We start from the raw sequence: 72,089 nt of genomic DNA on the forward strand, positions 1-72,089 counted from the left end.
TTAAGAAAATTTCTTCTATAAGATTTGGTAAATGAATATGTTGGAGGAGCGGGTTGCAGGCCGTAACAGGATTGAGTATAATGAATATATTGGAGGATCGGGTTGCATGCCGCAACAGACTTATTAAAAGTCTATATTGGAGGATCGGGTTGCACGCCACAACAGACTTATTAAAAGTCCATATTGGAGGATCGGGTTGCACGCCGCAACCGACTTATTTAAAAGTCGACATACATATATATATATATATATATATATATATATATTGTGAGAGCGAGTTGCACACTGCAACAGAATTGAATGTGAATATATTGTGATAGCGGGTTGCAACAGGATTGATGGAAGTAATAATTGGTTATGACTGTTGTGTTGGCTTCAATTATTATAAATGAGTTACCTGATTTATTTTTATTATTGTTGTTGTTACTAATATTGCGTACAGGTAATGTAAGTGACCCGCCTTAGCCTCGTCACTACTTCGTCGAGGTTAGGCTCAGCACTTACCAGTACATGGGGTCGGTTGTACTGATACTACACTCTGCACTTCTTGTGCAGATTTTGGAGTTGGTCACAACGGCGTACCGTAGACTTGCTCGGATTTCAGCTACCAGAGGAGACTTGAGGTATAACTGCATGGCGTCCGCAGTTCTGAAGTCCCCGTCTATTTTACTTTAGCTGTGTGTTTATTTCCAGACAGCTTTATTTTATTCAGACCTTATTTGTATTTATTCTAGAAGCTCGTGCACTTGTGACACCAATTCTGGCATGGTATTTAGACCCGTTGTTTTTAAGATTATTCACTATATTTCAAACTTGCTTCCGCATTTATTCTTGGATTATTAATAATTTAAAAATTGTTTAAAAATTGGTTAATATTATTCTAACTTTGGCTTACCTAGCAAGTGAAATGTTAGGCGCCATCACGGTCCGAAGGTGGGAATTTCGAGTCGTGATAGTTGGTATCAGAGCACTAGGTTACATAGGTCTCACGAGTCACGAGCAAGCTTAGTAGAGTCTGAAGGATCGGTACGGAGATGTCTGTACTTATCTCTCAGAGGCTATGAAGTTTAGGAACAATATCACTTCTTTCTTATTCTGTCGTGCGATTTTATTCTATCATCGATGATTGAACCATTCTACTCTTATTCTCTCGCAGATGGTGAGAACACGTAATACCTCTACTGATGGTTAGGGACCAGAACCCCCGGTGGCAACTATGGCCAGGGTTAGAGGTCGAGGCCGAGGTAGAGCTCAGTCCGGAGCTCGAGCAGCTGCACCTGTTGAAGAACCTCAGGTGGACCTTCAGGAGGAGGTTCCAGTTCAGAATGTACCAGTTGGACCAGTTCAGGTCCCGGAAGGATTCATAGCCACTCCAGTACTCCAGGACGCTCTAGTCTGTTTGGTAAGTCTTATGGAAGGCGTGGCCCATAATGGTACATTTCCAGTGGCACCAATCGTCTCTCAGGCTGGGAGAGGAGCACAAACTCCTACTACTCCCGCTCCGGAGCAGATGGCTCCCCAGAATTAGGCTCCAGCAGCCTCGCCAGTTGGGGTAGTTCAGCCAGTTGTTGCGGCACAGATCGGTGATAGGCCCACCATGTCTTTTGAGGCCTTATTGAGACTGGATAAGTTTACCAAGCTCTTTCCAGTTCACTTCAGTGGTACACCTTCTGAGGACCCACAGGATTATCTTGAACGCTGCCATGAGGTGCTGCAGAACATGGGTATAGTTGAGACCAATTGGCTTGATTTTGCTGTATTTCAGATGACGGGTTCCGCTAAGAGGTGGTGGAGATATTATACATTGACCTGACTAGTCGGATCGCCTGCACTTACATGGGAGCTTTTCTCTCAGCTATTTCTGGAAAAGTTCCTCCCTATCACACTGAGAGAGGAATTCAAAAAGCAATTTGAGTGTCTACAGCAGGGCAGTATGAGTCCCGTTTTGTGGATTTGGCCCGTCATGATCGCCTTTTACTACCTATGGAGGGAGAGAGAGAGAGGAGGTTTATTGGGGGACTCACTCACCCTATCAGACTTCAGATGGCCAAGGAGACCGAAAGTGAGATTTCTTTTCAGGCGGCTGCTAATGTCGCAAGGAGGATCGAGATGGTTCTTACACAGGAGAGAGGGCAGAGGTCCGACAAGAGGCCTCGTCAGTTTGGTAGTTTCAGTGGTGCCTCATCTGGAGGTAGGGGTAATTTTGGTAGGGGTCATCCTCCCAGACCGTTTCACTCAGCACTTCATGCATCTCCCGGTGCTTCAGGCAGTCACGGTCCTATTATGCCTTACTCTGGGCAGCCAGTATTCAGTGCATATTCAGCTCCTATCAGTGCACCACCACTTCAGAGTTACTACAGTGGTTATCCAGCTCATTTAGGTCAGCTTCAGCAGCCACGGCATCAGTATGGGTGTTATGAGTGTGGGAACATTGGTCACATCAGGAGGTATTGCCCTAGATTGGCGAGTAACAGATCTCGGCAGGATTCTCGTGCCATCATACCGGCACCGGTTTCTTCACCGCCTGCTCAGCCAGCTAGAGGTAGGGGTCAGGCCATTAGAGGTGGAGGTCAGGACATTAGAGGTGGAGGTAAGACCATTAGAGGTGGAGGCCAGCCAGTTAGAGGTCGTCCTAGAGATGCAGCTTAGAGTGGTGGGGCACATCCCCGATTTTATACTTTTCCAGCTAGGCCTGAGGCCGAGTCATCTGATGTTGCGATCACAGGTATTATTCCAGTTTGCCATAGAGATGCTTCAGTTCTATTTGATCCAGGATCTACTTATTCCTATGTGTCCTCCTATTTTGCTTCATATTTGGTTGTGCCTTGTGATTTTCTGAGTGTTTCTGTGTGTGTATCTACACCGGTGGGAGACTCTGTTGTAGTAGATCATGTCTATCGTTCGTGTGTGATTCTTTCCAATAAATATCTTTCGAATATAATTCCTTCAAGTAAATATCTTTCAAATATAATTCTTTCAAGTAAATATCTTTCAAATATAATTCTTTCAAGTAAATATCTTTCAAATATAATTCATTCAAGTAAATGTCTTTCAAATATAATTCTTTCAAGTAAATATTTTTCAAATATAATTCTTTCGAATAAATATTTTTCAAATATAATTCATTCGAATAAAAGTCACCATGTGACGCCTCATTTAACTTTTATGGCGTGAGAAATATATTCAACACATCACATCAAATAGTATGGCAATACCTTCGTGCACTTATCTCATTCTCACCTAATATATATATATATATATATATATATATATATATATATATATATATGTAGATCAAATCAATTGGTACGGAAACACCCTTCGTGCATTTATATCTTTCTCATAGTACATACATACAACAGTACCAACTAAGTGGGAGAAGTGCCAATAACAATAAAAAGAATAAAGTAGAAGCACACAGGAAGCAACAATGACTACAAGTCACATAGAAAATATAGGTGCACAATAACATCTCAAGGTAAAGGCATGAATGCATACACAACAAAAAATATCACAATATAATGTATGTCTCTCGTCCTCTCCTGCACGGAAACACCCTTCGTGCCATGAGTATATGATAATATAAAAATAATTGCACGGCATCACCCTTCGTACTTTTACTCTCATCCTCACCTGATAATATAAATAAAACGGCACGGCATCACCCTTTATGCTTTTACTCTCATCCTCACCTGATAATATAAATGAAACGGCATGGCATCACCCTTCATGCTTTACACTCTCAATGGCACGGCATCACCCTTCGTGCTTTACACTCTCCCTCACATGATAATATAATTCAAATAGCACGGCATCACCCTTCGTGCTTTACACTCTTCCTCACCAAGCACATGTATATCATTAACAAGCAAGGTAGGAAGCATAAATAACGTCAAGGAGAGTGTTTAATCCACAACACAATACAACAATTCATATCACAATTTGCCACTGACCATAATCAAGTTCCAAAGCTACAACCAAGTCAATTAATTTCACAGCAAATAGCCAAATGCTCCACACAATATGTACAACACCCAAAAAAATCAATAGAGATAGAATTTACTCAACATAAAGCAAAGTCTTCATAAAATATCAAATTTTTAATAATTATATAAAGACCTCTTCTTAAGCTCATTTAATTAATTATTTGTAGAATGAAATTAAATTCCAATAATTATCAAACTAGCAAATTCACGAAATTTCATAAATAATCAAATAATAATCACATCACATTGTCATATAACAACAGAGTCAACAACAAGTATTTAGGCACGACAAGTAGATGATTAAATATATGCCAACAATTATCCAATTTACTACACAATATGATCAAGACTTTAACTCAATAAAATTTGCACATATAAACCAAGTACGTACTCGTCACCTCGCGTACATGGTTTTTAATTACCCAAGTTTCACATAAGACTCAATGCCTAAGGAAAATTTCCCCCACTCGAGGTTAAGCAAGACACTTACTTCTTTGAAGTTATGCTAATATTCCAAAATCGCCTTCTTGCTTGAATTGACCTCAAGGCTATTCAAATCTATCCAAATTAACTATATAACTTCATTAAAATTCATCAAAAATAATTCCAGATAATAATACGTCGACTTAAAATTTTATTCCAAAAAGTCAACAAAAATCAACGCGGGACTCGCCTCTCGGAACCCGACATAATTTTCATGAAATCCGAACACCCATTCTGATACGAGTTCAACCATACCAATTTTATCTAATTCAAATAACAACTCGACTTCCAAATCTTAAATTTTTATTTTTGGAAGATTTTACAAATATCTTGATTTTTCCTCCACTAAATCCGAATTAAATGATGGATTAAAAGATATAATCATGGAAATTAATCAAAACTGGATAAGAATCACTTACCCCCAAACACTCACGTAAGAATCTCTCCACAAATCGCCTTCTACCAAGCTCCAAATTTGATTTTGAGTTATGAACTCAAACCCCCGTTTTTTGGGACTTTTAATTCTGCCCAGATAGGCCTTCTTAACGTTCGCGAAGGCCAAAACCTAACTGCCTCAAATCCTTCATCACGTTCGCTAAGGCCAGCTGTTTCTGCTCCATCATTTCCTCTTCGTGTTAGCGAACTCCTTGTCGTGTTCGCGATGACCAGCTGACCAACTCCTTCGTGTTCGTGTTTGTGTTCGTGTTCGCGTTCGCGTTTGCTAAGGCCAAACGACCCCAGGCCCCAATCTTCCTTTCTTCTTCACGTTCGCGTTGCCTGGGCCGCGTTCGCGTTGCCTGGGCCGCGTTCGCGAAGACCAAACCATCAGTCCCTCAAATTCCTCTTCGCGAAAGCGGGACTCCCTTCGCGTTCGCGAAGAAGGAAACCATATTTCAGCAACAGCAGTCCAAACAACTCCAATTTGGTCCGAAACACACCCGAGCCCCTCGAGACTTCAACCAAATATACCATCAAGTCCCAAAACACCATACGAACTTAGTCGAGGCTTCAAACTACATCAAACAATGTCGGAATTACGAATCGTGTATCAAATCGAATTATGAACTTCCAATTTCTAAAACTTGTGCCGAAACCTATCAAACCAACCCGTAATGACGTTAAATTTTGCAGTCAAGTCCCAAATAACATAACGGAGCTGTTCCAACTCTTGGAATCGCATTCCGACCCCGATATAAAAAATTTAACCCCCCGGACAAACTTCCCAGAAATTTAACTTTTGCCATTTCAAGCCTATATTGGCTACAGACCTCAGATTCACAGTCCGGACACACTCCTAAGTCCAAAATCACCCAACGGAGCTAACGGAACCGACAGAACTTTATTCTAGAGTCGTCTTCACACAGTTCTGACTATGGTAAAAATCCTAAGACTTAAGCTTCCATCTCAAGGACTAAGTGTCCCAAATCTCTCCGAATCATCCGTAAATCAAACTCGACCACACACGCGGGTCATAATACATATTGCGAGGTTTCTCGAGACCTTAAGTTACTGAACGGGGCATAAATTCTTAAAATGACAAGTCGGGTCGTTACATTCTCCACCTCTTAAACAAACGTTCGTCCTCGAATGTGCTAAGAATTATTCTGCGGTTACCACATTGATGATTTTACTTTTACACATATACTCACGGTGGATTCTACGCTATCGCATTTGAGATAAGCGTGACAAAATCATTTCATTTGAGATTATTTCTTTTATCCATACTTGAAAAACTTTAAGGCCATTTTCTTACGCTCCAATATTTTCAAAAGGCCTGATTTCTCACAACAACGCACAGTATTAGTCTCAACTGGGTATAGCAACTCGTGCCTATGCACACATTAATTTTCTCGATAATGTTGAAGTAATTCAAAACTTTCTTTGGGGTGCTGAATTATTCCCCGCTTAGGATCATTCGCCCTATAACACATAACATAACTTATCTCTTCCTTTGCAAATTTCAATCCTCCAAATTTTTACTAACTCCCAAATTTTTCAGAAATTTCGGCAGAGTCTCCCTTGTAATTGGGCCTATCCACCTGCCAGAGTAACACCAAAATAACTCCTAACAACACATCCACAACCCAACACAATACCACAAGGTATATATCAATAATACTAGTCTCAACATTACAAGCACTGCATTATTATAATGATATCAGTACATGAAGCACATCATATGTATGCTCATCACCACATCTCTGGTCTTAAAAGTTGTTCATAATTAATTCCAGCATCATCAAATAATCTCATATTAACCACCACCTCATTTGAATTTTCACAATACTTACAACAGAATGTAAGGCATGAAGACCTCATGATTGCTTACTCGGGTTAATGAGTCACATTTAACGCTACCTGGGCACTCATCTCATAGGTTAAAATTCAATGTTTACAGCACCAAAATGGCTGAATATGCACAGAACAATATACAAGAATTATCAAATAAGCCTAACAGGCATGACTCCTTATTAATACCATTGTACAATTAAATTTCACAAAGGGAAAATTTTAAATTCATAAATATTTCACCACAAGGACCTCGTCCTTACATAACTTCCATCGCGGCTTGCAGCCCGATTTAAATATTTCACATCATGTAAAAATGCAAGGATCTCGTCCTCAACTCCGAATCACAAGTATGTTACACATTGTGCCAACTGAAAATTTTAATTTCCTTTCTTTCTTCTTTTCAATATATTTCATAAATAATTTTTCACAACATATAATGAACCCTCATACCGGTAGGGCATATAATTCATAAAAAAATTGGAATCAATTATTCCGAAACACATTTAACCCATTATAATGAATAATAAAAAATTACTTTTGGAATTATAGCCCTCAATGGTGTACAAAATAAAATGACAGATACGGGTTCACATCTTGAAATCTCCCAACAGGGATAAACATATAAGTGGGTCAAAATTTTACGAAGCTCACCCATAAGTGGAGCATAATACTCACCTTAATATTCGAAACCGAATCAAATTATGGGAAAATATCCTTTCATGACAAAAATCAGGATTGTACCTGTAACGTCACCATCTCGTGTATTGACCTCAGCCAAATCATAGCAATTATATCAACGGGTCAGGTCTCCACCTCTTAGGTGCCCACTACCCGCTTGTCCTCCACCTCTAGCTGATTGTGCACGTGGAGTATCAACTGGAATAAAGCTTGTAGCTGGAGTGTTCTGATGAAATCCACCCCTCCCAAGTCTGGACAATCTCTCATGATATGCCTAGTATAACCACACTCATAACAACCCCTCTGAGGTCGTGGCTGCACGTACTGAGTCTGTGCCGGATAACTGGAATAACCACTGTAAGAATCTCGTATCGGTGGTGCACTATAAACTGGAGCACACCAAGTAATATGATATGCGGACTGAGCTGACTGACTGCTCAAGCCTCCGCTATAATGGGTTCTAGCTGAAGATCAAAACCCACTGAATCCTCCAGATCTTCGAGACCTTTTGGCCTCCTTAGACTTCCTTTCCTCGCCTAAAACACCCTCAATCTTCCTTGCAATCTCCACTACTTGTTGAAATGGAGCATCAGTTTGCAACTCTCTAGCCATGCATATTTTAATATCATAATCGAGCCCCTCAATGAATCTGTGGACCCGTTCTCTAATTGTAGGAACTAAGATAGGTGCATGACGGGCTAACTCACTGAACCTGATAGCATATTCTGACACTGTCATAGCGCCCTGATACAACCGTTCAAACTCCGTGCGCCACGCATCTCGGAGAGTTTGGGGAACAAACTCTTTCAAGAACATTTCCGAAAATTGAGTCCAAGTTGGTGGTGTTGCATCGGCTGGTCTACCTTCTTCATAGATTTGCCACCACCGATACGTTGCGCCTGACAATTGAAATGTAGTAAAGGCAACTCCGCTCACTTCCACAATACCCATGGTGCGGAGAATACGGTGACAATTCTCTAGAAATTCTTGGGCATCCTTTAAAGTCTCTTTTGTTCTTCTTATGATGCCTCGAGCCTGACCTCAGGCAGAATCGGAATAACAGGTTGTACCGGTACTACACCCGAAACCTGACCATCATGAACTTGTTGCTCTGGAGTTGTGGTAGGAGTCTGATCTACTCCCCCAATCTGCGAAATATTTGGTGCAACAGAGATCAATCCCACCTGAGTTAATGTACCAAACATACTCAGGAACTGTGCTAAGGTCTCCTGAAGTCCGGGGGTAACAACAGGTGCTTCTGGTACCTATCTCCCAAATGGAGCTACTAGTGGCTCCTTAACTGTTGTTCTGACAGGTGCTCTAGTCGCAGCACGTGCCCTTCCTCAGCCTCTACCTCGATCCCGGCCTCTTGCAACCCTAGCAGTACGTGCGGATGCTTGTTCAGCTAACCCAGTAGCACGTGTCCTCACCATCTGTGAGAGAATGGAGATATAAAGGTTCAAATTCCAAATTCAACAAATTATGCACGACAGGAATGAAAGAAATAGAAATTTCCTAACAGTTTTGTAGCCTCTCGAAGATAAGTACAAACGTCTCCGTACCGATCCGCAAGACTCTACGAAACTCGTTCATGACTCGTAGAACCTATGAACCTAGAGCTCTGATACCAACTTGTCACGCCCCAAAATCCCACCACAGGCGTCGTGATGACACCTAGTCTCTAAGACTAGGTAAGCCGATTTCATTTACCTTTTAAAGCTTTTTTTTTTAATTAAATAAGTAACCAAAACTAACATCGGAATCATATGAAATACAACCTCCCAAGACTGGTAGTACTGAGTCGTGAACTCTAACTGAATACATAGAATGATCACAAGGACCGAATATACAATACTGTTTGATTACAAGTTAACAGTACAATGAAATGAAAAGACTCCAAGGGGCTGCGACGACCAAGCAGCTCTACCTTGAATCCTTACGATCCCGCTTTAACTCTGCTCAAGTCTGTTGTCTTCAATACCTGGCTCTGCACAAAAATGTGCAGAAGTGTAAAGTGAGCACACCACAGCGGTGCCCAGTAAGTATCAAGACTAACCTCAATGGAGTAGAGACGAGGTACAGTCAAGACACTCACTAGTCTAATAACTAGTGCAATATAATATACGAAATAATATGAAACAAATAATAATAAAGGGCAACACCAATTGACTAGTGATTTAAACAGCAAGGCAACAGGAACATCATAAATATTACTCAAACGAATAATAAACACAGGTACAACCAATTAATCAAGCCTTTCAAAATATACATCTTTTATCTATAAGTTTTTTTTCAATGAAAGTCTCTAGAATATAACCCTTTTCAATAAATATATCTTACTTTCTTCAAATAAATATATCTCTCAAATAGAGTTCTTTCAAATAAATCTCTTCTGAATAAAAATTCTTTCTAATAAATATCTTTCGAATATAATTCCTTCAAGTAGATATCTTTCAAATAAAATTCTTTCAAGTAAATATCTTTCAAATATAATTCTTTGAAGTAAATATCTTTCAAATATAATTCTTTCAAGTAAATATCTTTCAAATATAATTCTTTCAAGTAAATGTCTTTCAAATATAATTCTTTCAAGTAAATATCTTTCAAATATAATTCTTTCGAATAAAAGTCACCATGTGACGCCTCATTTAACTTTCATGGCGCAAGAAATATATTCAACACATCACATCAAATGGCACGGCAATACCTTCGTGCACTTATCTCATTCTCACCCCAATATATATATATATATATATATATATATATATGTGTGTGTGTGTGTGTGTGTGTGTGTGTATCAAATCAATTGGCACGGTAACACCCTTCGTGCATTTATATCTTTCTCATAGTACACACATACAACACTACCAACTAAGTGGGAGAAGTGCCAATAACAATAAAAAGAATAAAGTAGAGGCACACAGGAAGCAACAACGACTACAAGTCATATAGAAAATATAAGTGCACAATAACATCTCAAGGTAAAGGCATGAATGCATACACAACAAAAAATATCACAATATAATGTATGTCTCTCATTCTCTCTTGCACGGAAACACCCTTCGTGCCATGAGTATATGATAATATAAAAATAATTGCACGGCATCACCCTTCGTGCTTTTACTCTCATCCTCACATGATAATATAAATAAAACGGCACGGCATCACCCTTCGTGTTTTTACTCTCATCCTCACCTGATAATATAAATGAAACGGCACGGTATCACCCTTCGTGCTTTACACTCTCAATGGCACGGCATCACCCTTGGTGCTTTACACTCTCCTTCACATGATAATATAATTCAAATGGCACGACATCACCCTTCGTGCTTTACACTCTTCCTCACCAAGCACATGTATATCATTAACAAGCAAGGTAGGAAGCATAAATAATGTCAAGGAGAGTGTTTAATCCACAACACAATACAACAATTCATATCACAATTTGCCACTAACCATAATCAAGTTCCAAAGCTACAACCAAGTTGATTAATTTTACAGCAAATAGCCAAATGCTCCACACAATATGTACAACACCCAAAAAAATCAATAGAGATAGAATTTACTCAACATAAAGCAAAGTCTTCATAAAAGATCAAATTTTTAATAATTATATAAACACATCTTCTTAAGCTCATTTAATTAATTATTTGCAGAATGAAATTAAATTCCAATAATTATCAAACTAGCAAATTCACGAAATTTCATAAATAATCAAATAATAATCACATCACATTGTCATATAACAACAGAGTCAACAACAAGGATTTAGGCACGACAAGTAGATGATTAAATATATGCCAACAATTATCCAATTTACTACACAATATGCTCAAGACTTTAACTCAATAAAATTTGCACATATAAACCAAGTATGTACTCGTCACCTCGCGTACATGGTTTTCAATTACCAAGTTGCACATAAGACTCAATGCCTAAGGGGAATTTCCCCCACTCGAGGTTAAGCAAGACACTTATTTCTTTGAAGTTATGCCGATATTCCAAAATCGCCTTCTTGCTTGAATTGACCTCCGAGCCGTTCAAATCTATCCAAATTAATTGTATAACTTCATTAAAATTCATCGAAAATAATTCCGGATAATAATATGTCGACTTAAAATTTTATTCCAAAAAGTCAACAAAAGTCAACGCGGGACTCGCTTCTCGGAACCCGACATAATTTTCATGAAATTCAAACACCCATTCCGATACGAGTTCAACCATACCAATTTTATCGAATTCCAATAACAACTCGACTTCCAAATCTTAAATTTTTGTTTTTGGAAGATTTTACAAAAATCTTGATTTTTCCTCCACTAAATCCGAATTAAATGATGGATTAAAAGACATAATCATGGAAATTAATCAAAACTGGATAAGAATCACTTACCCCAAACACCCACGCAAGAATCTCTCCTAAAATCGCCTTCTACCGAGCTCCAAATTTGATTTTGAGTTATGAACTCAAACCCCCATTTTGGGAACTTTTAATTCTGCCGAGATAGGCCTTTTTCGCGTTCGCGACCATTGCTTCGCGTTCGCGAAGGCCAAAACCCAACTGCCTCAAATCCTTCATCGCGTTCGCGACCTCCTCGTCGCGTTCGCGAAGGCCAACTGTTTCTGCCCCATCATTTCCTCTTCGCGTTCGCAAACTCCTTATCGCGTTCGCGATGACCAGCTGACCAACTCCTTCGCGTTCGCGAAGGCCAAACGACCCCAGGCCCCGATCTTCTTTTCTTCTTCGCGTTCGTGTTGCCTGGGCCGCGTTCGCGAAGGCTTGCCCTGCTCCTTCTTCGCGTTCGCGTCTACAGCTTCGCGTTCACGAAGACCAAACCATCAGTCCCTCAAATTCCTCTTCGCGAACGCGGGACTCCCTTCGCGTTCGCGAAGAAGGAAACCAGACTTCAGCAACAGCAGTCCAAACAGCTCCAATTTGGTCCGAAACACACCCGAGCCCCTTGGGACTTCAACCAAACATACCATCAAGTCCCAAAACATCATACGAACTTAGTTGAGGCTTCAAACCACATCAAACAGCGCCGGAATTACGAATCGCGCATCGAATCGAATTATGAACTTCCAAAACTTCCAACTTCTAAAACTCGTGCCGAAACCTATCAAACCAACCCGGAATGACGTAAACTTTTGCAGGCAAGTCCCAAATAATATAACGGAGATGTTCCAACTCTCGGAATCGCATTCCGACCCTGATATCAAAAAGTCAACCCCTGGTCAAACTTCCCAAAAATTTGACTTTCGCCATTTCAAACCTAAATTGGCTACAAACCTCAAATTCACAGTCCGGATACGCTCCTAAGTCCAAAATCACCCAACGGAGCTAACGGAACCGACAGAACTCTATTCCGGAGTCATCTTCACACAGTTCCGACTACGGTAAAAATCCTAAGACTTAAGCTTCCATCTCAGGGACTAAGTGTCCCAAATCTCTCTGAATCATCCGTAAATCAAACTCGACCACACACGCGGGTCATAATACATATTGCGAGGCTGTTCGAGACCTTAAGTCACTGAACGGGAGGTAAATTATTAAAACGACAAGTCGGGTCGTTACAATTGTTTACTTAAAGTCAAACCTTGATAAATTCTTCCAACTTAAAGCTTCCAAATTAAGAATCCCTCCACCAAAATCGAACATCAAAACCAACCATACAAGCAAGTCATAGTACATCTTATGAAGCTACTCAAAGTCTCAAACCACCTAACAAAATGCTAAAACTCAAAACAATCAACACATTGATATTATAAGTCCGTAGAAATCCAAACAGCAATAATTATTTCAGGGATTTACGCAAATATTCTTTAGTCACATCAGGCCATTCTCAATAGTGTATTGAGGACGTCCTCCTCTTTTACTCACTCAAAAAATGCAGTACCTCAGGTTCAGTTGGATAATCAATTATAGCGCAGTCCCCCTCAACTGTCATTGCCTACATAATAAGAGGGTCGGCAACCATCTGTAACACCTTTTGCGAATGTGTGGTGCATGAGGGCCTGCATGTGCTCTAGATACTTCAGGTTTCGTCCAAGGGATACTCCTCTGCATAGTTCATGTGCTTCTTTTCAAATTCACGCATGTAATGTGTTCAGAAGTTTATAGAGTTGGACAATACTTTTATTATTTATAAAAACAAAACAAAAAGGTACAAAATGCTGTAAAATAGAGATGGGGATCTGGTCGTATGTAGTAAACACACCAATTAATATACACCAATTACACTTCAATTCTGAAGTAGTTCGTATCGGCATAGATTGCCTTTGATATGTAATTACAGAAATAATTACAAACATTTAGAATTTGTGCTATGACAATAACCACACGCTCTGTCCCAATTCCGGCTGTTCAGGAAGGAGGTTGGTCACCACTTTCCTACGGACTCAAAGACACTCAACAAGCCAATATCACCCCAACCTAAGAAAAAAATACATATAGTATATGATACAACTGATAATTACCTTCCATCAAAATAATACTAACAATTATATGCACATTAAACCATTATCTGCAGCTCCGAATTTCTATTAGTGATATTTGCTTTTGTGAACTTATGAAACTTGATTCTGAGCAGACTGCCTGTGATTGACAAGTTTAGGCTTTTTGCTCTCTTTGCTTGGCAGTTGTTTATCCTTGTAATACATAGGAGCTGCCTTGCAGAGACTCCCGCATGCCAAACCTATATTGAGCTCACCTCAATTTTGTTTCCTTACCACAACCAGTCAGGTTGTCACGTGTACCAAGGTTATCCGCCTCATGAGCCAGAGAAAGTTTGTCCCTTGCTCCTAAAACCAACTTCTGAGGACAACCCAGCCTTTGGCTAAGATCAATTTCTTTCAATCTTGCCAAGGCACCCATTTGAGTCTGTCTTCTCAAGAGCCTTTTAACCATATCATCCAGTTCCACAATTTTTCTCTGTAAGTTGGTTCTATCCATCTGTGAACACAGGGTGGGAAATGGAACAGCAATATCATTATTAACTAATGCACCAGTATAACATTTATCTCCTAATATGGGCAAGAGAAGAAAAGTTCATACTGTCAGCATTTCATTTTGAGCAGTCAGCAACTGATCGCGTTCTCGTAACTGTTCTATGCACATCTGGGATGATAACACGTCTGCCTCACTTTTTTTCACTTTCAAAATGTATCTAAAAATTGGTAAATAGTCAGAACCCATCATATAGCATCCTACAACCAGAATCTAAGTAGAATATTATACTGGTTATTCTCAAATACTAGAAGATTTATCAATCCTATGCACTTTCTGGAAGAACTTGAATGATAATTTGAGTAACTCCAAGAGAAACACTATTTAATTGATTGGCCTCTCATTCAATAAGACACTCCACTGCCAATCATACTACTAATATGACATATCATTCCTTGTCTACTCAGTACCGGTTAAATTTAAGAATGAGGAAGACAAAGTAACTTACCTCTCTCTTTCTTCAACTAGATCATCAATTTGTCTCCTTAGATCTGAAAGTTGTCGCTCCTGTAATAACATAAACCAGTGTAAGGCTCACAATGAAAATAAGTATTTGTTTCCTACTAAGCATACCATTGCAATGCGCTCTTCTGATTGTTGCTGAGCCTCCTCTACAAATTTTTGCAGTTGATACTGTTTTATCAAATTCTAGAACATACAGAAAAAAAGTCCTTTAAAACTCAGAAGCAGAAATACACAAGAAAATAAAGAGGTTTTAGTTGGGAACATACTGCATAACTAGTCATGTCCAGCTTGACACCAAGCAAATCCCGAATTACATCATGTGTCATGTTTTCTGTTGCAGCCAGTCTACTGTTCAGCATACAAATCTGACAACAGATAGAGTCATAAATATGTGCAGAAAGAGTAATCATATCAAATCATACTATATTGTAAATGCGAGGACTTTTAGTTGAAGTTATTTTATTAAAATATCCTTCAGAAATTGAATGACCATATCACCCTCTTAATTTACCCTCTAAAATATCTCTCATTAAATGCTTTACGCCTCTTTCTCCCTCCTTTCTATTCCTCTATACGAACTTTTTAATTTCAGATATTTGATGTTGGATTATAAAGTCTAACTTGGAGTGGTAGGAAAACTTAAGTTGGCATTAAAAATATGTTCAATGTAAATGGTGTTCTTTGTCAAAAAAAAAAAAAAATGGTGTGAATTCACAACTAAAGATCATGAAATATTAATGTGGCAATTAAAAGTTCCATCTTTAATACAAGGAAATATAGGACGACTGAATGGGCGGGGGAGGTTACATTTGGAATGAATGGGAGATAAAAAGTCAAAGAATTGTTTGGATCAACTTTTGTGGCTTTATATTTCCCTTTCCTGAGAATTCATTTACTCCAATTAGTTTTGCAATGACATTTTTAGATGAAGAACTTTCTATAATACATCCAGTATCATAGCATGGGAAATTAGACATACTATGCCATGTACATTTCGGAAGCATAGTAATGAAGAAATATAATTTAATGCTTATGCTTGATGTTTTTATGACTTATTAGTAGTTTCCTTTTTATTTCTTTTGACTAAAATATTCTTATGATGAGATCTCATGGATTCAATTTGTGTAACAGCAAAGCTATTTTTTCTGTTTGATGTCCTTACTTTCCTTTTTCCTCTTTTGTGAACCACTCTTAGCTTATGTCTTTTGTTTGTTTTTACTTGATATCAATATTTGATGTATTGATGTTCCACATAACATCTTCGTCCTTTTCTTTTACTTTTGTGATATTTTTAAATTATTGATTTATTTGTTACATTTATTTTTATTTGCGTCATTGTTCCAAGATCAAAGATAAGCATGGTCATGTTAAACGCCATATATTTTCACTGCAAAGAAGCTTAGAGATATTTTTTCATGTTTTAATTGTGATTCCTCATGTTAAAGATATTTCTCCATCTTCTTAGAATGTGCATGCTTGTTTGGAGTTGTAAAGCAAGTACATAACTCATATAGCGAATTTCCAATAAAGATTCGAAGATTTCTATAAATCAGGGTTCTTGCTTTATTGAGTTGGCTAAATATGATTAACAAACTTGCATTTTTTTCTTTTATCGACTTTAATTTTATAACTCAAACATATCTTTAAAACTATTTTATATTGGTACCCAATAATGTGAGGTACAAGCACAACGCGCGTGCCTAGAAACTAGTTATAATATAAAAGCGGCAGGAGCTCTTTGAAACTTGGAAGGGCAGAAGATGAACGGATAGTTATAGCACTGTTGAGACAATAACCAAGAGTAACTTTGTTGGTTTTCTGAAATGAGAAGTAGATATATCAACAGGCGATGAGATACAATTGCATATCTGCCACTTAAGTCATGTACACTCGTGATTTGGTCTTAAATTGTGCAACCTATTTAATTGCTTCAGTTCATGGAATGGAACAAGGTCATGATAGATTGCCTCTATTAGATCTTTGCTAATATACTTCACAAGTTCTTAAATATATATCAATAGCCTTTACTCCTATTAAGGAGGAGCAACATATAAAATATGTACAGTGACAGAATTCCCCATTTTTTTGTAGAGCTTAGCAGTAAAATGGCAGTTCTTTTTCATTAACGGTGGTGTCTGGTTTAATCTTGCCTTAGGAATCCACCTGGTTCTTGCTACCTCCCACTCTCCCACCAGTACAAGTACAAGTACCAAGTAACTTTGCACACCAAGGCTTAAGGAAATGAGAACACGTTACATAGTGTTACTGATGAGATTTGAACTGAGCAGTTAAAAGCTATTGTTATTCATGCTTATATATGATTTCGTGATAACATCTCAGACTGAAGGTTGATGTGGATTACTAAATTTACAATATCCCAAAAGTTGCTAAAGTATCATCTTTAGGAACGAGCAAAGGCATTAGCTTTCTGCAGCTACCATGTCTAATATATGACTCCTGCATGAAAAACTTTATTATCTAAAAGTACATACCTCCTTCTGTTTTTGAGCCTGTAACACCTCTAGCTCTTCTATGTGAAATTTAGCTGCTGACAGTTCCTGGTCTTTCTCACTATTCATCTGCTGAACCAAACTGGAAATGCATCTGAAAGGTGAGCTTGAACCTCTTGTCCTGGTTGAGCTTGAGCACTTCTCTGTCTTATCTGAAGTTGGTCCTCCATTTAGTGTGTTTAATGAGTGAGTTTCAAGTCCATGCAGCACTGCCTCCAACTCCTTGTACTGATATCATAAATGGCAAATGAGAGCTGGTAACTGTCTCAAATTTATAAGCATCATATCACCATACAGAAAACTACGGCACAGAGATTTGGCTACAGCTCCAAGTGGACTGTGCAGTCTCTAGCGTGGAACTTACATTAGAAGATTGTAAATGGTTTTTCCTTTCCAATTGTAATTATAAATTCCTTTCCCATAAAAAGCTGTGAGTCCAAAGAAATTTTTAAGTCTAGTATGGGCAATATTCAAAGATTTTCCATAAGTAGAAACTCACAGCATAAGTTTCAACAACAACTCAGTAAAATCCCACGAGTGGGGTATGGGGAGGCTAGTGTGTACACAGACCTTACCCCTACCCTGGGGGTAGAGAGGCCGTTTCTGATAGACCCTCGGCCACAGCATAAGTTTCACTTTGCAGAATTAATTTTAATGCCTGAAGTAAATTCAGTGGATTCCCTAGCACTAGGCTTAAAATGTGGATTTTGAAATCTCGTCCTGAGAAACGAATTAGAGATACAGAGGTTTTGCTACTTGATTTTGTTATTTACTTGCTCACAACTATAGGTTATATGGACTTGCTATGCTTTACAATACCTTTTGTTGATACTGTGATGCTTGGGCTTGGGCGTGCAACAAGATTTCTGAAATGTATTCCTTGTATTGTTCTATCTACAGCATATAAACCAAAGCTAAGTATTATGTGGAAAATATGGCTGGACAAAAAGTCTTATAATGAAAGAAATCAACCTGTGACACAAGAACCTACCTCTTTAGTTAGCTCTGCTTTTTCTTCTTCAAGATCTCCTATTCGGTAATAAACCTCAGTAGGCTCCACGAACCTGCCATATAGTTTCTTGATCAATGTCACATCATATACCATATCATGGTTATGTATCAAATCATCCTGTATGCAATTAAACCACATGAACTTTCTGACCTCGAAAATTGATCCTTTGTGGACAGTTCACCTGAGCTCTTCATGTCCATACTTCGAGAGTTCTCAACCATTAATAATCTTTTTCTTAGCGCTTGAAGTTCCAGTTCTAATGAATCTCTAATCAGGCGATCTCTTTCTACCTCTTCTTCCATTTCATGTACCTCAAAAAGGGGATAAAATAAAGGACCTGAATTTCTTAACATCAAACCAACAGAATAAAGCTTGCTCATTCCACATTTAAAGGAGAGCTCAACTTGAATTAAAAAGTTGCACTACTCCTGATTTTGCCAGGGGCCAATGAACAGTGGGCATTTTCAAGTCTGAACATATTTAAAATGTGGAAAGGCTTACCTTATTCTCCAGTACATTTATGGTGCCGTCAAGTTCCTCAACTGAGTGTTCTAAAATCTTAACCTCCTCATCTTTTTGTTCAGCATACATTTTACTGGCTTCTGATGCCTGGTAAATTAAGAAGTAAGTCATCAGTGCAGGACATGTCCATCAAAGTTTAACTGGTTAAATATTCTTCAGAAAATACAAACCTGGTGAGCTTGTACAGCAATAGCTTCATTCTCATCAGCTAGTGAACATGCCATATCAAGCCTGTCTTGCAGGAACCGGAGTTGTTCAAGAAGCTGGTTCTTTTCTCCAGTTACCCTCTTGAGATCATCTTCTGTATCTTTATCTGTCATCGATGGTATCAGTTGTTTCTCTGCAGAGGAGGTCAGCCGAAGAATTTCACTTTCTAGGCTTTTCACAATCTCTCTTTGTTCTTCCAACTCATCCTCTGTTTGAGACTTCTTCAGACAAAGATCATCTAAAAGAGCTCTCAACTCAGAGTTTTGATTTGAGAAAGTATCCGATTCTCTTCTAGTCTCTTCAAGATCAGATTTTGAGGCAAATAGATCACTCTCCATCTCTTTCAGCCGATTTTCAAGAGTTCTGTGCTGAATGAGCATTTCATCTAGTTGATGTTCTTTAGTAGATAACTCATTTTGAGCTTGATCCAAAGCTGCAATTAACTTTTCAACTTCATCCGTGATATCCTTTCTGCTAGAAGCTGATTCTTGCAATAAGCTAATGTCAAATAGCAAACCTTTCAGCAAAGCTTCTTTTCGTTCCAATTCTTTTCTAAGCTCCAAATTTTCATTTTTGCTGTTAATCTGGTCTAAACCCAACTCTTTATCCTCCATTTTTCCAAAGCTTGTCATTCCATCCAGTTCTTCTTTATCCATTATCATGCCAATATTACAACTTCCGCAACTTCTCCCCAAGTCACGTATAGAATCTATAGCTTCGCAACGGTATAGCACAGTAGAGGATATCCCATTCTTCATAGTGTCAAAAACAATACCTTCTAGTAATAAATTTGAGTTGCTAATGAGGTTCAGTGTCTCTTCTGCCATTCTAAAAGCATCAGCAAACAATGTTTTCAAAAATTCCTCCACATCTTTTTGCATATCCAAGAAAGACCCTTCAAGCAAGGACATTGTATTTGAAATTTCTTGCAAGCTGCAACAGGCCTCATCCTGTAGTATTCCTATTTCTTCATCTCTCTGTCGAATGGAGGACTTAAGTTGTTTGACATCTTCAACCAAGCTTGCTTTCTGCTCCAGTAATTCCTCTTCTGCTCGTCTCAACATAGAAGTCAATTTTTTTTCATTTTCATTCACTTTAACCAGAGTATTTAACGTGTAATCTACTTCTTTGATGGTTGAGAAGGCGAGCTCAAACTTCTTAGAGAAGTTTTTCTCTTCAGTGATTTCATCACCAGTTTCTTCCTGCAAGCTCAGAATGAACCCCAAGAAAACAATAGTGAATTTTCAGAACTTACGAGAGCAGGGAACTACTTTATCTAGTAATACAAAGATAAAACCACAACAATTTGACCTCTTTTCTTACCTAAGCGATAAAAGGATGTTAAGTTTCAGAATTCAATTTAAGTTTATTGAAAAACTATTTGACATCTGTATTACCTCTCTCCTGTAGTTGCAGCTAAATTCAGCTCCATGCATCATCATTTTATGACCCTGAATTATTTCATTTTGTTGATTCTTGATTGGCTGCTGGTCATTCAGTTTTGCAAGTTCAGCTGAATCAGAGAGATACATCACTGGGGGTGAGCCCTCTCCTTTCTCATTGAAAACGGAATAAAACTGAGCATTTATTTTGGCAAAAGCACCATATGCCATTTTAAAATCCCTCCTCAAATGCAGTAGTGTTGTGCCTTCTAGATTCAAATTCTTCGGTATGCTTTGTGAATTACAACTGTGGGGAGATGTATTTGACCTTTTTGCTGAAGCAACACTTTCAGTTGAAAGATTAGAACATGAAGCCAAACAGTCAGTTGTCCATCCATCTGATTCACTTGGATCCTCAGTTGTATCAGGACATAGATGCAAATTCAAAATTCTGCTAAGATTTGCTGTGATGTGATTCAGTTTCTCGTTTGTTTCAACAAGTTCATACCTAATCTGATGCAGCAGTTTCTGCTGTTTGTTATGGTCATGAAGCTTACTGGTATCACTTGATGGAAATCCAACTGCATGGTACTGAGAACTACCATTTTCTATTAGATCATAGAACTTATTCCTCATCTGATGGATAAGATCTAGAAATTCTTGATTGAACTCCTTGCACAAGCAAATCATTTTATAGGCGTCTGATTGGAGGCCTGACAGATAGTTTTGTGCATCAAAGCAAAGAGCATTTACAGCATTCTCCACCTCCAGTAGCTTTAACATTGCCAACTCAATATTATTTTCATTAGCTATCAATGCTAATACACTTTCACTTGAACTGTCTCCTTTTGTGAGGTTTCTGTCAAGACTATCAGATCCATCATTTGCAGAAAATGAAGCAGCATGAACCTCAGCGGTGTGGTTCCCCTTGTGCAGCAGATGTTTTTCTACAGATTCCAACCTACTGATTTGATCATCTAAAGAAGAAACTAGCTGGAATGCTTCCTTGTCGCTCGACTCATTGTCTAACTGCTGAGCTTGAGTAAAAGCCATTGTTGCACCTTTCAGAGAATTCAATTTCTCATCCATTTGCAATATGACCCGTTGTGCTTCTTCCAAACTCCTTCTTAACAAAAGAATGGTTTCTTCCTTCTCAACACAAATTTTAGCAGCTCTCTCAACATGTCCACCAATGCAAGCATTGATGTCAGGAAATGAGCAAGTTATATGTTCTATGTGGGAGGAAGCATCTAGCAGGGACTTAGAACCATCTACTAGAAAGGATGTTAGCTCCAAAGTTGCTATTTCCCATTCCATGCACAGCGCCTCTATTTCTTCCTCTTTAGCTTCCAGATTGTTCTTTAAACTCATGTTTTCATCAGCCATTAAGCATAATTTCTCCTGTAGTTCGGACTTCATGGCAACAATCTCTTCCTGCATATGAAGAATCGCTTTAGTTGTTTCTGTTTCAACTTCCTCACGCACTAACTCAGTTTGGTGTTCCTCTGACAACTTTAATGCATGATCCTCCAGATATTGGCTATTAAGCAAGTGAGCCTCCCCAAGGTCCTTGGACATTTTCTCCAACTTAGCTTGCAAAGCCACCATGCAGAGGTCTCCATTACTGTCCTGATTTTCAAAAACAGAGCCTCTTGATTCATGGCTATCAGGTTTAGGCCTGTGTTGTATTCCAGCCCTTTCAGTTTCACACAGCTGCTTAGACAGCCTTTGATTTTCTTCCCTTGTGAACTCTAGCTCTTCTATTAGCTTAACTTGTTCCTCTTCCATTGCTTCCATCAAGGATCTTGCTTCAACCAACTGTTTCATGATATCTTTATGCTGCGAAATGGAGGCCCAATCAATTTCGACAACTTCTTGATGTTTGGATTCTCCACCTTCTAGCGGGTCTTGTGATGCCCTGTTTACTTTATCAGCTTCAGTTGATATGGTCTCCACCTGTTAAAGTACCGGTTAGACAACAGCATAAACAAAGAGTTCAGTATCTCAATTGATTTAATCTTCCTTGCCTCTATATCTGCAAATAATTTTCCGGCTTGGGATTTCTATATGTCAAGGAAGAAAATTTAATCCTTGTTACGGAAAAAATGTAGGATCCTCTTACAAAATCAAATGCAGCTTGGTTAAGGTTCACATGTTTTCCCAATTCTCCTTGCAATTCATCAACCTCACTGCAAACCGAAAGACAGATCAGAAGCGGAACCAAAAAAAAAACTTTTGAATGAGAACAGTAATGAAATTTGAACTCTCATTTCATTGAGGCATTACTAAGAGAGTAAAGTTTGCCATGCTGTTTGGATGTCAAGAAAGAAAGTATCAATCTTGTCACACCATAGTTTTGAAATTATAACTTAGAAGGGTAAAATTAATATATGTATTTTGACAAATACCCATGAACGCTCGCACACCCGCACACATATATGAGTTCCACTCATTTGGTAAGCGATATAAGCAATCTTTGTGCTCCGAAAGAAATTAAATTTGCTGAATAGCATTGAACCACCTCATCTAAAAGTTAAAATGTTAGAGAGGAGACACTTCCATTTATTTATTTATTTAGGTCTAAAACACGACCCTCACATGCCGGCGCTAATTCTTTTTCTTGGGCCAAGCACGTTAAAATAATTTAGCTTTTGTGTGGTGGTGAGACTGAACGCAAAACCTCTATCTGCTCTACTACCATGCTAAATAGTGGTGAACATGTCATGACTTGAGAAATGCAGCTGTTAAGTGGTTAGTCATGGATAGTGTCCCACATCGGGAAGTAGATATCTATTATTATGTAATCACTGTATATAAATAGGGCGTTGTACAACACTTAAGATAATAAATATAAAACTTTTCCGTACTATACTTCTCACATGGTATCAGAGCGTTGGTGAGAAACATCCAGGAAAGAAAACTCCGCCAGACAGTCGCCGTGTGTCAATTTCCAGCGACTTCTAGGACTTTTATTGCGTCATCTACATTCCCTCCAGTGTTGTGCTAAAACCAACACCACCACAGGGTCCTACACCCTCCGGTGACCAAACCCCAAAAAACCCCGCCGGACACACGTGCCGACCAGAGGGAAGAAAATTCCAGCGAGATCTCCTCATGCACCGGCACGTGAGCTGCTTTCCGGTCAGTTTCTAACATAAGTTCTTTTGGACAGCTTGCTCGCGAGGCTATTCCGAGCCTATCCATCCATGTTACATCAAATTCCGACAACTTTTTTATTTTCCGGCGACTATTCAGTTTCCGGCGAGATAAGTGTTTTTTCTTCACTATTCGTGTGAGCTTTTTAGTGTTCTTGATTGTATGTGCTATTTGGTCCAACAATGTCTTTGGGGCTTCATATTTTTGGTTCTAAAAACATGGGTTCTGGAAATTCAAGTTTGATGATTACTTCGGAACCTTTAATGGAAAGTTCAAACTACTTAGCCCGGGCTTCTTCTGTTGAGTTGTGGTGCAAGGGTCAAGGTGTTCAAGATCACCTAGTCAAGAAGACTAGTGGTGGAGATGAAAAAGCCAAAGCACTCTGGGAGAAAATTGATGCTCAATTATGTAGTTTGTTGTGGCGATCGATTGATTCCAAGTTAATGCCTTTGTTTCGTCCATTCCAGACATGTTATTCAGCTTGGGAGAAGGCTCGTACTTTATACACTAATGATATATCTCGTTTTTATGATGTGATATCTCGGATGACAAGCTTAAAGAAACAAGAATTGGATATGCTACTTACTTGGGACAAGTGCAGGCAGTTATGAAGGAATTTGAGAAGTTGATGCCAGTCACTGCTAGTGTTGAACAACAACAAGAGCAACGACAGAAGATGTTTCTAGTTCTTACACTTGCTGGATTGCCTAATGACCTTGACTCAGTGAGAGATCAAATTTTGGCTAGTCATTCGGTTCCTACAATTGATGAATTATTCTCTCTGCTTCGTCTTGCTGCGCCACCCAGTCGCACAGTGATCTCACCACCAACTGTTGACTCCTCTATTCTCGCATCTCAGACAATGGAAAATCGGACATCTCAGGCTATGGAGAATCAGAGGAGGTCGTTTTGGGAGATCTCGATCCAAATGTTCTTATTGTAATAAACTTAGACACACTCGTGAAATATATTATTCTTTACATGGTCGACCACCCAAAAACGCTCATGTTGTTCAAACCGAGACTACAGGTAACCAGGGATTTTCTTTATCTGAAAGGGAATATAATGAGTTCCTTCAGTATCAAGCAAGTAAGCAGACATCTCCACAAGTAGCCTCGGCTGCTCAGATTGATACTCTCGTTGCTGGTAATTCTTTTGCTTATGTTTCTAAGTCAAGTACTCTTGGACCGTGGGTCATGGACTCAGGAGCTTCTAATCATATCTCTGGTAATAAATTACTTTTGTCGAACATTGTGTATTCGTAGTCTCTTCCTACTGTTTCTTTAGCCAATGGGTTCCAAACTAAAGCAAAAGGAGTTGGACAAACTAATCCCTCATCTTCTGTCACTCTAGATTCCGTTCTTTATGTCTCTGGTTATCCATTTAGTCTTGCATATGTTAGTCGTTTGACTCGTGCCCTCCATTGTGGCATATATTTTATTGATGATTCTTTTATTATGCAGGACTGCAGTACGGGGCAGACGATTGGCACAGGGCTTGAATCACAAGGGTTTTACTACCTTCACTCACTCAATCCTTCCACAGCATGTCCAGTTACAGATCCTCCAGACCTAATTCACTGAAATTTAGGACATCCGAGTTTATCCAAGCTTCAGAAGGTGGTGCCTAGTTTATCTAGATTAGATTGTGAGTCGTGTCAACTTGGAAAACATACCCGAGCCACATTTTCGCGTAGTGCTGAGAGTCGTTCAGAGTCTGTTTTTTCTTTAGTTCATTCTGATATATGGGGTCCTAGTAGAGTTAGTTCAACCTTAAGATTTCGTTATTTTGTTAGTTTCATTGATGATTACTCAAGATGTACTTGGATTTTCCTAATGAAAGATCGTTCTAAATTGTTTTCTATCTTCCAGAATTTTTGTGCTGAAATTAAAAATCAATTTGGTGTTTCTATTCGCACTTTTCATAGTGATAATGCTTTAGAATACTTATCCTCTCAATTTCAGCAGTTTATGACCTCTCAAGGAATTATCCATCAAACATCTTGTCTGTATACCCCTCAGCAGAATGGGGTAGCAGAGAGAAAGAATAGGCATCTCATTGAAACTACTCGCAGACTTCTCATTCAGTCCCATGTTCCGCAGCGTTTTTGGGGCGATGCAGTTCTTACAGCTTGTTACTTCACTAATCGAATGCCTTCATCTACTATCCAGAATCAGTTTTCACACTCAGTATTGTTCCCTCAGTCACCTTTATACTCTCTTTCTCCACGTGTTTTTGGGAGTACATGTTTTGTTCACAACTTAGCTCCCGGAAAAGATAAGTTAGCTTCTCGTGCTCTTAAGTGTGTCTTCCTTGGTTATTCTTGGGTTCAAAAGGGGTATCGCTGCTACTCACCTGACCTTCGTAGATATCTTATGTCAGCTGATGTCACATTTTTTGAGTCTCAACCTTACTTTACTTCTTCTGATCATCTTAATATATCTACTTGTACCTACTTGTGAGGAATCCACACCCACAACACCACCACAACCACAACTACCTATACATACTTTTGAGGAGTCTACCGTTGCTCCTCCTACTTCTTCTGATCATTTTAATATATCTGAAGTCTTACTTGTACCTACTTGTGAGGAATCCACACCCACAACACCACCACAACCACAACTACATACTTTTGAGGAGTCTACAGTTGCTCCTCCTACATCCCCAGCCGCAAGGCCACCACTCTTGATTTATCATCGTCGTCCACGTCCAGCATCAGGCCCAGGTGATTCACGTCCTACATCAAATTCTACACCTACTATGGACTTGTCTCCTCTTAGTCAACCAATTGCACTCTGCAAAGGCGTACGATCCACACTTAATCCTAATTCACATTATGTCGGTTTAAGTTATCATCGTCTGTCATCACCCCATTATGCTTTTATATCATCTTTGTCCACTATTTCTATCCCTAAGTCTACAAGTGAGGCACTATCTCATCCCGGATGGCGACAGGCTATGATTGACGAGATGTCTGCTCTACATGCAAGTGGCACTTGGGAGCTTGTTCCTCTTCCTTTAGGTAAGTCTACAGTTGGTTGTCGTTGGGTTTATGCAGCCAAAGCCGGCCCGGATGGCCAGGTTGATCGGCTTAAGGCTCGTCTTGATGCAAAAAGATACACTCAGATTTTTTGGCTTGATTATAGTGACACTTTCTCTCCCGTGGCTAAAGTAGCATGTGTTCGCCTCTTTTTGTCCATGGTTGTTGTACGTCATTGGCCTCTTTATCAGTTAGAAATTAAGAATATTTTTTCCACGGTGATCTTGAGAAAGAAGTTTATATGGAGCAACCATCTAATTTTGTTGCTCAGAGGGAGTCTAGTGGTCTTGTATGCCGATTGCATAGGTCACTATGTGGTTTGAAACAGTCCCCTCGAGCTTGGTTTGGTAAGTTCAGCACAGTTATTCAGGAGTTCGACATGACTCGTAGTGAAGCTGATCACTCTATGTTTTATCAGCATTCTGCTCCTAATCTGTGTATTTATCTGGTGGTTTATGTTGATGATATTGTTATTACTGGCAATGATCAGGATGGTATTACTAATCTGAAACAACATCTCTTTCAGCACTTCCAAACTAAAGATCTGGGCAGATTGAAGTATTTTCTAGGTATTGAGGTCGTTCAGTCTAGCTCAGGTATTGTTATTTCATAGCGGAAGTATGCCTTAGACATTCTTGAGGAGACTGGAATGATGGGTTGCAGACCTGTTGACACTCCTATGGATCCGAATGCTAAGCTTCTGCCAGGACAGGGGGAGCCTCTTAGAGATCCTACGAGATATAGGAGGTTGGTTGGCAAATTGAATTACCTCACGGTGACTAGACCTGACATTTCTTTGCCTGTGAGTGTTGTAAGTCAATTTATGGATTCTCCCATGCAGTTGTTCGCATTCTTCGGTATATAAAGTCAGCTCCATGCAAAGGATTACTATTCGAGGATCGAGGCCACGAGCAGATTGTTAGGTACACACATGCTGATTGGGCAGGATCACCTTCTAATAGACGCTCTACGTCTGGATATTGTGTTCTAGTAGGAGGTAATTTGGTCTTTTGGAAGAGCAAGAAACAGAATGTAGTTACTCGATCTAGCGCCGAAGAAGAATGTCGAGCCATGGCTATGGCAACGTGTGAGCTAGTTTGGGTCAAGCAGTTGCTCAAGGAGTTAAAGTTCGAAAAATCAACAAGATGGAGCTGGTGTGTGATAATCAAGATGCTCTTCATATTGCGTCAAATTCAGTGTTCCATGAGAGGACTAAACACATTGAGATCGACTGTCACTTTGTCAGAGAAAAGATATACTCAAGAGATATTGTTACAAAGTTTGTGAAGTCGAATGATCAGGTTGTAGATATTTTCACTAAGTTTCTTACTGGTTCTCATATTAGTTACATATGTAACAAGCTCGGTACATATGATTTATATGCACCGGCTTGAGAGGGAGTGTTAAGTAGTTAGTCATGTATAGTGTCCCACATCGGGAAGTAGATATTTATTATTATGTAATCACTGTATATAAATAGGGCGTTGTACAACACTTTAGATAATTAATATAAAACTTTTCCGTGCTATATTTCTCACAGCAGCAATAAAAGAAATGTCGCTAGGGGAGTTCGAAGCTGGGAGGGAAGTACAAGAATAACTAATGCTAAATCGATGGCCGAGATTAATTTTCACTGCATGAGTTTCAAAGGCTCAGATGCTGCCAACAGGATGAGTCTGTTATAAAACTCAACAAACTAGTCGAGCAGAGTATCACTGAACCAACGGGTATTTTCCCAATTCTCTCTCTTTCTTCTCAAATCGCATCTCCTTCTTTCTCTTCTAATCCTTTCTCTTCTACAGATCTGCAGCTCGTTATGGAATCTCAATTAGCTTAGTTTCCGTTTTTCTTATTAGTTCTCCATCCAGTTGTTTAGTTTGTAATTGTTGATTGGCTTGATTATTAGGAAAGATTTGATTCTGATTGATAAAGATTTGATTCTGATTGAGATTTGATTTTATTCTGATTGATTGTAATTTATTTCCCTTCCTAAAATAGTCATAGGACCTAGTGTATAAATACCTTTCCTTCTGATTTGGCAGAAAATATGGAGACATTCAAGGAGACTTAGGAAGGGAAATAAATTACAATCAATCATAATAAAATTAAATCTCAATCAAAATCAAGGCTTTCTCAATCAGAATCAAATCTTTCCTAATAATTAAGCCAATCAACACGATGACTTGGGTATATTTGTTAAAAGCCAAAAGTGAAGTTTTCTCTTATTTTCAGTCATTTCATAAAATGATTTGCACTCACCTTGATGCTAAAATAAAAATCTTGAGAAATGACAATGGCAGTGAATACATGGATAAAAGATTTGGTGTTTATTTGGAGTCCAATGGGATAGTCTATTAGACTAGTTGTCATTACAATAGTCCCCAAAATGGGGTCGCTGAAAGAAAAATTGGCATTTGTTAAAAGTAGCAAGATCTCTTATGTTCACCACGCATCTACCAAAACCTTACTGCGGTGATGCTATTCTAGTGGCCGCCTATCTTATCAACAGAATGCCACTTAAAACCCTCAATTTTCAAAGTCCTCTGGAAGCTTTAAAGGGTAAAAATGAATATATTGTTCCTCCAAAGGTGTATTTGCTTTGTCCACATTAGAAATTTTGGGAAACTTGATCCTAGAGCTATAAAGTGTGTTTTCATTGGGTATTCTCCGACACAGAAAGGTTACAACTATTATCATCCTCCCTCTAGGAGATCTTTTGTTAGCAAGGATGTTACCTTTCGAGAATCTGAGCCCTATTTCAATATAACCTCGTCGCCTCTTCAAGGGGAGAGCAATAAGGAGGAAGAGGTCACTCTACCTAGTTTCATTACTGGACTTCTTGATGACATTGTCACAGGGGAAAGTGAAATTGGAGAAAGAATTCAAGAGGAGACTATTGGGCGTTTGGAATGCCTGATTTGAAAACTTACTCAAGGAGAAATAGAACAGGAGAAACCATCATGCAATCTACTGAAGCTGAACCTTCTTCTACTTGTGAGTTATCTACATTTCCTAATGAGTTAGATGTGCTTATTGCTCACAGAAAAGGAGTCACATCTTGCACCACCCAAACACCCTTTATCTAATTTTGTCTCCTATAATTCTTTGTCTCCCTCCCATAGAACCTTTGTTTTGTCTATTTCTTTTGTATCTATTCCCCAGAATTGGAGGGAAGCTTTTACAGATCCTAAATGGAAGCAACCTATGATTGAAGAAATGAAGGCCTTGTCAAAAAATAAGACTTGTGAACTTGTCACTTCACCTCCCGATAAGAAGTTGGTTGGCTACAAATGGGTCTTCACTGTGAAGCACGAAGCAGATGGCTCAATCGAAAGATTCAAAGCAAGATTGGTGGCTAAGTGATTTACACAGACTTATTGAGCGGATTATCAAGAGACACTTGCCCCTGTTGCTAAGATGAACACTATTAGAATTCTTTTGTCTTGTCCAGCTAATCTTGATTGGGACTTGCAACAATTTGATGTGAAGAATGCATTTCTTCATGGAGACTTAGAAGAAGAGATGTATATGGAGATTCCTCCTGAAATTTGATACTGCACAAAGTCAAGGAAAGATATGCAAATTGAAGAAAGCCTTGTACAGACTGAAGCAATCTCCCAAAACTTGGTTTGACAGATTCTGCAAAGCAATGATCTCCTTCGGTTACCAACAAAGCAATATTGATCACATCCTCTTCATAAGACATCAAACGGGTAAACTCACGCTTCTCATAATTTATGTTGATGACATAGTAACGACATGAGAGATGGCCCGATTGAATAAGTTGTTGGCACATGAATTTGAGATCAAAGATCTAGGAAAATTATAGTACTTCTTGGGAATTGAGGTTGTTAGATCAAAAAGTGAAATCTTTATTTTTCAATGGAAGTATATTCTGGATCTCCTAAAAGAAACTGGTATGGCAGGTTGCAAAAACCAACAGAATCGCTCATTTAAAGTAATCACAAATTACAAACAAAAGTTGGAGAGTTAATTGATAAGGAGAGATATTTCAGGTGGAAGACTCATTTATCTCTCTCATACTAGACCTAACATAGCTTATTCAGTCAGCTTGGTGAGCCAGATCATGCATGATCCCTGAGATCCTCATATGCAAGATGTCTTTCACATTTTGCAGTATCTTAAGTCTGCTCCAAGCAAAGGTCTACTTTTCTCCAAACATGGTCACCTTCAAGTAGAAGCCTATAGAGTTGCGGATTGGGCTGGATCTTTAGATGATAGAAGATCTACGTCCAGTTACTGTACACTCGTAGGAGGGAATTTGGTTACTTGGAAAAGCAAGAAGCAAAGTGTAGTTGCTAGATCATGTGCGGAAGCATAGCTCTAGGGTGTCTGTGAACTTCTTTGGTTACTAAAATTACTAGAGGAATTGAGACTGCCTGAAAAGCGAAAACTTTCCTTATATTGTGACAACAAGGATGCCATCAGCATAGTTCATAATCCAGTGCAGCATGACCGAACAAAGCATGTAAAAATTGATCGATACTTCATCAAAGAAAAAGTTACTTGAGCTTGTTTCATGTGTCATCAGAAAAGCAGTTAGCTGATGTGTTTACTAAGGGTCTCAACAGACAGACTTTTCATACACTGGTTTGCAAGTTGGACATGTGTGACATCTTTGCACCAACTTGAGAAGTGTTGATTGGCTTAATTATTAGGAAAATTTTGATTCTGAATGAGATTTAATTTTATTCTAATTGATTGTAATTGATTGCAAATTGATTGTAATTTATTTCCCTCCTTAAAATAGTCATAGGACCTAGTGTATAAATACATTTGCTTAGGGATGTAAGAAATACACAGAAATACAAGAAGCCTTTTCCTCTTCACAAAATGTACTGTAATCGCAATTGTTTCATTTCAATACAACAGAGAAAATTGTCCCAAAACTTTATTGACTTCTTCACTAACTAAGTGAGTTCCTGAAAATTGGTATCAGAGCTCTCGAACCTGCAACCTGATTAAACGATGGTGAATGACACTAGGATGCAAACTATGGATGCGAGGATTACTTAACACGAGGAGATGCTAGCTGAGTTGACGACTGAGCAACAAACTTTGCAGCAAACACAGCTTGGCATTCAAGGAAACCTGGAATTGATATTGGACAGATTGACTGCTTTGGAGAGACCACCAGCAAATCCAAATGGGGGAGGTTTACTTCCTATGCCGATGCTTGAGGCAAGACAGAATAGGCAAGCTAGATTTACAGTTCCACCTCCCAAGCGGGAATTGCCAAGTTTTGAAGGAAAGGAACCAAGGTATAGCTTAGAAAATGCGAGCGATATTTCAACTTGTATAAAACCATTGAGAATTCTAAGGTTGAAGCGGCTGCTCTTTATTTGTTTAAGTTGTTTAAGACAATCACCTTAAATGGTGCAATAGAACAGGCTAGAATGCAAGAGAAGGCCCTTGAGGCAGTAAGCAAGAAAGACAAAACCACAAGAAAAACCTTACTCGAACACTGGGGTTGCCTCAACTCACAAGGTTTCAACCATGCCAGCTAATAGAATAGGCACTTATAGACTGAGTCCTGAAGTTTATGAGTATAGGAAGACTAATCACCTATGTTTCAGATGTGGAGAGAAGTATGCACCAGGGCACCCATGTAGAAACAGGCAACTAAACTGTTTGGTTGGGGAGAGTGATGATAGCCCTGAGGCTCTAGTGGACCCGCCTGAGACTCAAACAGGAGATCCTAATTTAGCTGAGATAATAATTGAAGGAGAGGTTCAACAGGAGATGTTGGAAGCTATTTGTATCAGTGCATTAGCAGGAAACAGTTCTGGCGTGAATTCAATTTTGGTCAAGGTCATTAGCAAGAACAAGAGCCTAACAGTGTTGGGTTGATTCTGGAAGCAGACATAGTTTTATAAATGAGCAAGCAGTGAAGGGCACTGGACATGTGTCATTTTACAGTCCCCCAATGAAGGTGATTATTGCTGATGGGAATTATGTCATGTGCAATGCTAGATGTGCAGGCTTTAGCTGGAAAATGCAAAATAAACATTTTCAGAAAGATATTAGAATTATACAATTGGGCGGTTGTGATAGTGTTAGGCAATGATTGGATGAAAAAGTATAATCCCACCAAGTTTGATCATGAAAAGAAGTGTGTTACAATAGGGAGGAAGGGCAACAAGACTGTGCTACATGCCATACCTGAAGCAGGCAGTTTGAGCTTTATCAATGGGAGTTCTATGGGAAAATTATTGAGGAAGGGGCAAACACTTATGGCTCATTTGTTCATGGTAAGTGTAACCGGCTACCTGAACAGGAAGACATAGATGATCCAATACAAGAGGTGCTTGAAAGGTACAAAGATGTTTTTGCAAAACCTAAAGCATTGCCTCCTTCCAGATCATTAGATCATCAGATTCCACTAAAACCTGGTGCTACACCAGTTAGCCCGAGAAAATACAGGTACAATTACTATCAAAAGGAGGAACTAGAGAAACAGGTAGCAGAAATGTTGCTCAGTGGGACCATTCAGCCAAGCCAATCTCTCTTTTCTTCTCCAGCCTTATTGGTAAAGAAAAAAGATGGCACATGGAGGTTTTGTGTAGACTACAGGGGTTAAATGAAATTACTATCAAGGATAAGTACCTTATACCCATTGTAGAAGATCTCTTAGATGAATTGCATAGTTCAATAAGTTTTTCCAAGGTGGACCTCGGAGTAGGGTACCATCAAATCAAATGATGGTAGAAGATGTGTTCAAAACTGCCTTCAGAACTCACTAAGGGCACTATGAATTCAGGGTAATGCTATTTGGGCTTACAAATGCCCCTGCTACCTTCGAGGCCTTAATGAATCAGGTTTTTTTACTTTTTCTAAGAAAATTTGTGTTAGTTTTCTTTGATGATATTTTGGTGTATAGTCAGTACTTAGCAGATCATATAAACTATTTATCCATTGTATTTGAGACATTGAAGAAGAATACCCTTTATGCAAAGAGGACTAAGTGCTCATTTGGGCAATCACAAGTTGAATACCTTGGGCATGTCATTACTGCTCAGGGTGTGGCTACTGATCCTAGCAAGGTACAGGCCATGGTGAACTGGCCTAAGTCCACCACAATCAAGGCACTTAGGGGATTTTGGGACTGACTGGCTATTACAGAAAATATGTGGCCAATTATGGTGCGATTTGCAGACCATTAACAGATCTCTTGAAGAAGGAAGGGTTCAGGTGGAGTGAAGAAGCTGATCAAGCTTTTACAGCTCTTAAAAGAGCCATGTCCACGACCCCAGTATTAGCCTTACCTGACTACACTCAACCTTTTGTGGTTGAGATTGATGCATGCCATTCAGGCATTGGAGTTGTACTGATGCAAAATGGAAGACCAGTAGCTTATTTTAGCAAGGTGCTAGCTCTAAGGCACAGGGATAAGTCTATCTATGAGAAGGAATATATGGCCTTACTCAATGCCGTAGATAAATGGAGACACTACCTTCAATATAAGCATTTTGTGGTAAGGATTGATCACCATAGTCTGAAATACTTGTTAGAACAGAAGGTTACCTCAGCCATTCAACATAAGGGGTTGACTAAGTTCTTAGGCTTAGACTATGAAATCCAGTACAAAAGAGGGGCGGAGAACAGAGTGGCTGATGCACTTTCTAGATAGTTTGAGACCTTGTCTGCTGAAGTTGATCCCCACGCAACACTTAATGCCATCAGCACGACTGTGCCAATTTGGGTGCAAGAAATTGGTGCAAGCTATGAAGAGGATGCACTAGCTGATGAGTTGATTGCACAACTCACAGTTGATCTTCAAGGGCCACAGATCTGGCAGTATACTTCTGGAGTCTTGAGGAGAAAGGGCAAGATTACATTGGGGCCACTGGCACTCTCAGGCAACAACTGATTAAGATCTTCATGAAAGATCCTCCATGATTCTTCAGCAGGAGGGCATTCAGGACAGCTAGGGACCTTTAAGAGATTGGCCCAGTTAATCTACTGGCCTCTTATGAAACAGATGGTCATCCAATATGTGACTGAATGTGATACTTGTCAAAAGAATAACAGCTTGTTTGGATGGTTGTTTGTTACTTTAAATACAATGTTTGTTTTGATTGTTACTTAAAATTAATTGTATCGTATCGTTAAATCCGTCTTTAGGTAACGATAAAAAATGTCACTTTATGGAACGACCGATTTGGTGTGGTCGCATCGTTACCTTATTTTTTCCTCTCATCTTGCCCTTCCTTATTATTAAATAATTTTATTTTATCTTTTAACCTACCTTTTTATATAATAATTCTATCTCATACCTTATTTTTTCTTTATAATATTACAAGTTTTTTCTTCATTGTTCCAAACATTGTATATATCAAAACGATACAATACGATACAATACAATATAATACAATACAATATTATATGATGTATTATGAAACGATACATAACAATCATCTAAACAAGCTGTAAAGATGAAAATGTATCCTACTCTGGGCTGTTGCAGCCACTTTCCATTCCTGGTGAAGCTTGGAGACACATCTCTATGGATTTCATTGAAAGATTACCTAAGTCTAAACGTAAAAATGTCATTTTTGTGGTAGTGGACAGAATGACTAAATCTGCTCACATTATGGCCTTAGCACATCCATTTACTGTTGTTGATGTAGCCAATAAGTTTTGGAAGAGAGTCCACACTTTACATGGTACTCCTGAGTCCATTGTCTCAGATAAAGACAGAATTTTTCTCAACAACTTTTGGCAAGCCTTGTTTAAAATGAAGGGAACTCAACTACTATACAGCTCAGTATACCACCCTCAGACTGATGGTCAAACTGAGAGGGTGGACAAATGCATTGAAAATTACTTAAGGTGCATGACTCTAGCCATAGACCTACTCAATGGAAGAATCGGTTGTATTTTGCAAATGGTGGTACAACACCAATTTTCATAGCAGTCTGCAGTGCAGCCCTTATAAAGCTTTGTATGGTTTCTCACCTCCACAGCTGTCCATGGGTCCTCTTTCTGAGACTACAGTCCCTGTTGTTGATGTGATGTTGTGTAGATTTTGAGAAGAAGAAAAGGCTTCTTGTATTTCTGTGTATGTTTACATCCCATGAGCAAGGGAATTTATACAAAGCTCCTAATGCTAATTAAGGAAATAAAATAAATCTGTACAATCAATCCAGCTATCAAATCAAAATAAATAAAATCAGATCTCCTAAATATAATCAAATCTCCTGAAATCATGTTATCAACACTCCTAAATCAAGTCTCCTTGAATCATGCTAATCAACATTCCCCCTCAAGTTGGTGCAAAGATGTTGCACATGCCCAACTTGCAACTCAAAGTATGAAAAGTTCGCTTGTTGAGACCTTTGCTAAACACATCAGCTAGTTGTTTTTCCGATGGCACATGACAAACTCAAGACACCGGTTGTAACTTTTTCTTTGATGAAGTGTCGATCAATTTCCACATGCTTTGTTCGGTCATGCTGGACTGGATTATGAGCTATACTGATGGCAGCCTTATTGTCACAATACAAGGAAAGTTTTCCTTTTTCAGACAATCTCAATTCCTGTAGTAGCTTTTGTAGCCAAAGCAATTCGCAAACACCCTGGGCCATAGCTCTATATTCTGCCTCCGCACTTGATCTAGCAACTACACTTTGATTCTTGCTTCTCCAAGTAACCAAGTTTCCTCCTATGAGCGTACAGTAAACGGGTGTTGATCTTCTGTCATCTAGAGATTCAGCCCAATCCGCATCTGTAAAGGCTTCTATTTGGAGGTGATCATGATTGGAGAAAAGTAAACATTTCCCTGGAGCAGACTTCACATACCGCAAAATGTGAAAGACAGCTTGCATGTGAGGATCCCCGGGATCATGCATGAACTGACTCACCAGGCTAACTGAATAGGCTATGTCTGGTCTAGTGTGGGAGAGATAAATGAGTCTTCCAACCAGCCTCTGATATCTCTCCTTATCAACTGATTCTCCAACTCCGCTTTGAAACTCGTGATTGCTTTCGATGGGTGATTCTGCTGGTCTGCAACATGTCATACCAGTTTCTTTCAAAAGATCCAGAATATACTTCCTTTGAGAAATAAAGATTCCTCTTTTGAATCTAGCAACCTCAATTCCCAAGAAGTAATGCAATTTTCCTAGATCTTTGATCTCAAATTCATGTGCCAACAACTTTTTCAATCGAGACATCTCCTCTTTGTCATGTCCTATCATTACTATGTCATCAACATAAACTATGAGAAGAGTGAGTTTACCCGTTTGATGTCTTATGAAGAGGGTGTGATCAGCATTGCTTTGTTAGTAACCGAAGGAGATCATTGCTATGGTAAATCTGTCAAACCAACCTCTGGGGATTGCTTCAGTCCGTATAAGGTTTTCTTCAATCTGCATATCTTTCCTTGACTCTGTGCAGTATCAAATCCAGGAGGAATCTCAATATACACCTCTTCTTCTAAGTCTCCATGAAGAAATGCCTTCTTCACATCAAACTGTTGCAAGTCTCAATCAAGATTAGCTGCACAAGATAAAAGAATTCTAGCAGTGTTCATCTTAACAATAGGGGCAAATGTCTCTTGATAATCCACTCCATAATTCTGAGTGAATCTTTTAGCCACCAATCTTGCTTTGAGTCTTTCAATTGAGCCATCAGCTTTGTGCTTCACAGTGAAGATTTATTTGGCAACCAACCAACTTCTTGTCTGGTGGTGAAGTGACAAGTTCCCAAGTTTCATTTTTTGACAAGGCCTTCATTTTTACAATCATAGCTTGCTTTCATTTAGGATCTGCAAAAACTTCCCTCCAATTGTGGGGAATAGACACAGAAGAAATAGACAAGGCAAAGGTTCTATAGGAGGGAGACAAAGAATTATAGGAGACAAAATTAGATAAATGGTGTTTGGTGGTGCAAGATCTAACTCCTTTTTCTGTGAGCAATAGGTTCATCTAACTCATTAGGAAATATAGAGAACTCACTAGTACAAGAAGGTTCAGCTTTGGTAAATTGCATGATGGCTTCTTCTACTCTATTTTTCCTTGAGTATGTTTTCAAATCAAGCCTATCCAAACGCCCAATAATCTCCCCCTGAATTCTTTCTCCAATTTCACTTTCCCATGTGACAATGTCATCAAAAGGTCCAGTAATGGAACTAGGTAGAATCACCTCTTCCTCTTTACTGCTCTCCCCCTGAAGAGGTGATGAGGTAATACTGAAATAGGGCTCAGATTCTCGAAAGGTAACATCCATGCTAACAAAAGATCTCCTAGAGGGAGGATGATAACATTTGTAAGCTTTCTGCGTCGGAGAATACCCAATGAAAACACACTTTATAGCTCTATGATCAAATTTTCCAGAATTTCTAGTGTGGACAAAGCAAACACACCCAAACACCTTTGGAGGAACAGTATATTCATTATTACCCTTTAAAGTTTCCAGAGGACTTTGAAAATTGAGGGGTTTAAGTGGAATTATATTGATAAGATAGGCAGCCGCTAGAATAGCATCCACCAGTAAGGTTTTGGTAGATGCATGGTGAACATATGAGATCTTGCTCCTTCTAACAGATACCTATTTTTTCTTTCAGTGACCCCATTTTGTGCACTAGTGTAAGGACAACTAGTCTGATGGACTATCCTATTAGACACCAATAAGCACCAAATCTTTTATCCATGTATTCGCTGCCATTGTCAGTTCTCAAGATTTTTATTTTGGCATCAAACTGAATACAAATCATCTTATGAAATGACTGAAAACAAGAGAAAACTTCACTTTTGGCTTTTAATAAATATACCCAAGTCATCCTAGTGCAGCAATAAATGAAAATAGCAAACCATCAACAATCAGACAAAGAAACAGTTTGGGTAGGACCCCATACATCAGAATGAATAGTCATAAACGGAGTTGTGCTTCTATTATCACTCACAGGATAAGAGTTTCTAGTATGCTTGGGATATTCACACGCATCACAGAACAAAGATTCAAATCGAGTCCTTGAAAACAAATCGAGATATAACTTCTTCAAAACAAAGAATGATGGGTGTCCTAACCGTCTATGCCGTTGTATTATTTCTTGGTTGACATCCTTACTTTCCCCAAAAAATACTTGACCAGAGTTTTGAATCATATCTAATATATACAAGTCATCACGCAATCTACCACTGTCAATCATTTTCCCTGTTTGAAGATCCTGAAAAATATAATGATCGGGAAAGAACTCGATTTTACAGTTTAGAGCTTTGGTGATGGCACTAACAGATAAAAGATTGACAAGGAACTCAAGGACATGGAGCACGGATGATAGTTTAATATTAGGAGTACAAATGACAGAATTTGTTTAAGAGATAGGTGTTAAGAAACTATTGGCTATTTTAACATTATCTCCTTTAGGACTGGGAGAATAGTTTTGAATGCCTTTAGAAGAGCCTGTCATGTGTCTATTTGCACTAGAATCGACAATCCAAGAATTAAGGTGAGCAACAAAGGCAGTACCTGATTGCACATGATTAGATTTGGCGACATTAGCGGAGTCAAGTTTGGCTAGAAAGCAACGGAGAAGCTGAATTTCATTCGAACCCTAGTGCTGCGAGAGAGATAACTCACCTCAAAAAGGCAGCAATGGCTCTGATACCATGTAGATTTTGAGAAGAAGAAAAGGCTTCTTGTATTTCTGTGTATGTTTACATCCCATGAACAAGGGAATTTATACAAAGCTCTTAATGCTAATTAAGGAAATAAAATAAATCTATACAATCAATCCAGCTATCAAATTAAATCAAATCAAATCAGATCTCCTAAATATAATCAGATCTCCTGAAATCATGCTAATCAACACTCCTAAATCAAGTCTCCTTGAATCATGCTAATCAACATGTTGCAGAGGCAACAAATGCAGCAATTGCTCAAGGATAATTGGTTGAAAGCTCAGGAAAGGATGAAATTATATACTGATTTCAAGAGGACTGAAAGGGAGTTTTAAGTGGGTGACATGGTGTATTTAAAATTTCATCCCTATAGAGAGTCATCAATAGCTCATAGAAGGAATTTGAAACTTAGCTCCAAGTATTGTGGACCTTATCAGATCCTGAGTAGAGTCGGACAAGCTGCTTATTGTTAAATTGTTGTGTGTAAATAATCATAGTCCCGTAAGTAGCAGGGATAGAACATGTATTATATATAGGGCTCATTGTATCATTGTCAAAAAATCAATAGAATAATTTTCCCGTGTATTATTTCTCACATGGTATCAGAGCTAGACTGAGCGACCTCAATACCCAGATAATACTTTAATCTACCCAGCTCCTTAGTCTGAAAGTGTTGAAAGAGATGTTGCTTCAACTTAGTAATACTATCCAGATCACTGCCGGTAATAAAAAAATCGTCAACACAAACCACCAGATAAATACAGAGATTTGAAGCAGAATGTCGATAAAATACAAAGTGGTCAGCTTCACTACGAGTCATGCTCAAGATCACCACGAAGAAAAGCATTCTCAATGTCCAACTGATAGGGAGGCCAATGGTGAACAGCAGCCATGGATAGAAAAAGGCGAACTGAAGCTATTTTAGCCACGGGAGAGAAAGCGTCATTGTAATCAAGCCCAAATATCTGAGTATATCCTTTGGCAACAAGACGGGCCATAAGTCGATCAACCTGGCCATCCGGACCAACTTTGACTGCATAAACCCAACGACAATCAACAGTAGATTTACTTGAAGGAAGAAGAACAAGCTACCAAGTACCACTCGTATGTAGAGCAGACATCTCGTCAATCATAGCATGTCGCCATCCTGGATGAGACGGTGCTTCACCTGTAGACTCAGGGATAGATACAGAGGACAAAGAAGATACAAACGCATAATGGGGTGATAATAGACGATGATAACTTAAACCGACATAATGGGGATTAGGATTAAGTGTGGTCCGTATACCTTTCCAAAGTGCAATCGGTTGAATATGAGGAGAGAAGTCAGCAGTAGGAGCAGGGTCAGGTGCAGGACGTGAATCAGCTGGACCTAATGCTGGACGCGGACGCCAATGATAAGTCAAAAGTGGTGTTCCTGTGGTTGGGAATCTAGGAGGAGCAACACTAGATTCCTCAATGGTCGGTACAGGTAAGACTTCTATGGCGGAAGATGTAGAAGGAGTTACAGTAAAATCCTCAAGAGTCGGTATAGGTAAGACCTCTGATATATCAAAGTGATCATAAGAGGTAAAGTAAGGTCGAGACTCAAAAAATGTGAAATCGACTGACATAATGTACCTATGAAGATCAAGTGAGTAGCAACGATATCCCTTTTGAACTCGAGAATAGCCAAGGAAGACACACTTGAGAGCACGGGGAGCTAACTTATCTTTTCAGGGAGCTAAGTTATGAACGAAACATGTGCTCCCAAACACACGAGGGGGAAGAGAGTATAAAGGTGACTGAGAAAACAATAGTGAATAAGGAATCTGACTATGGATGGAATATGAAGGCATCCGATTAATCAGATAACAAGCAGTGAGAACTGCATCACCCTAAAAACGCAGCGGAACATAAGACTCAATTAGAACTGTGCGAGCAGTCACAATGAGGTGTCTATTCTTTCTCTCTGCTATCCCATTCTACTGAGGGGTATACGGACAAGATGTCTGATGAATAATTCCTTGAGAAGTTATAAACTGTTGAAATTGAGAGGATAAGTATTTTAAGGCATTATCACTACGAAAGACGCAAACAGAAATGCCAAACTAATTTTTTATTTCAGCACAAAAACTCTGGAATATAGAAAACAACTCACAACGATCTTTCATTAAGAAAATCCAAGTACATCTTGAGTAATCATCAATGAAACTAACAAAATAACAAAATCCTAAGGTTAAATTGACCCTACTAGGATCCCATATATCAGAATGAACTAAAGAAAAAATAGACTCTACACGACTTTCAACATTACGCGAAAAGGTGGCTCGGGTATATTTTCCACGTTGACACGACTCACAATCTAATGTAGACATACTAGATAAAATAAGCACCATCTTTTGAAGCTTGGATAAACTTGGATGTCATAAATGTCTGTGAATTAGGTCTGGAGGATCTGTAACTGGACATGTTGTAGAAGGATTGAGTGAGTCAAGGTAGTAAAGGCCTTGTTTTTCACGCCCTGTGCGAATCGTCTGTCTCGTACTGCGGTCATGCATAACAAAAGAATCATCAATAATATATACATCACACAGTGTTATCAAAGGCGCGCTTAAGCCTTAAAGCGAGGCTCAAAACAGGTTGAGTGCTTCGCCTCGCTTAGCGAGCGCTTTAGTATTGTCATCAAGGCTTTAAGACATACTTTTCCTTGCCAATGAGTGTAATCCTGAAGAGTCGACACGAATCAATTGATATTTCACTTTATCGTAAATTTTTTTTAATTTCTTTGTCCATAATTTGGTATTCATGCTTATAGATATTAGTCTTGGACTACACATACATATTTGTAGTTTTTCTCAATTGCACCTTTCTTAATTAAAGCTCACGCTTTATTTGCTCTTTGCACATAAATCCCCAATAGACCTTAGAGCTTTTTTTGTGTTTTTCGTCTTTGATAACACTGATACCACAATGGAGGGCACGAGTCATCCGACCAACAAATGCAAGATTAAAATGACTACCAGGGACATAAAGAACAGAATCTAAAATGACAGAGGATAAGGGATTAGCCTGTCCAACTCCTTTTTCTTTTGTTTGGACTCCATTGGCTAAAGTAACATTGGGAAGAGACTGTGAATAAACAATATTTGACAAAAGTGACTTATTACCAGAAATATGATCAGAGGCGCCTGAGTCCATGACCCATGGTCCAAGAGTAGTAGACTGGGAAACACAAGCAAAGAAATTACCAGCAACAGAAGTATCAACCTGAGCAACAGAGGCTACTTGTGGAGGTGTCTACTTACTTGATCGATACTGAAGGAACTCATTATATTCCCCTTCAGATAAAGAAAACCTCTAGTTACTTGCAGTCTCTATTTGAGCAACATGAGCATTTAAGGTGGTCGACCATGCAAAGAGTAACACACCCCATGGGTATGTCCAAGCCTATTGTCGAGACCTTCCAAAACAACCTCCTCCTCATCTATTATCTATAGTCTGAGATACCCGATTATCCAGTGTCTGGGACGCGAGAACAGAGGAGTCAGTTGTCTATGATGAGATCACTATGTGACTAGGCGCTGCAGCAAGGCGAGTAATCGAGTTCATCAAGTGTAGATAGTCGGACTAGCCAAAATCTGGTCACACACTGAATCAAGGTCATTAAGAAGTCCAGCGAGTGTAAGAACTAGAAACATCTTTTGTCGTTACTCTTGTTGCTTTTCAACACTAGTAGAAACTGGCATCAACTTCTCAAATTCTTCCATGACTGCTTGTACTTGTCCAAAAGTAAGTAGGCATATCCATTTCCTGATTCTTCAAATTTGTCATCCGTTATATCACATTATAGAACCGAGATATGTCATTAGCGTATAAAGTATAAGCCTTTTCCAAACTAAATGACATGTTTGGAATAGACGAAACAAAGGCATCAACTTGGAATCAATAGATCGCCACAAGATACTACATAACAGAGTATCGATCTTTTCCCACTGTGCTTTGGCCTTTTCATCTCCCTCACTAGCCTTTTTGGTTAAGTGATCTTGAACACTTTGACCTTTACACCACAACTCCACAGACGACGCCCAAGATAAATAATTTAAATTCCCAAGTAGGGGTTCAGAAGTAATCATTAAGGCTGAATTTCCAACTCCACTGTTTTCGGAACCAAAAGCATCTAAATTGAGAGACATTATTGGATTGGAGTGACTTCTAGCAAATTATCACCAAATAACCGAATGAATCAATTGTAAATTGCTGAAAGGAACACTGTAGCTGCCGGAAAAACAAGTGTAGTCGCCGGAAAAAACTCAAAGTGATCAGAATAAAACGAAAACAATATGGGTGGGGTCGGAATTAGTAGACGAAGCAACTATCCTGAATGAACTTTTTCAAAAAATGGCAGGAAGGGGTCGTACTCGCCGGCGCATGAACTCATGCGCTTGCCGGAACCCTAGCTTTTGTCGGCGCGTGAGGCGGTAGCTGCCGGAGAGGTTGATTGGGGTTTGGTCGCCGAACGACGACGGATATTGTTGTAGTGTTGGATTTTGTACAACATTGACGGGGAGAGAGATGACGCAAGACAACAATGAAAAGTCACCGGAAAATTGAGGCACGGTGACTCTAGCTGTATTCTGGCTCAAGGATGTGTCTCACCACCCCTGCTATGCCAGGACAGGGGGAGCCGCTTAGTGATCCTACAAGATATAGGCGACTAGTTGGTAAATTAAATTACCTCACAGTGATTAGATCGGACATTTCCTTTCATGTGAGTGTTGTAAGTTAGTTTATGGATTCTCCATGTGATAGTCATTAGGATGCAATCGTCGGCATTCTTCGGAATGTAAAGTCAGATCTAGGCAAAGGGTTATTGTTTGAGGATCGAGGCCATGAGCAGATCATTGGTTACTCAGATATTGACTGGGCAGGATCACCTTCTGATAGACGTTCTACGTCTAGATATTGTATTTTGGTAGGAGGTAATTTGGTGCCTTGGATGAGCAAGAAACAAAATGTGGTTGCTCGTTCTAGTGCAGAAGCAGAATATCGAGCAATGGCTATGGCAACATATGAACTAGTTTGGATCAAACAATTGCTCAAGGAGTTGAAATTTGGTGAAATCAGTCAGATGGAACTTGTGTGTGATAATCAAGTTGCCCTTCATATTGCGTCAAATTCGGTGTTCCATGAGAGAACTAAACACATTGAGATTGATTGTCACTTCGTTTTAGAAAAGATACTCTCATGAGACATTGTTACAAATTTGTGAAGTCGAATGATCAGCTTGCAAATATTTTCACCAAGTCCCTCACGATCCTCGTATTAGTTACATATATAACAAGCTCGTACATATGATTTGTATGCACCGGCTTGAAGGAGAGTGTTAAATAGTTATGTGTAAATAATCCTAGTTCCATATATAGTAGGAGTAGAACATGTATTATATATAGGGCTCATTGTATCATTGTTAAAAAATCAATAGAATAATTTTCCCTTGTATTATTTCTCTCACTTATAAGCTATTATGGCCTCCTACTTCTAAGGTCCATCCAGTTTTCCACATTTCATTGTTGAAAAGAAAATTGGCTCTAGGGCAGTCGTCCAATCAGTCTTACCTATGACCAGTGGAGAAGGCCAATTCCTAGTGAAGCCTGTTGCAATATTGCAAAGACAACTTGTTCAAAAAGGAAATGTGGTTGTTGTTAAGGTGCTTATCAGTCTTACCTATGACCATGAGTTTATCAAGTCCAATTTCCAGAGTTTGATACTACCTTGAGGACAAGGATTATATGAAGGAGAAGTGTATGTCATGACCTGAGAAATGCAGCAATAAACGAAATGTCGCTAGGGGAGTTAGAAGCTGGGAGGGAAGTACAGGAATAACTAACGCTAAATCGACGATCGAGATTAAATTTCACTTAATGAGCTTCAAAGGCTCAGAAGCTGCCAGCTGGACGAGTTTGTTGTAAAGCTCAACAAACTAGTCGAGCAGAGTATCACTGAACCAACGGGTATTTGCCCAATTCTCTCTCTTTCTTGTCAAATCTCATCTCCTTTCTCTTCTAATCCTTTCTCTTCTAATCCTTTCTCTTCTTCTCTTCTACAGATCCGCAGCTCGCTATGGAATCTCGATTAGCTTAGTTTCCATTTTTCTTACTAGTTTTCCATCCAGTTATTTAGTCTGTAATCGCAACTGTTTCATTTCAATACAACAGAGAAGATTGTCCCAAAACTTGATTGACTTCTTCATTAACTGAGTGAGTTCCTGACAGAACACCTCAGTTGAAAGCTTAAGGTGTTAGGGAGGAAAATTTTGTATTATTTATTTAGGTCTACCAACAAAATTCACTGAATATAGGAACTTACAAGGACCACACTGTTTAAACACAAAAGCAATTTTAAATTATTTATTGCAAGTTCACATACATGTAAGGGGTAATTTCAGGCTAAGCTGAAGATTTAGTTGTGCATACCCATATACCCTTATTGGATTTGCACTTGCAGAGACTTACCTGATTAGTTTTGAATTCATTTCTCTGCATTCTTTTAACTCTCCTGCAGTGAATCTTTCCTGCATTTGGGATGCAGTTCACACATGTCAGATGATACACAACAGTCACCTTATCACTAATCCGATCTTCTTCTCTTGAAGTAGGTACAGGCTTCCTAGGATACTGTGGCTAATTCCAAAAACTTGACCCAGAGTAAATTTCACGAAAAAGAACAGATTTATTGAAAGAAAAAACAAAAAAAAAGTCATCAGAGTATATTTGACCTGTTCACATAACTCTGAAATTTCAGCAACCAGTGTTCCAGTCTTCCTGTTCCTGTAGAAGTTTTTAAACCTAAAAAGACAGATGCAAGATTAAATTACCATAGAATAGAGAGTGTCCATCTTTGGCAAGTCAAATGTTCATAGTAATTACCATCTGAGCTGCTTAAGGAGGCTAATGTTCTCATGTGCAAGTCGAGTCAATTCTGGATTTTGTTCAGTTCTAGCCCAAAGCAGCCGAATCTCGTCTTTTAAAGCATTATTTTCTTCCAGGATAAAGCTGTCTGCAGAGATTATACCATTTCCAAGTGATTCCAATCGGTCAACTTTTTCCTCTCTAAGTTTCATCATGTATTTACTAAGTTGAACCTCTTCTTGCTGGTGAACCTGCAAAACACTCCTTCACTTTTATTTAACATGACTACTATATGCATAAATATCAATTCACCTAAGGTGCACTTTCTAATAACACAAGGTGCATAAGAGATGTCATAGTTATTCATACCAAATGTTTCATCGCTTCAATTTCAGCCTCTAATCTCCAAACTTCCATCGCAGCCAATTTTTCTATCCTCACGGCATTGAGCAAAGTTGATTTTAGATAATGTAACTGCCATGGAATTCATGGGACAATATTATATATGGTCTTGATGCTAATAGACAAATCACGAAAGGAGTAGAAGACTACTGAGTCACTTCTTCCATGCTGTGGACTACAATCAGTGTGCAGATTCAATTCCTCAGACAGGTCGAAGCTCTCAGGAAACTCACACAAGCTGAATTGATCTAAACATGGGACACTTTCTGGAAAATAATTCTCTGTTCCCTGATGCTTCAGTAGAAAGGACAACTGACCCTGTTCAACAAGTTTTCAAGTATGCTTGAGAGCATTGAATATTTTACACGTTTCATACAACACAATATTATACACCTTTAATAGAGCATGTTACATGCCTTTAGTTGTTGTATTTGCTGCTGCAATGCTGAAACATCACCTGAAGCATCTTCATTTATTTTAGCCTAGCAAAATAAAGGTCAAAACTTAAAAAACTAAAGATTTTTGGTTTCCAAACAAAAGTTAGCATAGAATAGAAAATATAGCTTGGAATTTTACTACAGAATTTTGGTTTTTCCAAACAAAAGTTTGCATATATCTGGAAGTTCATACATTGTTCTGAATAAGTTTTGCACGCTGAGCAAACTTTAGAGTGCTTAGTGTCTCACTGGCAGAACTGCAGAGAATAAAAACTAGTTATTACAACACTACTATTGCATTTTCAAAATCACTACAGAGATTATCCTGTTACCAAATAGATGGGCTGACGGTGGCGATTACTGCTGTTTTCGAGTTCCCACCCAGAGAATCCTACATCCAGGGAGGAAGAAAAGATAGCCTTCTCTTATTGAGAAATTCAATAATTTAACAGTAGTATTTTGTATGCCTAATAGTCATGAGATAGTTCTCACCTGAAGGAGAAAAGTTAGCCTAGAGTCCCTGTATGGAACGTGTCTATGTTTGCCATGTGCCAAATCCACCAAGGACATGATGACAAGTCTGCATGCACAGACAAGATTTAGAACAAAACTTAGCAAAGTAGGACAGCTTAAGGCTGGCTTGAAGATGACTTCAAAATATAGTAGAAAAGAGATCAGTAACACAAAGCATAAGAGCATTTTACAACAGAGGATAATGAGACTCTGCAGTCTAAAATGTTCCTTTTGAAATTTAAACCAGCTCCTGCAACTTGTTAACTTCTAGCGGTTCAAATAAACTCATATTACTTGCTAAGTTACTCTGTTCACATAGAATTATGCAAAAGATACGAATATATTCATTATCATTTAGAAGATTAAGTATATGCTTTACTTTCTAGTTTTAGGATCATGAGAATGCTCAAACATAGAAACTGCAAATCACATTAATATATAGCAAAAGACCTGCAATCCAATTTAGGCCTCAAAGTTAAAAACAGACTAAACTCTATGAGCAGACAAACTGCCCAGAAAACCACAAGTTATCAGTTATCTATTGTCACTCTGGAGATACCCTCAAAACATAAGATAGTTTACTTTAAAGTCAAGTACGTTATTTCACTTAAAATCATATATGCTCTGTAGTTTGCTGAGTAGTTTGCTGAGTCAAGAAAACGCTACCAACTAAGCATTAAGCAAATCAGTGTGTTATCCATAAATACGTGAAATTTATCTTAACAGAAACTCAAATGAATAATGTCATTGGCTGTTATGATGTCTTTGCTTTGTACCTATGAGAATGCACGATAGAAAAATCTATTTTTTTAACAATGATACAATGAGCCCTATATATAATACATATTCTACTCCTACTACATATGGGACTAGGACATATTCTACTCCTACTACATATGGGACTAGGATATATTCTACTCCTACTACATATAGGACTAGGATTTTTTATACATAACTATCTAACACTCCCCCTCAAGTTGGTGCATACAAATCATATATACCGAGCTTGTTACATATGTAACTAATACGAGGACCAGTGAGGGACTTGGTGAAAATATCTGCAAGCTGATCATTCGACATACAAGGTCACTAGACTCCCACTGAGCAACAAAACCAAGTGGTTGCTGATAACAAAAGTTTGGCCGAAAGGTCGCCGGAAAAATTTGAAAATAGTGAGACTAAACGAATTCCACACTACAAAATAGGTTCTAAAACACCACCAGAAAACGGAAACTTTTTTGGAAATTACTATTCACACCGGGAAATAGGGCTATTGTAAAATACTTAACATACATAAATAATATATTTTTTCCGTGTCATTATTTCTCACAATAGGAACGAGTGTTCGATATAGGGGATAGGATCCATCTGCTCTTCATCTCACAAAAAAAAGATTTTGCATCTCAACTTAATGAAGAGCAAAGTGCATTCTAGGAATAGGTCTTGTCTCTAGTGAGAAAACTAGTGTTTTATATCAATTTAAATATATAGAGGGTCATATAACCAACCGCAGCTAGTTTGAGATTACAGCACAATTGATTGATTGATATATGTACATCTGATGTAGGGCTTATCATAATTCACAGCAAGATGAGAATTTGCTATGAGAATTAGCAATTCAACGAGGATCACTAATTGGACGATGTTTATCTTATTTCATAATGTTTCTTGGATCTTGTGACTCCTCAGAATTCATGAGTGCAATGTGCCACTATTAAGAAACTCAACTGTGCATGCTATGTTAAGTCCACCCCCATAATTCTCACTTCAAATTGATGCCAATTTTGGACAGAAAGCTCATCCACGATTTCAGTCACTCAAAGGCAATCCACAAAGCTTTTTCTTGCAAATACAATAAATTTGTTTGTACATATATTTTGCTTAATCAATCATTAATGACCGGGTAAAGATTCATAATTGGACTTCCAGCATTATCAAAAGAAAGCTAAAGCATCTTATGATAAATTAAGAATAGTATTATGATGAGCATGAAGAATACATGATCCTGGAGGAGAAAATCAAAGAATGCAAAGTGTCATCCACAGTATTCATCCAGCACTGTTCGGGAGAAATTCAAAAGAATCAAGAAAACAAATAGGCATGGCACAGTAATTTCAGCCCCAATTTACTCAAGAATATCTTAAGATCATCATTACCCAAGAGTTGATAAAGACTTGTTTATATTTGCAGCTTCTTTCAAACGGTCTCCTTCTGCGCCACAGCTTTTCTGTCTAAATAACCGGAAATTGTGTAAGCATGAAAACGCAATTGATTGAGATTATATGCTATTGAAGTCAAAAACTACCTTTCAGAACCAGCTAGATCAACTAGATTTAACCTTCCAAATCTAAAGTGCTTCATAGAGTCTTTCTCCCAGCAACTCTCTATGTTACATGTGAAAACACTGTGAGATCGACAGCTCTCAGTATTCATATGAGTAGCTGCCATTTTTCTATTTGCAGCCCCCTGTGGAAGACAAGATCATCAAAACAATTTTCTCATGTGGAAAGTGCTTAGAGATGAAGGTTCAGTATTAAGTTTCACCTGTAACAAAATTCTGAGAATGTCATCAACAGAACTAACGCTAACTTCAGTGAGGTTTTCAACGTATACACCTTTCTTCAAGTCTTCTCTGAGCTATCATATATCAGCATATGTAGTGACTGATTCCATATGGATGTGCAACACATCAGCAATTGTCATCAAACAAAATTGAACTTACCATCAAATTAGTCGATGAAGGCTCAAGGAGGTCCGTTATCTGCTCATTATATATCTCTAAGAAAGAACACTTGCAACTATATTTCAATCTCTCATTCTTTCGATTGTCCTCTTCCTAAAAGGCATTAAAATAAGGAAATAGCACTTAAAACTTGTCACGCAAAGTAACAGCTAAATGATCTTTTTCAGATCCAACCTGTCCAATTCGAGTAAACAAGTACTCGAATATACGAGGAGTGATCCCACATTGTTCGCTTAGCTTTCCACCCATTTCGCCTATGTCACCCATCATTGTGTAAGTCTTTCCACTTCCAGTCTGCAAGAATGGAATAAATTCAAAATCTGTAAATCAGTAATTGGCTATTTTGAATTGTATCAAGCACCAAGAATTAGCACTGTCCCACACCTGGCCATATGCAAACATGCAGCTATTATAACCGGACATGCAGTTATCCACCATGGGCAACCCTGCAACTTTGAAAAGCTTTTCCTGCTCAAAGCTCAAGAAACAGTTTAATTAACCTTGAGTTATCTCATCCTACTCCACATATGGTCCATTCATCCTTTCATAATGCAAAAGCATACAGATACAGATTACAGTATTTCAAACCTGCGATATAGTTTCACACGCAAGATGATCAAAAGTGAATCTGGTTTCAAGATGACCAAGCCAAACCAGTGTCTGTGCAGTCTCTTGCCTTAAGCATCTACCGTATCCTTGTAATACTTTCTCCATGTTATTTAATGGTCTAACACGAATCAATACCTACATGAATAAAGTACTCACTTTCGTTGGTCTTGTTAAGAGAAAACGGACCTGAGCCAAACTCAATCCATCAGCAAGTTCTATGAATGTCCAAGACCATGTATGAGACCATTGACTATACTCTCTATCAATGCGGAACTCTAATAATTCAAATTGAAAAACAAAAAAAAATGATGTAGTAAGCATAATTGGTGAAGAGAACCTGCACATTGTGATCATTCCAGAAAGAAGGATTCTCCGACAGCTCAAAGTGGACAGAAGGCTCAGAGTTGATAAAAAGAGTTCCTTTTGAAGTTCTAGAAGATAATAAAGTAGTCCCTTTACCTCCAGTATGGAGAGCATGCCTAGCCCCAGAGCGTGTAAACACATTACAAATTCTCCTAACTGGAGTAGTTTGAGCTGAATTGGGTTCGGAATGAGCTTTTCCTCTAACTCCATTTGCATCTCGAACAGCTCGGGTTGTTTCAGATTTAGTGGGATGGAGGTCTTGAGCTAGGGTCAGACGTTGAGATGGGTCGGCGATGGAATTAAGAGGCGTTCGAGTAGGAGGAGGGAAGGGAAATTCCGTATTGTCGAAGTCGTTCTCATTTGATTCGAACTGGGTTCGAGCATCAGCGGATCTGACAGATGAAGAAGAAGCGTCTTTGGACATAGCTGGGAACTTTCAAATGTCAAATTAGACTAGGGTTTTTGTAGGACAATGAAGATGAATGGTTGGGTATCGGAAAATAAGTGCAGTGTGGCAGAAAGAGAGCATTCGTCATTCAGAATCAGTGGTGGCCTCGTGGGGTCTGTCAGGTAAAGGCGCAAGCCCGCCCCTTTTCAAATTCAATTATGGATACCGCTTCCACTCTTTTCATTTTATTGTCTCCTTTTCATTTTCATATGATAAAAGTAAAAACTTGTGAATGTAGAATCTACTAAAAGCATTCCAACAACAACTACAATAACATCCCAGTGAAATCTCACAAGTAGAATATGGGAGGATCGTGTATACGCAGACCTTAACCCTACTCCGAAGAAAAACTGTTAATTTCAATTTCTTTTTATATATTTCAAGTCGAAACAGTCAAAATTTTACTATTGATAAGGGTTATATTGCGGGGCCCTTAAGTAATAAACATGAATATATCTTCTAAGGCAAAGAATTAATGTTAAAGGTTGATTATAGGCTGAATACATCAATGGCCTCGCAAACTTGGCAAAAAAAATCATGTTGGCATGTCATCTTTTCCTAATATCTATCAAACATTTTATGTTTGCCGAAATTGTATCAATTAAAGAGCTTTTCAAATCTCTAAACATTTAAAAAAACATGTCATCAATCGTTTATGACATGGCAAGTGAAATAAATAAGTGAAAGACACATGACTCTCTCTAAAATACCTCTGCCTCATTTTTCTTTTTTCTTTCTTTTTCTTTTTTCCTTTCTTTTTCTCTCTTCTGTAATTCGGTGTAAAATCTCGTAAATTACCATATGTAATAAGGATTAATTCGGGCTTAAAAGACCAAGTACGGATCAAAGGAACTTAAATCGAAGTATCCGGCTATGCATGGTGCATGGTGCGTAGCCTATAAAAAAGCAAAGGAAGAGACCTTCAGCTCTCCTACGCACAGGCATGAATAAGCCTCCTACCCATTGAGAGAGCCTCCTACCCATTGAGAGAACCTCCTAGGCATGAGAGGAGCCAACCCAAAACCGCCCAAGGCAAGCCATGCACGGAGAAGCGCTCACATATGCACGTTGGACCACTCTTATGCAAGGCCAACACTACCTACGCACCCCTCCCCATTGTTCCTACACAAGTCCTTACCACTCTTATGCAAGGCCAACACTACCTACGCACCCCCCCCCCCTTATTGCTCCTACGCAAGTCCTTGTAGGCTTGTGCGGCATGCATAGTCCATTCTAGAACCTTAACCAAAATGGCCAAGAGGAAGGGCCAACCTATGCATAGTTAGGCAGGTGGGTATAGATAGATAGAGACAGAGAGAGTTGGATTTTGAACTCGGTCTTTAATCCTCTAGAGGAGTATCTCTTCCACTATAAATACACCCCCAAAGTAAGCATTTATGATGCATTTGTAGGTGATAACATCATTTTTTACTAGATCTAACCTATTTACGGATCAAAGTCCATAGGATTTCGCTCAATTTTAAGAATCTCTACAAGGATCCCAAGCTAGAGTTTTGAACCCAGAAGTAATATTTATATCATGTGTTCAAATGCAAGTATGAGATGGATATTTAGGAAGTATAATAAGTTGAGAATCGTTATTTGAATGAGAGGGGATACAAGTTCTTGATGGGTCTTATGAACTAGGGTTTGTGATGAATAGTAAATAGGTAGAGACAATTTCTAAAATTGGGTGATAAATATCTAGTTCCTATTATATTGTGTTGATTAAATTCTTACTAAGTCGATTGGAACACAAGGAAGTAAGCTAACTTTGGGGATCTCAAGTTATGTTGAGTTCAACCCTCTATAAAAAATTTCTCCAAAACTACATGTCTTCTAAATGTAGCTATATGACAAAATGAATTTCAAATTGTTAGTGTATAATTGTGGGTGACAAGTAATTATACAATATCCATATTTGCACTCAAATATTGTAGTTTCAAGTTCTATGTTTCACATGACAAAATGATTATAAATGCTTCAAGTTTTAAAATAAAAATTAATATGATGATAAAGTTTTTCAAAGAACATGGATGTGATTTTATATTTTTCAAATGATAAAAGTAAATGAATATACAAATGTTATAAGAAGGATATGTTGGCTACTAAGCCTAAGTTAAGAACTATGATTAAGGGCTAAAGGTGCCAAATAAAATAAAATAATTTGAGAGTCTCATAAATAACTGAGAAGGTATTTGCTAGAGGTACCAAATACCCGAAGTTGCAGGTGTCGGTGTAGTACCGTGGCCATATCATTGGTTTGGATAATTAGATATTCTCCCTTAGTTGGGATTAATGAAATACTAGCTAACAAATGTCGAACCATATGACACTGTGATGAGATGGCTTAACCGATTGGTCCGAGATCGGACTTCAAACCATACACATTGTGGTTTAATAAATATGTTAGTGACTAGTGCACCTCCTACTAAAGGCTACAATTTTGTTTAAAGCTCAACTTTATAATATTTTATTAAATGAAATTGATAGTGTTTTGAATTAAATATTACTTCTTCATGTTTATCTTTAAATGTTGTGTCCCATTTTATGTGAGGGAGTCAAAGATGCATACGAGTACTTATTGTTGTGTACTCATATCCCTATGCAGGGATGTTACATCTCTTTTGTGGATGCAAGTCATGATATGACGTGGACCCTTCTCTATGTAGCTCTTCATCTCCTAGTCTCTTGGTGAGCCCCATTTCATATTCTTTTTTAGGTATAGTTGGTGACTTTTTTCACTGGTATTTCATTTATTTATATTGTCATACAAGCTTCATAGACATAATGGGTTACTTTTTGTCATTATTATTGAGGTCTCAAATGGCATGTATGAATAACTATTCAATTTTTTATTGTTTTACAAGTTTATAAAAGGAAATCACTTTAGAAAATTTTTATTTTTTCTAAATCATGCTTGAGTTATGTGTATCAAGTCATGGCATATTTGTTCGCTCGATCAAAGTTAAGGCATCGAGTGTTGTGTCTGCCCTCCTATGTTTGGGTATTACAAACTTGGTATCAGAATAATAGCTTTAAAAGTGTATTTGGATGTTTTGGAGTTGTGTCTAATAGAGTCCTTCTTATCAGTGTATTATTGTTGATACTCAATTTTGCCCTCATATTTCTTAAAGTATTCCATATACTTTCAAAATATTATTTTTGCATTATTATTTAATTTATAGAGATCATATAAGTAGTTCCTATAATTTTTAAAGCTTTTAAAATTGATTTCTTGCATTTTAATTGTTAATAATTACTAATTATTCCTCCAAAATTATTTTGAACGATTTAAATTAATTATTTATATCCATATGTATATTCTATAATATTTTGCTCCATTTTTTAATAAAATTTGCACTTTTATTATTATTTATAATAATAGCCTATATTCTCGTAGTAATTGCATTTATTATAATATTTATGTCAAAATACCATATTTTATATTTTTATAACTCCGCATTATTATTTTTTTCTTAAATAGTATTTTATTACTTATTAGTCATTTTTATAATTTATTTCTTATGAATTTTGTGTATTTTAAATCATGCCCAAAACTAGGCCAATTTTCGGACCAAGTTACTAGCCCAGATCTCCCAAGACCCCTGGCCCAATTTCCCCTAGCCCAACCCAAACGACCCCTTTAATTTTTAACCCGGTCGGGACCCGTTGTCCTGCCCGCCCCGCTTCTCGTCTAATCCTGGCCGTTGATCTCAAATGATCAACGGTCCACAGCCTCTCCCTAACTTTTAATTACTCAATCCCTGAAACCCTAACCCATTTCCCTCTGCCAGCCGCCCCTAAATTCTCTCAACTCCCCCTCTTCTCTTTTGAGAAACCCTAGCAACCGCCTCTTAATTTCTCGATGATTCCGATATAAAAATGGAATCAATCTATGATCTCCTTACCTTGTTGGCATTCTCTCACTACTGGTTGTCCATTTATGGTATTACTTAGGTACTTTCCTAGCTTTGGCAAGTACTACCTCCAAGAACAGGTTGTGGTGACCCGAGTCTTTGGGATTTGGACAATACTCCGCCATATACGTTCAACAAAGGATGATTTGCACCTTTGGTTCGATTTTCAGACGTTTGGACCCAAGTAGGGTTTGAGATTTTCCATCTCCTTTACCAATTTTAATTGCATGAGATATTTTCTTTCCTTCTTTATGTCTAATTGACTATTTTCTATGTTTGTTTGTTCAAATCGATTACTATATAAACCCCTCCCTCAATTCCCCTAAAACTGACTTTTAAATCTATCACTCCCTCACTTACTTACTCATTTTTTTCTGAAACTCTTGGCTCTTGGCCGGCTGAAAGCCAAGGCCACCGAAATTCGTTTTAATTGACTTTCCAGTGCGAGCACTGCTCGGGGTTCATCTGAAACCCTTATGAACTCTGATGCACTGGGTACTGGGGTTCTACTGCTCTCTTTGCTATTGACGATTGGAGTACTGCTATAATTGTTCTTCTTATTTGCTTGTTTGTTAATTTATAACTGGTAAGTCTATTTGGCCTTAGCACTTTCACTCTCCTTCATTTGTATTTATGCTTTGTGTAATCCTGCAACTGAAACTTCTATGAATCAATATCCTACTATGCCATCTTGTTTGTAGCCTTACTTGCTCTGAAGTATCCTTTGGACTCAATACTTTTAGCATCTAAACTTGCCTAAATTCTAATCATGGTGTATGTATATCACATGTGTTTAGCATAAACGATGATGGCTCTCTTAAACCTATTTAGCCTAATGTGCCTATGCTGATATCTGATGTTTGTCTTGAGTTTGTCTCTCTTTGCTTTGTTCTGGATCATTATGATAACCAACTCATGCCCAGAATTGTAATGACCCAAGTCATTTTGACTTTTAGAACCATATTTCCCTAAATAAAACTCCCCATATATGTTTTTATAAATTTATGACTTACGGGGATGGTTGGTTCGGAATTTGAAAGTGTTCGGGTTGAAATCGGAGCACTTGATTCCTTAAGTTGGCCTTAAATGCTAAGTTTGACTTCGGTCGACATTTTGAGAAAATGACCCCGGAATAGAATTTTGATGATTTTAACAGTTTCGTATGGTGATTTTGGACTTAGGAGCATGTACGGAATTTTATTTGGAAGTCCGTAGTTAAACTAGGCTTGAAATGGCTAAAATAGGAATTTAAGTTTGGAAGTTTGACCGGGGAGTTGACTTTTTGATATTGGGGTCGGAATCCAGTTCCGAAAATTTTCATAGCTCCGTTATGTCATTTATGACTTGCATGCAAAATTTGAGGTCAATCGGACTTGATTTGATAGGTTCCGACATCGTTTGTAGAAATTGAAAGTTTCAAAGTTCATTAGGCTTGAATCTATGTGTGATTCGTGGTTTTAGTGTTGTTGGATGTGATTTGAGGATTCGACTAAGTTCGTATGATGTATTAGGACTTATTGGTATATTTGGTTGAGGTCCCGAGGGGCTCGGGAGAGTTTTGGATGCTTAACGGATCATTTTTGGACTTGGCTTGATAGCTCAAGTTCTGGTTTCTGCAGGTTCTGGTTTCCTTCTATGCGATCGCGTGAGAAGGTATGCAATCGTGTAGGGTTAATTGGGCAGCTAAAATTTTGTGCTATGCGATCGCATGGACGAGTCCGCGATCGCGTAGGTTTGGCAAGTTGTGCTAAGCGAACGCGTGGCTAAGACCGCGTTCGCGAAGAGGAAACGAGGCAGAAGCTGGGCCACACGCTTAATGCTTCGCGATCGCGTGAGAAGGCTCGTGATCACGTAGGCTTGCGGAGACTATGTTTCACGATCACGTGGGATTTTCCGCGATCGTGTAGAGTTATTTTTGAGCAATAAAAACGTGTGCTTCACGATCACGTGAGTTGGTCCGCGATCGCATAGAAGAAATCACTCGGCAAAATATTTAAGTTCTGAAAATGGGACTTCGTCCCATTTTTTATTTTTAAAGATTTGGAGCTCGGATTGAGGCGATTTTTGGGAGATTTTCAGAGAAAATATCGGGGTAAGTGTTCTTAACTCAATCTTGATTAGATTACCCGAATCCATCACTGTTTTTAACAATTAATTGGTGATTTAAGTTGGAAAATTTTGAAAACCCTCTTGGATAGATTTGAGGATTTGAGGGTCCAATTGTTATTGAAATTTTTTCCTTTTAGTATGGTTAGACTCGTGGTTGAATGGGCGTTCATATTTCGTAACTTTCGCCGGATTCCGAGACGTGGGCCCCACGGGTAATTTTTGAGTTATTTTTGGATTTTATTGAAAAATATAGTATTTTCTTATAGAATTGATTCTATAATTTATGTTGACTGTATCGAATTAATTATGACTAAATACGAGTCGATCGGAGTCGGAAAACATCGAGGAAAAGGCATACTACGTGATTAAATTGGATCAAGTCAGGTAAGTGACTTGTCTAACCTTGTGTGGGGGAAATTTCCCCTAGGATTGGTATTGAAGTGATAAATTGTAATATGTTAAAAGTCGTGTACATGAGGTGACGAGTGTGTACACGGGCTAAATGTGGAAGATTGTGTCTTTAAATTCTGTAGATCATTGTTGCATATTAATTAAATAATTTTATCTTGTTATATTCTTCATCATTGATTTAAATGTTTATAATTTAAATTGCATGACCTTTTCCTGCTAATTGTTTTACATATTTAGTTGGAACTTGGTTTCTTTTATTCTGTGCACTATTTGAAGGTTGATTTTCTTTAAATTAAATATTATTAATATGAAGTATTTGACATTTTTAAATTTGGTATTTAAGCAGCGTATTAAAGAATTTAAAATATTATTTTGTTGAATTATTTATTCCTGAATATTTTTGTAAGATTTTCGTACTCATTGTGATGGTGTCGTGAGCTCTTATTTGTGAAAAAAATATTATTGTTGATTTATTTTGGCATGAATCGTGAGCTCTTTATTGTGGAAATATATTATTGTTGATTTATGTTGGCATGAGCCGTGAGCTCTTTATTGTGGAAAAATATTGTTGTTGAATTATTTTGGCAAGTTGAATTATTTGGACACTTGAGATACAAATTGTGATACTGATACGCATGCGGTGGTATAAGGTTTGGGTGTTGAAACACATGCGGTGAGATAAGGGTTGCTTGATACGCATGGCTAGTAGGGGGAACTACTAGAAGTCATACAGTGTGATAAGGATGGCTAAAACGCGGGATGCTATTTCGGAAAAAAATATTTTCTTTAAAATAAATTGTGAAGGCTCCCGCGGTGATTTAAGAAAATGAGATATTGTGAATTTATTTATGATTTGGGACTACGAGGCGGTACCTCAGGAGTGCCCTTGTTGATATTGATTTATGGCCGCAGTTGCCTTTGATTATTGTTGTGATTTTCCTAAAGTTGAAAAGAATTCTGTTTTGTTTCCACGGGGTATTAATTGACATTATTTGGTGTAATTAAATGGTGACATACTACTTGATTTATTTCCATTGTCATTTTATCTTATTATATTGTTAAACATTTTATCATGCCATTATTTATTTTTCAGTTGGGCCTGACCTGACCTCGTCACTACTCTACCGAGGTTAGGCTTGACACTTACTGGCTACCGCTGTGGTGTACTCATACTGCGCTTCTGCACATCTTTTTGTGCAGATCCAGGTACATCTTATCATACAAGGTATCAGTAAACTAGCTGTACAAGGAGACTTCGAGGTATATCTGCCAGCGTCCGCAGACTCCGGAGTCCCCTTCTATCTTACTATGTTGTCTTCCTTATTTATTTTAGACTCTGATGTATAGAGACGTAGAGAATAAATTCTTAGAAGCTTGTAACTTATTTCTATCGGGTTTTGGGAGTTTTAATTATTTGAATTGTATTTTATTTATTTCAGATATTTATTATTATTCCGCATTGATAGGCTTACCTAGTCTTAGAGACTAGGTGCTATTACGACCTCCTACAGAGGGAATTTGGGGTCTTGACAAGTTGGTATCAGAGCTCTAGGTTCATAGGTGTTATGAGTCATAAACAGGTTTAGTAAAGTCTTGCGGATCGGTACAAAGATGCATGTACTTATCTTTAGGAGGCTATGGAACTGTTAGGAAAATATTCACTTCTTAGATTCCTTATCGTGCGCAATTGTTGACTTCAAAGTTCTAAACCATTATCTTTTTATTCTCTCACAGATGGTGAGGACACGCACAACTGGATCCGTTGATCAGACACCCGCACCCCCTGTTGGAGCCGCAAGAGGCCGGGGCAGAGGCTGAGCAGAGGTTGAGGAAGACCACATGGTGCAACCAGAGCACCTGTACGAGCTGCTGCACTAGAGCCACCAGTAGCTCCAGTTGGAGAGCAGGCACCTGAGACGCCTATTACTTCTCCTGCACTTCAGGAGACTCTTGCCCAGTTTTTGAGCATGTTTGGCACTCTAGCTCAGGCAGGGTTAATTCCACTTGCTCCTGCCACATCTCAAGCCGGGGGAGGAGCACAAACTCCCGCCGCCCGTACTCTAGAGCCTCGGGCCCAAGTTGACCATGCCCCAAAGGTTATACCAGTTGTCCCAGTTCGACCTGAGATTAGCACAATAGTTTCAGAGGGGGAGCATCTCAGGCTCGAGAGGTACAAGAAGTACCACCCTCCCACTTTCAGCGGTTTAGCTTCAGAGGATGCTCAGGGTTTTCTGGAGGAATGTCACCGTATCCTTCGTACTATGGGTATTTTGAATTCCAGTGGGGTTTCTTTCACGGTACTCCAGTTTAGAGGAGTAGCCTACCAGTGGTGGCATGCATATGAGTTGGATAGTCCCGCTGAGGCATCTTCACTCACTTGGGCTCAATTTTCAGATATGTTCTTAAGGGAGTATGTTCCTTAGAGTCTTAGAGATGCATGGCGCGCAGAGTTTGAGCAGCTGCGCTATGGTTCTATGACTGTGTCAGAATATGCGGTCCGATTTAGTGAGTTGGCTAGGCATGCACCAGCCTTAGTTACTACTGTTCGAGAGCGGGTTCGCAGATTTATTGAGGGTCTCCACCCTAGTATCAGATTCAGTATGGCCTGAGAGCTAGAGATGGACATCACATACCAACAGGTGGTGTCAATTGCTAGGAGATTGGAAGGTATGCAGACTCGGGAGAGGGAAGAGATGGAAGCTAAGAGACCCCGAGATTCTGGCACATATAATAATTCTCGTGCCCCAGTTGCAGCCCGTCATGGTAGAGGTTATGTGAGTCGTCCTATTCATTCAGCACTTCCAGCTTCCAGTGGTATTCCGGCTACTCCCAGACCTCAGGTTCTATATTATGCGTCGCTAGTGTCTACTGTACCTCCTGTATGAGGTGCTTTCAGTGGGCAGTCTAGTCGATCAGGCCCAATCCAGTCCCAGCAGCCACGACCTCTGAGGGCTTGTTTTGAGTGTGGTGACACTCGTCATATTATGAGAGATTGCCCCAGATTTAGGAGGGGTGCACCTCCATAGATTTCTCAGCCCCCACCTATTCCACAAGGCCCTCAAGATTCTCAGGCCATAATTACTGCACCAGTTGCCACTCCACTTGCACAGCCAGCTAGAGGTGGAGGTCGGACAGGTAGAGGTCGCCCTAGAAGGGGAGGTCAGGCCAGATATTATGCCATTCCTGCTAGGACAGAGGCCGTTGCATCCGATTCTGTTATCATAGGTATTATTCCAGTCTGTCATAGAGATGCATCAGTCTTATTTGATCCAGGCTCCACTTATTCTTATGTGTCATCTTATTTTTTCCCCTTATTTGGGCGTATCACATGATTCCTTGAGTTCTTCTATTTATGTATCTACACCCATGGGTGAATCTATTATTGTGGACCGTGTGTATCAGTCATGTTTAATTATTATCAGTAGTTTTGAGACCAGAGCTAATTTATTATTGCACAGTATGGTGGATTTCGATATTAATTTGGGCATGGACTGGTTGTCATCCTATCACGCTATTCTTGATTGTTATGCCAAGACGGTGACATTGGCTATGCCAGGTTTACCGCGGATAGAGTGGAAAGGTACCTCGGATCATGTTCCTAGCAGGGTTGTTTCATTTCTTAAAGCTAAACGAATGGTTGAGAATGGGTGTGATGCGTATCTGGCCTATGTGAGAGACGTTAGTGTTGATACTTCTATCATGGAGTTAGTTCCTATAGTAAGGGATTTTCCTGATGTATTTCCAGCGGATCTCCCGGGTATAGCACCCGATAGGGATATTGATTTTGACATTGATTTGTTATCAGGCACTCAGTCCATTTCTATTCCATCATATCGTATGGCCCCAGCAGAGTTGAAAGAATTAAAAGAACAATTACATGAATTTCTTGATAAGGGCTTCATTCGGCCCAGTGTATTGCTTTGGGGTGCTCCTGTCTTATTTGTAAAGAAGAAGGATGGTTCTATGTGGATGTGTATTGATTACCATCAGCTGAATAAGGTTACAGTGAAGAACATGTATCCATTGCCACATATTGATGATCTATTTGATCAGCTTCAGGGTGCCAGAGTGTTTTCTAAGATCGACTTGCATTCAGGCTATCATCAGTTGAATATTTGGGAGCCAGATATCCCGAAGACCGCTTTCAGGACTCAGTACGGTCATTACGAGTTCCTTGTGATGTCTTTTGGGCTGACCAACGCCCCGACAACATTTATGCACTTAATGAATAGTGTATTTTATCCCTATCTTGATTCTTTCATCATTGTGTTTATTGACGACATTCTGGTGTATTCCCAGAGTCGGGAAGATCATGCATAACACCTGAGGACTGTGCTTCAGACTTTGAGAGAAAAGAAGTTATATGCAAAATTTTCAAAATGTGAATTCTGGCTTGATTCAGTGGGATTTTTGGGCCATATTCTTTCATGCGAAGGGATCAAGGTAGATCCGAAGAAGATTGAAGTAGTGCACAGTTGGTCCAGACCGTCCTTAGCTACGGAAATCCGGACTTTCCTTGGTTTGGCAGGGTATTATCGCTGATTTGTAGAGGGTTTCTCTTCTATTGCTGCATCTATGACCAAATTGACCCAGAAGGGTGCTCCATTTAGGTGGACCGAGGAATGTGAGGAGAGCTTCCAAAAGGTTAAGACAACTTTGACTACAGCCTCAGTATTGGTATTACCTACAGGTTCAGGGTCTTATAATATGTATTGTTATGTGTCACGTATTGGTCTCAGCACAATATTGATGCAAGATAGTAGGGTGATTGCCTACGCGTCCAGATAGTTAAAGATACATGAGAAGAATTATCCGGTCCACGACCTTGAGTTAGCAGTTATTGTTCATGCCTTGAGAGATTTGGCGGCATTATTTATACGGTGTCCATTGTGAGGTCTACACCGATCACCAGAGTCTACAATATCTGTTTAAACAGAAGGATCTTAATTTGCGGCAGCGGATATGGTTGGAGGTTCTTAAGGATTATGATATCACCATTCTCTATCATCCCGGGAAGGCCAATGTAGTGGCCGATGCCTTGAGTCGTAAGGCGGAGAGTTTGGGCAGCTTATCATATTTACCGGTAGCAGAGAGGCCTTTAGCCTTGGATGTTCAGTCCTTGGCCAACCAGTTCTCAGTCTTCTCTTTATGATCGTATCAGAGAGCGTCAGTACGATGACCCCCATCTGCTTGTCCTTAAGGACACAGTTTAGCACGGTGATGCCAAGGAAGTCACTATTGGAGATGACGGTGTATTATGGATGCAGGGCAGGCTATGTGTGCCTAATGTAGATGGTTTGCGTGAGTTGATTCTCCAAGAGGCTCACAATTTGTGGTACTCCATTCATCCGGGTGCTATAAAGATGTATCAGGACCTGAGACATCACTATTGGTGGAGGCAGATGAAGAAAGACATAGTGGAGTATGCAACTCGGTGTCTCAATTGTCAACAGGTAAAATATGAGCATCAACGGCTAGGTGGAATGCTTCAGAAGTTAGAAATTCTAGAATGGAAATGGGAGCGGATCACTATGGATTTCGTTGTTGGGCTCCCACGGACTCAAAGAAAGTTCGATACAGTTTGGGTGATTGTGGATAGGTTGACCAAGTCAGCACATTTTGTTCATATTATGACTACCTACTCTTCCGAGCAATTGGCTCGAATCTATATTCGCGAGATTGTCAAACTTCATGGCGTACCAGTATCTATCATCTCCGACCGGGGTACGCAATTTATATCACGGTTTTGGAGGGTAGTACATCGTGAGTTGGGTACTCGGGTAGAGTTGAGTACAACATTTTACCCTCAGACTGACGGGCAGTCCAAACGCACTATTTAGATACTGGAAGATATGTTTCGTGCGTGTGTGATAGATTTTGGGGGTGCTTGGGACCAGTTCTTACCACTTGCGGAGTTTGCTTACAACAACAGTTTCCAGTCGAGTATTCAGTTGGCTCCGTATGAAGCCTTGTATGGTAGGCAGTGCCGGTTTCCAGTGGGTTAGTGTCACGCCCCAAACCTGGAGAGGCATCGCCGACACCCGGTGCCATACTCAGCCCGAGCGTACCACTCTGTAACTGTGAACTCTGGAGGGGTAACCCTCACTTAGGCCGATAAGGCCATATTTTGAATCGTCTAAAAATAATGCCTCTCTTATCAGTGGGGTAAACATACACAAAAGTTGATATATATAACTTTGCAGGCCGACAAAGCCGCCATGAACATCGACTGATATACAATGGAAGGGGACAATACTCCATTGAATATAAAGTATCGATAAGGGAGAATACTGTAACCTATGAGACATAGGATAGTGTATATAAATTCAGGAGTATGAACTTCTCTTTATGTCTCGTTATCAAACACATGTAGTTACTGGATCATGCCAAAATGAAGGAAAGGTTTAGCCTTAATATACCTGAGTCGATTCTCTTGACAATCCCTCTAACACACGTCAATTGCGGCAATTCACGTAACGGTGAATCGAAGTAGGGAAAAATCCGTATGATATTCTTGATAAAGATTGTATCGTGCTCTCTTAGAATCGAAATTCCCGTTGCTACTACCTTATGATGTCTCGTATGAATTTGTTGTAGTACAAGAAAGGAGTCCATGAATGTCGTTCCATCTTTTGCCTTCTTCATTAACCTTATAAGAATGTCGCTGGAATTGCTGTCTAGTTTTCCACCTGATCAAGGAAAGTATTTCATCCTCTGTATTTCTATTTCAACAACAGCTGCATAAAGTCTTCTTTTTAGCAACGACCTCTCTTCTTCACAAGTTTCCATTTTAGTGTCATAATAATATATTGATTGAATTGTGATGCGTTCAGTTTGGCATTACAAAGATCCCTTCACGTCTAGTAGGTAACTGCTCAAGCTTTCTCAATGTTTCATCTCCTTTTGTAACTTTACCAAATATTGCATACTCGCCATCTAAATACACTTTAATGCTTAGCTAGCATAATTATTCCCAAAATGTGACACCACCTCCTTCAAACATATTAGTCATACTTTAGTTTAATTGTCTTGGTCCCACGTGGATAAAATAAATTTTACACTTATCCACTTAAATCAATAATTAACCATTTACCCACATAATTAAGAATTATCTCAAATTACTTAAAATACTACTCGCTTTTAACACACCTTACTATCATGGTCATGTGGTACCTTGTATGGCACTAGTCCATAAATGCCGGGTATTATAGATCAGACCGTATTTTATCCCAAATTGACAAACTTCGACGAAACTCACTTTCTTTGATTCGCTTACCCTCTCACCTTCACGAATTTACTTATCATTTATTTGAAATAGCATAATAGTTATAATCTCAAAATAATTTCATTCCCGAGCTTACGTCAATTAACTTACGACGAAATTTTAACGTACGAAAATGCGGGATGTAACATCTCATTTTCGAGCTTTCATCAATTTACTTATGGCGTACTTTCGCGTATGAAAACATGGGGTGTGACATCATTCCCCCTTTTAGAACATTCGTCCTCAAATGTTGACTAATGCACTTATCATTATCATAACCTATAGTTCTTAAGAATACTTTAGTACTCTTCTTGCCATCTAGGCAACTGTTCTGTTAATAAATCCAAAGGCCAGGGCTTTCCCCTTTAGGCCTCTTTCTCACACCACGACTTGTGGTCGGAATCCTTTCAATCTCGTAACTATTGCTCCCTTTTGTCATGCAGCCTGTATGACTTTTTCCTTATATATGTGCCTATGCGACTCTTTTCTCCTTTTTCCTCCAGCTTTTACCCAATCTCTAGGCTTCACCTTGTAAACATATACAAAGCTTGATAAGATGTCCCTCTGGGCATCTATAGGTATACTGAAGTTCTTTGCTCGGTACTTTGTTGAATTTACGAATATTGCTATATCTTGTTTCATAGACCCGATTATCTATCCACATGATTTTACTGTATCTAGGTAGGTCATACTATACCATAACTCTTACTTCGATTTATCGTTGCTGAGGTCTGCTACCAAATTCCAGCTTACTCTTGTTGCTTATCCCATATGTATAAATCTAAGTCCTTTAATGCTTCCTCATTACTGTTCATTTTAAGAATGACGACCTAATGTCATCTCATACTTTGTGACTTTTGTCCATCTATTGTTGATTTACCTCAATATTGAGCTACAATATACCACTGATAACTTGAAACTTCTTACGTAATACCTTGCCACTAGGGCTTACGTTGCATCGAGGAATATTTGAAGTGATTTTCTTGATCCACTTAGCGGCGATACTGTACTTCAATAACCGTATTTTATAGCATCCCAATGTGATTTATTTACGTGGGTATTTTAATCCCGTACAATTCATGAAATCCTCTTCAAATCATTACTCAATCTAAGGCCCAAACGTCATCCTTTATCTATCACAATTACACCTTCATTGCACTACCAGAGTAGCATTCCATCTCTTCTAAATGCTACTAGTCTTAGACCCCTTTGAGTTCATTCAGGCTATACTGAGCTTTCTATAACTTAGAGAAACCATTAGCTCTCTTGCTTTCATGGGCTTAATCCCGAGGATTTATCAATTCTTGTGACCTTCTCACTTTCCTTTCCTTGTCCCTACTCATGTCTTGCTAAAACCTTGTCGCTCTACCATACTTTAGCTTGAGATCTACACATATCCATTTATACTACTTGCAACCTCCCTTTAACTTGATTGCATCATAGATTTCCTTATGTTATTATTGGATGTAAAGCGAGACATTACATTGTGTCTAACTCTTCTTTATTCCCTTAACTAGACCTCTCGGTACCTAGAAATCATCGACTAGAAGATATGCCATTGACGATGCCGCTATCAATACTGGATCTCAGTGCTTCTAGCCTTCTATCCTAAGTATGGACTATTCACAACCTTCTACACTTGAGTATCTCGTACGTTGTTCAACTTTACCTTACTTACCTTAAAATATTGCCTCACATTCTTTTATCTCGTTCATAACTTCCCTTCCACATAGGTATAATTCATATCCACAACTTGAAGCTCTATTATAATAATTGTATCTCTAGTGCATACACAATCCGGTGAGAGCTTCATATTGACTTCTTATGAGGCTGGTACTTTTCTAACTGACTTTATCATAGAGCCGTTATAGAATATGGCTACTGTGCTATCTCTCTGTATTAAGAGTGATTCTGCAATGTTCTTAATCACAATTTCTATAATTTTCTGGGTCCAATAATCAAACTCCTAATTTACTTAGTTGATCTAAATCTTTAGTTTCCTCTTCCCTCTAATCAACCTTTATGTAGGCTTACGCTATCTTCTGATCTGCGGCTCATGGCATTAGTTATTACTTTAGCCTTTCATGGACATTATGGAATATCCATGATACAATCTTCTAACGATTCAATCCTTTGTCTATGACCTGGACTCAATTCTTTCTTTTAACTTATACCAGAGTCTTCTACGCTGTACGATTGTCATCATATATGATGCTTGGATAATACTCCAAAATCTTAAGTGTGTTCATAGCGTAACTAACTTTGGATCACTGATCGAATAATTTCTTTTGTTCCTTCTCAGCTTTCTTTAAATGTAGGCAATTACTTTTCCTGATCTTTCTGCCCCCTTGTTGCGTGCATACTTAACTTATCTTAGTGCCCATACATATTGGAATTCCATACAACTCATATGATCTTGAATATCACTTCTGATTTTTACTTCCCGTCCATTAGCCACGGTAGGTGCCACTTTCTTATGGAGTGCATACAACGTTGTTGTGAGACTGTTGTTATAAGATCTCTTCCTTTTTAGCTCACTGAGCTTACTTCCTCATCTAGTCTTTCATTGTAGTACTTGGGGAGGACCCTCTGATTCTTACAAGGCTGCGGGCTTATTACATCGTATACTCGGCGGGATTTTTGATGTTCGTACTCACATATAATTATCCGTAGTTACTTATATCCATGCCCCTGTGCTTGTAGGGTTTGCTTTTAAACTTAAATTTTGACTGTCTTCCCTGTGGGACTTTCTTTTATTCCCATAATACTCATACGGTACCTTTAGCTACCCCAATTCCTATATGAATATTTTTCAAGGGTCATGATGTCATATTTGCGAGACTGAATTCTCTATATTGGGTTTTACTATATTTATCTTGCACGATCTGCTGATTTGTCTGTATCCTCTTGTCTAGCTATAACTAGGCCCTTCCTGAATCAACTACTAACTACTCGTTGGCCCATTCTCATATCAATATTCCGCGTAATCTTTCTTGGGTCATTTCCTTTGTCTTACTTACATACCGTACTGGCCCCTTATTTATCAATAACATCTCGGGCATGAACCCTTACTTCCTGAATCAACTACTAACTACTCGTTGGCCCATTCTCATATCAATATTCCGCGTAATCTTTCTTGGGTCATTTCCTTTGTCTTACTTACATACCGTACTGGCCCCTTATTTATCAATAACATCTCGGGCATGAACCCTTACTTCCTCTCCTTGACGTCGTGTTTACATAATGTTCTGGAATCGTATCATATCTGTAGGATTTGAATAAGTGCAATCTCATCCCTTTTTCATTTTTATCGCATTCTTCCTTTACCATTCAATAATTACTAGAACCACTTAATTTTGACTTAATGTCACATCACTCCATATTCCCCCCTTTAGGGGAGTACTAACATTTAGTGCTATTATGATCTTATGTATAGATGTTTTACCTCTTCATTTTTGGTGTCTTTTCACATCATCGATGATCCTTACTTGCCTTGCGGTAATCTTTCTGTACCAAGGATAGCAAAATTTCCTTACTCGTGAGGGTGACACTTAGTATAACTAGCACATACAGTCCCTTAAGCTTAACTTTGCTCACATTGCTTGCTTTAGGGACGCGTTTTCCTGAATGACCATTCTCTGAATTTCTCATGAATCTTCTTATATTTTCCACTTTATTATCGTCGGAACGAAATATGAAATTCTCACGATACCGACTATTATCAAATCACTCAGCCCCTAATTTATATTTAGTTTATCTTGTTCATCAGTCCATATTGATTTCTATTATTCTGAGGTTTAACTGTTTCTTTTGGTACTCACGTTAGAGTCACGACTTATTTTTCAAAATGAGGATATGACTTTATGGCCTATATTCTTTTGTTGTCTCAAGGCCTGTCACCTCTTGTCTTTTCCTTCACTTGACTATAGACTCCGTAATACTATCATTTTTTTAATCTACCGTTGTCATCCACGTATCATATCTTACTCATAATGCTTCATTGACTCTCTCATTTATGTCTATCACCTTATTCTGAAAACTTCAACAAGACATTCTTTTGCTTTTAGCTCCCATTTGCTCCATTCAGTGGCTCTTCTGTTTGCTCAACGTTCTCGCTCTACTAGGGACGGGAGCCATACTAAGGTAATATTTATCCCTTCCAGGCTTTTAGTGCCTATCTTCTGAATTTTTTGATCATGCTAGTATTCACATCTAATTGTAATATTCTAGAGTGCACCATCTGGGTGTCTCATAAGGAGCTATATTAGCACCTTTGTAATATCCTTCGGAAATGTCAGCTAACTCAAACAATCTATCCATCATTTTGGGTTACTCTAACCCCAGCCGAATCCTGATATCTCGTCCTTCTCTTAAACTACACCTGTTAGCCCCCATAAGGCATAACTGAAATGGGTGTGACCAATTGTACATACCTCTGTTACTGTCGAGGGTAACTTAGAAGCCTTATATTTCTTTGCCTGAATTGAAAATTTTGGATAATCTTCATTAATTGGGTACCTCTTACCCTTCTTCTCCTTGCTTTTGTTATCTATTGAAACTTATACCTTAACCTTCTAATACTCCCATGGCTTGCTATTTGCAGGGTATATTAGATATCCTAGTCTTAGGATCTTAAGTAGGAAATCCGCACATATGGTATGCATGATCTGATAGGGCCTCAAACTGGGCCACATTGTCAAGAATTCTCTCTATACTAGTGCCCTTACTTGTTGCTGTACTAGCCCTCTGGCTAGCTGTAATTTTTCAAATTGCAAGCATCTCTATAATTAGCAAACATAAGTCTTGGCTCAAACTCTTATGGCTCATCTCTATCGCACGATGTGGATTTGAAAGAAGGGTAACATACTCCTAAATGCCTTGTAGCTTCATGTTTATATAATGTGGTGCACAACACATCTATAAACAAGGCTCTACTAGCCACGACTTGTAGACTTCCTAGGATAGAACTGCTCTGATACCAAGTTTGTCACGCCCCAAACCTGGTGAGGCATGTCCGACACCCGGTGCCATACTCGGGCTGAGCATACCACTCTGTAACTGTGAACTATGGAGGGGTAACCCTCACTTAGGCCGATAAGGCCATATTTTAAATCGTCTAAAAATAACACCTCTCTCATCAGTGGGGTAAACATACACAAAAGCTGATATATATAACTTTACAGGCCGACGAAGCCGCCATGAACATCTACTGATATACAAAATATACAGGACTCGTCTACAAGCCTCTAGAGATAACTGAACTATACCATGGTCGGGACAGTGCCTCGACCTACCCATCAAATTTGTAAAAATAAAATGGACTCCAAGGTCTAGATTTGGTAACTCCGAGGAAGTGGAGCATACCAACCAAGATGATGTTTGGCTCTACCTGCTGGGAGGGTCTGTCCAACTGTCAATAAGGACCTGCAGGCATAAAATGCAGCGTCCCCGACAAAAGGGACGTCAATACGAAATAATATACCGAGTATGTAAGGAAACCGAATAACTGAAAACTGAAACTGAACTGATAATATAATAACTGAAAGTAACTGGGAGTCAAAGATAATCTGAAGATATGCTTACCTGCTGATACTGACTCAACTCTATCAATATAGTAAGTTAAATAGTTGTTCGGCCTTATAAGGCTCGATATATGTAACTGCTCTGCCATAGTAGGCTCACTCATAGGCACTCGACCATACTAGGCTCTGTATCTCGGCCATTCTGGGCTCGCTCATAGGCGCTCGACCATAGTAAGCTCGGTATATAACTTACCATCTGATCAGAGGTTGCCCAATAGGGGCCTGCCCACCGATTATACCTCGATGGTGGTGAAAATACTATATATATATATATATATATATATATATATATATATATATATAAATATAAAACCTCTTCTCTCTTGACTGAAAGGGGATAATACTCAATTGAATATAAAGTCTAAATAAGGGAGAATACTGTAACTTATGAGACTTAGGATAATGTATATAAATTCAGGAGTATGAATGTCACGCCCCGAACCTAGGAGCGAGACAAGCACCCTGTGCCTCACCTAACCTGGCGTACCAAATTGCGACTAAGGGACTCTGAACACATAATGTCATACTTTGGCCATGGGGCCACCTTGCAAGACAATTTGCGAAGCAAAATATAAAACTGAATGGAAACTAGCACTAACTAAATATCAATATAAAGCTAGGCCGACAAGGCCGTCATAGCTACTATAGCTGACAAACCACCAATTTATACAAACCCAACATACTGCACTAACCAACATGATATGCCTACAAGCCTCTACTGATAGATGTACTATGATCGGAACATGGCCCCGACCTACCCATAACATATATACAAATATACATAAGATGTACACAAAACTCTAGACCTGGCAACTCCGAAAGACGTGGAGCTTACCGATCAGGCGGAACTCGGGAAACACCTACTGAGGAGGTCTACCCGTCTATCTGTCTGAACCTGCACGCATGAAATGCAGCGCCCCCAAAAAAGGGACGTCAGTACAAAATAATGTACCGAGTATGTAAGGCAATATAATAACTGAAATCTGAAACTGAACTGATAATATGATAACTGAAA

At 38.8% G+C, this 72,089-nt stretch overlaps 1 protein-coding gene across 2 annotated transcripts; it reads right to left on the reverse strand.

The window, feature by feature from the left end:
• Window positions 1-13,640: 13,640 nt before the first annotated feature.
• On the reverse strand, window positions 13,641-51,967 carry LOC104088101 (kinesin-like protein KIN-12C). 2 transcript variants are annotated; one of them, XM_009592721.4, is made up of 30 exons: window positions 51,315-51,963; window positions 50,957-51,112; window positions 50,753-50,836; window positions 50,543-50,662; window positions 50,348-50,461; window positions 50,170-50,262; window positions 49,931-50,091; window positions 49,782-49,856; window positions 47,605-47,692; window positions 47,445-47,503; window positions 47,306-47,369; window positions 47,092-47,157; window positions 46,826-46,993; window positions 46,643-46,747; window positions 46,292-46,524; window positions 46,141-46,210; window positions 45,878-45,936; window positions 22,663-22,729; window positions 20,556-22,496; window positions 19,122-20,360; window positions 18,931-19,038; window positions 18,580-18,740; window positions 18,409-18,481; window positions 18,237-18,311; window positions 17,400-17,645; window positions 15,174-15,272; window positions 15,016-15,090; window positions 14,891-14,949; window positions 14,491-14,602; window positions 13,641-14,388 (listed from the first exon to the last, which is right to left on the reverse strand). In XM_009592721.4, exons 1-30 carry the CDS (start codon window positions 51,762-51,764, stop codon window positions 14,143-14,145), a joined length of 6,666 nt encoding a protein of 2,221 aa, XP_009591016.1. In that variant the 5' UTR covers window positions 51,765-51,963; the 3' UTR covers window positions 13,641-14,142. The 2 variants fall into 2 exon arrangements, with proteins under 2 accessions (XP_009591016.1, XP_033509839.1); XM_033653948.2 differs by lacking the exons at window positions 13,641-14,388; window positions 14,491-14,602; window positions 14,891-14,949; window positions 15,016-15,090; window positions 15,174-15,272 and having other exon boundaries at window positions 17,587-17,645; window positions 18,237-18,307; window positions 51,315-51,967.
• Window positions 51,968-72,089: the final 20,122 nt, after the last annotated feature.

This window comes from Nicotiana tomentosiformis, chromosome 9 (genome assembly GCF_000390325.3).
Source record: "Nicotiana tomentosiformis chromosome 9, ASM39032v3, whole genome shotgun sequence".
NCBI lineage: Eukaryota > Viridiplantae > Streptophyta > Magnoliopsida > Solanales > Solanaceae > Nicotiana > Nicotiana tomentosiformis.

Coding starts and splice junctions, on each gene's coding strand:
- LOC104088101 (XM_009592721.4), bottom strand. CDS start 51,764: ATGTCCAAAGACGCTTCTTCTTCATCTGTCAGATCCGCTGATGCTCGA. Junction 47,158..47,305: donor CAAAACTTATTCAGAACAAT/GTATGAACTTCC, acceptor TTATTTTGCTAG/GCTAAAATAAATGAAGATGC. Junction 46,525..46,642: donor TTGAAGCGATGAAACATTTG/GTATGAATAACT, acceptor AGTGTTTTGCAG/GTTCACCAGCAAGAAGAGGT.